The sequence below is a fragment of the Mustela nivalis genome (genome assembly GCF_964662115.1).
Source record: "Mustela nivalis genome assembly, chromosome: 8".
Lineage (NCBI taxonomy): Eukaryota > Metazoa > Chordata > Mammalia > Carnivora > Mustelidae > Mustela > Mustela nivalis.
Genome location: NC_139027.1, coordinates 116,572,025 through 116,642,935, shown reverse-complemented (window position 1 = coordinate 116,642,935; position 70,911 = coordinate 116,572,025). Strand labels below are relative to the sequence as shown.

Below are 70,911 nucleotides of genomic sequence, written 5' to 3'. Positions count from 1 at the left end.
AGAAATGCTTGTGAAGTCCACAGCCCAGACACACAGCCTCATTAGAAGACTGAGACCTAATTGCAGGATGATAGCCGGCTTGCCCTCCCCTACACTTTATCACCACATCACTAAAGGCCTATTTACCGAAGTTTCTTTTATCTGGTCTGGATTTCAACAAAAAAATCGCAAGGCATACTCAAAGGAAAAAACACAGTTTGAAGAGACAGAGAAGACATCAGAACCAGATTCAGATATAGTAGGATGTTGAAATGATCAGACTGGAAATTTCAAATAACTATGACTATTATGCTAAAGGCACTCATGGAAAAAGTAGACCACATGCAAGAACAAATGGGCAATGTAAACAGAGAGACAGGCCTTCTAAGGAAGAATAAAAAAGAAATGTTAGAGGTGGAAAACGGAAATGAAGTGGTGTCTGTCTCCCAGCAAGACACGTAACGTGAGGAATTCTTTGAAACTGAGCATAGGGGTTCAGATGCAGAGTGGCTTCCAAATAATAATGTCTATTCCACATATCATGTGGGTTAGGGCTGGACCAACTTAAGTATTTCGTTCATACCCTTCTCCTGGCAGGTGCTAGCATCTGGTGCTGACTCAGAGGGAAGGTATTGCCCTGACCTCACTTTCCCTTTACCAAGTTCAGGTTCAAGTTCACAGGATTCAGAAGAGCCTCAGTAAACCCAGCCCTAGTAGGTAACCTAAGGACAGAAGCAAAAAGAGTTTTAGTGATTGCCCTGTCTTCCCCTTTTTCTTTTTCCAGTCAGCTCACTCTGCCTTCCACCGAGCTTTGAAGTGTAATTCAAAGGCGTGAGGTGATTTACTCCCAAACAGCTACCCAGTCCAGCTCTCAGCCCAATTAACAAGCACTTTATCCTGAGACTGGGCAAGCAGGAGCTGCTGGGAGATTATTACTCAGCTCTCCAACGAGGCTGTTGGGAGAAAGGGGGCTTTTTCCTCCAGAGGCAGCAGACAAATCCCTCTGAAGGAGATGAGGGAGGTGTGCAGAAGTTTGGCGAAGCACCCAGGGGGTCACCCGACCCAGACAGGAGGCTGGGAGTCTGGGAAGACTTCCTAGAAAACCAGTATTTCAGATGAGTCTGGAAGGAGGGCTGGGAATTAACTCCCCTCACAAGGGAAAGGTGCTCCCAGTCAAAGTACCTGTGTGTACAGAGCCCAGAGGCGAGAAAGCAAAATATATGTAGGGAACAAGCCCGGGGTGAGAGCTTAGAAATCTAGTCGGTGAGTGGCCCAGCCCTTAGCGCATCTCAGACTCCCCTCCAGAGAATATGATGTGTTCCTTCTAATCCAGTCATGAGCTTGTCTAGACACCTATGGAGAATCTGCCACCCACTGTCAAGGACAGCGGGGATCCCAGGTTAAGGATCCTTTCCGTAAGTCAACCCTTCAGCAGCAGATACCCAAACAAGCCCAGAAAAGGCCAGTGACAACCGCCGCAAAGCAATGGCTCTTCAACACTTTTCTTCCCTCTCTCTCATTCATTGGAAAACTTAGTGACTAATGTCTTCATTTCAAAGGGAGGCAAGTAAAAGCTGACTGAAAGCTTTGCAAGTATGCAGAACGTTTGACGACGGATATGCTTCCCTGTAGAACAACTGAGTGTCCAGCTAGACTTTAGACGCCCCAGATGGCACGATGGCAGGTGTTGTCTCTGGGGCACTTGGGTTTTTTCATAAAAGGAAGCTCTGGGCGACTGCTTGGGGCAGGAGAGGAGCATGGGATGTTGCCAAATGAGCCTTCACGCAAATATTTTGGAGCTCAGCTACGAAGGACTGAGGGTGTCATCATTCAGAATGCAGCTTTTTAGACACCCCCTATGTCTAGTTTAGCACCCTCTCCCCCATTCCCGTAAGCCTCCGGAGTATGGTCCCAAAATCTGGAACCTCACTGGTTAAAGTTTTCCAGAGATCAAACCCCTGAGGAGTTTAAGGGGTCTAAGTGCCCCATGACAAAGAATTTCAGTCAGTGCTCTTGTTTGGGGCACCCTCCCTTACCTCTACTTCCTGCAAAACCTGGTTCTTCCATTCCAGAGCCTTCCGGGATTCTGGGGTGAATTGGCTGTCCATCAGTATATGTCCCTTCTTGGGCAAGACGGCAGACACTCCTCCATTCTGCCAAAACTTTTGTCATTTCCCCAACCCAGTTTCTGTCTTCATTTCTTGTGTTTCACAGTTAGCGATGTCTCCTGGTCTCGTCGAAGATGGAAGGGGTGTGTGTGTGTTCTCCTTATCGTATGAAGGGGATTCAATGAGGAAAGAACAAGATAGAAAGAAAACCCAGCCATCCTTGAATATACTTAACCCTACTGAATTGTGCACTCAAGCGTGGCAAAGACAGCACATGTAATGTGAGGTGGTTTTTTTGTTTTGTTTTGTTTTGTTTTGTTTTTGTTGTTGTTTTTTGTTTTTTTACCACAATTAAAAACGAAACTTAGGGGCACCTGGGTGGCTCAGTGGGTTAAGCCTCTGCCTTCAGCTCAGGTCATGATCTCAGGGTCCTGGGATTGAGCCCACATCAGGCTCTCAGCTCGGGAGGGAGCCTGCTTCTGCCCCTCTCTCTGCCTGCCTCTCTGCCTACTTGTGATCTCTGTAAAATAAATAAATAAAATCTTTAAAAACCGAAACTTAGCCATCTTAAAAGCAGAAGTCTCCCCATTGAGTTTTCTATAGATTTGAAGAACCAAACACAAAAAGCTATTTCCTTGAAAACCTAGAACATGAATATTTTGATTCCTTCTATACAACTTATCGAAACAATTACTGGGAGTACCTAGAGCAGTTGTTCTCAAAGTGTGTTTTCCAGACCAGCAGCATCAGCATCACTTGGAAACTTGTAAGAAATGCAACACCCACCCCCACCCCTGACCACCAAAAAAAGAAATGCAAACTCCCAGGCCCTAACCCAGACCTAGTGAAGCAGAAGTTCTGCAATCTGTGTTTTAAAGCCTTCCATGACTTCATAGTGCATATCAGCTTTGTGACAGCTGATACGCAGCTAAGTCTGAGAACCACTCACCCAGAGCAATGTGGGGGGAGAAAAGAATGAAGCCAATATAGGCTGACCATCAAAGCAATGGTCTAACTCTGTAACATGGATAAAATGTAAAGGAAATAGTCAAATGAGGAGAGAAGATAATTCATTGTTGCCTTCCATGCAGCAGGCACCATGGCTGCCAAGTTAGGTACTCAATTATCCCTCACAGTTACCTTGAAAAGAAAGAATTATTCCACCCATTCTACAGATAAGAAAACTGAGGCTTAGGAAAAGTAAGCAGCATAGCTAATTAAGAAGGATTTCAACCTCGGTCTATTAATTCCTTAGGTCCTTTTCTTTCTTGTTCCCATTGGCTATAAGGACAATAAAGAAAACAAGGTTTTTTCTCTGCTTACTAAAGCCTTCTTTTCCTCTGTCACCTCCTTTGGGAAGTCTTCAAGAGAGCTGGCTTGCTCAAACTTAACCTTCTCATAGCACTTTGCACATACCTTGGAGTACTTCATATACCTTATTAGAGAAGTTCTCAAATCTTGACATTCAGAGGCAAATGAACCTTGACCTAAACTTCACAGTTTATATAAAAATTAACTCAAAATTTTTCATCAAAAAAGGACTAGTGGTAGAATGAAAACTTACACAACTTTTTAAAAAAGATTTATTTATTTGAGAGAGAGACAGAGCGAGCAGGGGGAGGGGCAAAAGGAGAGGGAGAGAGAGAGAGAATCCTTAAGCAGATTCTTCACTGAGTGTAGAGCATGATGCAGGGCTTGATCTCAGGACCCTGAGATCAAAACTCCAACCAACATCAAGAGTCAGCCACTCAACTGACTGAGCCAGCCAGACACCCCAACACTATACAACTTCTGGGGGAAAAAGAAACTAAAAAAAAAAAAAAGCTTCACAACCGAAGGCTGGGAGAAAAGTCCTTAGTAAAAGCATGATCCATTAAAAAAAAAAAGTTGGATCATGCAAAATGAAACTCTTTTGCTGCAAGAAAGGCCCTGTAAAGAGGACAAAAACCAGGGCGCCTGGGTGGCTCAGTGGGTTTGCCTTCGGCTCAGGTCATGATCCCAGGGTCCTGGGATCAATGTCCGAATCGGGAGAGCCTGCTTCCTTCTTTCTCTCTGTCTGCCTCTCTGCCTACTTGTGATCTGTCTCTCTATCAAATAAATAAATAAAATCTTAAAAAAAAAGAGGACAAAAGCTGTGGTGCCAGGGTAGCTCAGTTGTTAAGCATCTGCCTTTGGCTCAGGTCATGATCCCAGGGTCCTAGGATCGAGCCCCGTATCAGGCTCTCTGCTCGGCAGGAAGTCTGCTTCTCCCTCTTCTGCTCCCCCTGCTTATGTTCCCTCTCTTGCTGTGTCTCTGTCAAATAAACAAAATATTTAAAAGAAAAAAAAAAAGGACAAAAGCACTGGAAGAAAATATCTGCAAATCACATATCTGACAAAGGACTGGCATTGAGAATGCATAAAGAACTCTCCAAACCCAAGAGTGAGAGCAAACAATCCAATTAGAAAATGGGCAAAGAACATGAACAGACATTGCACTGAGAAGGATATACAGATGGCAAGTAAGCACATAAAAATATTTTCAACATCATTAGCCATCAGGAAATGCAAATTCAAATCATAATGAGCTATCACTACACAACTATCAGAATGGCTAAGATAAAACATGGTGATAACACCAAATGCTGGTGGAGATGCAGAGAAACTAGATCACTCATAGATTGGAATGTAAAATTATATAGCCACTAAGAAAAAAAATTATGATAACTTCTTACAAAATGAAATATGCTTACTGTACTACCCAACAATTGTATTTGGGAGCATTCACCCCAGACCAATAAAAACTTCTGTTCACCCAAACTCCTGGGTGGCGCAGTGGATTAAGCCTCTGCCTTCGGCTCCGGCCATGGTCTCGGGGTCCAGGGATCAAGCCCCACATCGGGCTCTCTGCTCAGCACGGAGCCTGCTACCCCCTCTCTCTCTGCCTGCCTCTCTGCCTCCCTGTGATCTCTCTCTCTGTCAAATAAATAAATAAAATCCTTAAAAAAAAATTAAAAAACAACACACAAACCCTGTACATGAGTGCTCATAGTGACAGTATTTGTGATAGCCAAGAATCAGAAAAAATCCAAATGTCCTTCCCCAGGGGCGTGATTCAGTAAACCACAGTCCACACCATGAACACCAGTCAGCCAAAGCTAGGGGTGCACTCTGGATACACACAAGACCCCGGGTGGATCTCAAGGGAATTATACGGAGTGAAAAATCTCATCTCAAGAGGTTACGTAATGTATGATTCCATTTATAGAACTTTCTTGATGACAAAATTAATAATAGGGAGAACAGGAGTCTGGGAGGGGATGGGGAGGAAGGCGGCTGTGGGGACAAGAGGGTAGTGGGAGAGATCCCTTTGATGGAAGTGTTATACATCTTGAGTGTGGTGGTGGACACACAAATCAATGCATGCAAGAAAGTGGTGTACATTAAACAGGCGCACACACACACACACACAACTGGTGGAATCTGGATAAGGGAGTGGGATTATATCACCGCCAGTCTCCTGGTTGTACTGAAGTGACACAGGACGTTCGCCAACAGGGGAAACTGGGTGAAGAGTACACAGGCTCTCTGTGCCGTCTTTCTTACAACCCCATGTGAATCTACCGTGATTGCAAAGTGAAAAGTTAAAAAAAATATATTGAAGACTACACAGAAATTTTGTTGCTGTGGGTCACATTAATTGGTATCTGCTATATGAGAAATTAAATCGGAGATATCTTTTAAGTATCTATTACCTATAAAACAATAATAAGCCCATCTTGTGTTAATACAGACAAATCATTTTTTATTTTTTATGAAATATATTTTTTGAAAAGTAGCAAGAAGAGTGTCACTGTTGTACACATTTACAAGTTCTCTTTAATGTCTGGCTTCACAGACAACTGACTCTCCTGTCTGCTGCTGCATTATAATATGTTGTGATAACGTGCAGTTTCTGGAAAATTCCACTGTACACCCATGAAAACTTAAGAGTGAAAAGGGCAAATAATGTCTTAGTGTTATTATGGAAATAGTTTGGCCTCGTGGATCCCCTCAAAGGGTCTCAGGGCCCCCAGGCAGTCCTGGGACCACACTTTGGAAATTCTTGCATTATTGTGATCATTCCTTCATACATTTGTGCCTGCACTTAGTGAGTGAGGACAAGGAGAACATCTTTTTCATCTTTGTATTCCAAGCACCTTATACAGTGCCTGGCAAAAAGCTGATACCCAATAAATATTTGATGAACCAACGGGATATTAACAACTTGTTAGCCCTTGGAGAGAGCAAGAGAAAGTGAGAGAGATCATCCATCTGATTGACAATATGGGCTTTAGAATTTTTAGTTCTGAGTCAGAATAAAGGTCAGAGTGTTCTGGCATAGCTTGGTCCCAAAGAACAAACATCGTTCTGAGAAACTAGGAGGCTCCTGGGGCATGAAACATGGGTTTGCAAAGACTGCGTGGCCTTTTGAGAAAGGTCTCACTGTGTCACCATTTCTCACAAGTCTTGACCTTGAGGCCTCTCCACACCATTCAGAACAAACCTGGGGAGATGGGGGTTTCGTGGGTTGTGTGGAGACATAATGAATTCTTTCTCTTGCTTTATCATCTTCCTACACCTAACCCCCAGGTCATCCCCCAAAGCACCCACTGCTGGCTAGTCTCGGTCCACTTGGTCCAAAGCCATTCTGGGAAGAGAAAAACAGTTCTACCCACCATTCCAGATTACAAATTGGTTCTTGTTTCTCATCCAAAGAATTCACCAAAGCACAATTTAGCAGGGAGCACACAAAAACCGCTGAAGCTGACTTAGAGTTGCCACGGAAAAATGTTCGTTAGAATCCACTCTGCATCAGACACTGAGCCAGACCTGTGTAATGTTCCATCATGACAAAACTCATGCTCCCCAAGCGCCCCCCACGCCCCCCCATCCCACTCCCCCACCCCCACCCTCCCACCCACCAAGGAGCTCCTGCTCTGGTGGAGAGAGGACTTGACTCTATAGTAGCCAGCAACCATGGCTCTGAGGTGGAGAGAGAAATCATCTCTCCTAGGATCAGGGAAAGGGGGTGCATTTGATTTTGTCCTTCAAAGGCAGGAGAGGGCTGTTGCCAGGCAGATGGAGGAGGGCACACCAGAAGGTAGCAGATTAGGGAATGGAAGTTTCTTTCTTTTATCACAGTCCAGGCTTTAGTGGTCTAGGGTCCTGTGGCAACCCCACCATGTCAGGGACCCAGGCCCCTTCCCTCCTGATGCTTCACCATACCCGAGGCTCAGCCCTCCTCTGTTTTAATGGTTCCAAACCATCATGCCTATATTCCAGCCAGTGGAAATGGGCAAGTGGAAGGGCAGACGTGTTCTTTCCTTCTGGGGGCACCAGCAGGAAGTTACACACTCACTTCCTGCTCACACCCCATGGATCAGAACACAGTTGCAAGGGAGGCTGGGAAATGGGATTTCCAGCTGCAAGCTTCTGTTGCTATATAGAAATTGGGCGACAGCTAGGGGTTTCTGCCCCCCAGCACGGAGGTGAGAAGAAAGTGCAGGGAGGTTTGAGAAGCCTGTAGCTAGATGTGTTTAGAAGTTGTGGGAAGGAAAGGGAAAGGTGAGTGGGAGGCTATGATGAAGAACAGCCGCTTTGTTCTGTAAGTCAGGGGTGCCCAAAGGGCACCGGATGGCTTTGTTGAAGCCCAAATGCTGAGCCCCACCCCCAGGAAGTCTGATTCAGCAGGTCAATGGTGGGACCTGAAAATGCACATTGCTAATCAGTTTCCAGATGCCACCTCCCCCCCGCACCCCCCCCCCCACTCCGTGCTGCTGATCAGGAACTCTGAGAAAGGTGAGGTCACAGAAAGTTTTAAAGAGAAGAGATGTCAAGGTCTGTATTTCAGAAAACTGATTCTGTTCAGCGATAGGGAACGAGCTGTACCGAAGCCTCCCAGAGCACTAGGGCTTCTCACCCTCTTGATCCTTAGCGTTCCTGCGAAATCTCACTCAAGAAAAACGGGGATAATAAAGAACCTGCAAAGCAGAGTTCACAGAACTCCAACACTCAAGGGTCGCTTCCTCCTTCCTGGTGGAGCTCATGGCGTCAGCATCACCCCGGACCCCCAGTTCTTTGCATTGTGTGCAGAAACCTGGATAAAGGTGAGGCAAGTCCTTTTCCTCCCTGGACTTGGGTTTCTCCACCAGTAATAATCATGAGGGTAATTTACCAATCCAGGTGCCAAAGACTGTTAGATAGCACAGATGAAAAAGCTGAACAATGTCCCAAGGCTGTGGGGACTCACAGACCCACTACGCCGTGGGTTGGAGAATAAAGTGGACTCCCCACGAAGGCCAATTTTCGCCGTGAGTTGGAGAGTAAATTGGACTCCCCACAAAGGCCAATTTGACAATCAAATCAGAATTTGAGATGCCCATGCCCTTTGACCCAAGAGCTCCATTTCCAGGAAATAAGCCTATAGATACACTCATGTTTATGTGCAAAAGACAAGTTGTTCAATGCCCATTGTTTGTTACGGCAAGAGGTGGGAAACAACCTAAAAGTCACACACAGAACGCTCATTAAATAAACCATGGGGAATGCACAAAAGGAATAATGGGCAGACCTTAAAAATAAGCTAGATCTAGGGGCACCGGATTGATTCAGTCAGTTAAGTGTTTGCTTTTGGTTCAAGTCATGATCCCAGGGTCCTGGGATCGAGCCCCACACAGGGTTCCCTGCTCGGTGGGGAGTCTGCTTCTTCCTCTCCCTCAGCCCCTCTCCCTGCTCATTCTCTCTCTCTCAAATAAATAAAATCTTAAAAAAAAATAAAAATAAAAAAGCAACAAAAAATAAGCTAGATCTATGAGCCAATTTATCTCTCGTAGATAGATGGGAGGATGAAGATGATGACGATGGCTAGAGAAAGATGTATGTGTATCTGTGTATCTCCCTTTCTCATATACATATATATGATATGTGTGTGTAGTTCATATGATACACACATGTATGATACATATATGACTAGGGGCTAAATACTGTCCTGATATGCTGCCATTTAGAAAAATATACCTGTGTCAAGAAGATCATACACACACACACATGCACACACACGAATACCCATGTAGATATGCTTGTGTATCTCTGGAAGGATTTGGAGAAACAGGTTGCCTTTCAGGATAGGAAGTGGAACAGAAGTCCAGGTTGAGAAGGAAACTTACTTCTCATGGTAACATTTGTTTGTTTTCAACCCCTGGTATGCATTATTTATTTAACTAAACATACAATGTCTTGGGCATGCTTTATCTCATTACATCTTCAGAACAACCTAGAAAGAGAGTACTCTTACTATTCCCAAGGCACGGGGAGATTCACTCATTTGGGGGAGGGATGTGGGAGTGGAAGGAGACTTGATGTGTAAGGTTTGCCAATTCCCACAGGGTAACTTCTCCCACCGTGGCTAATTTCACGCTGCCAGTGTGATGTCACTGAGCAGAGCTGGGAAGAGATGCACATGATCAGCTCTCCTGGGCCCGGAGGAACCAGCTCCAGCACACACCTATAAGGGTCCCTGGCACTCGGAAGGAAGGCACTATAGACTTCCCACTTCAAACCTGAAAGGGTCGCCTTTCAAGAGCAAAACAAATATAAGTAAATAGATCACGTCAGGACCTAAGAGCAGCTTCCGGGGATCTTTAGACAAAGATGCCGGAGCATTTATTTATAGTGTAAATAACCTGCCTTGTTCTGCAATGGATTTGAAACAGAAACCCAGAAATTAAAATTAAGCATCTGGGTTTTATATTTGCAAATTGCTCTGCCATTCTCTTTATGAAATAGTGCACACAGTTATACAAGCAGAAGGCAATAAAAGAATAATAAATTAATCAGTGTTAGCATTCTGTCAACACAGCCCCATAGACTTACCAGAGCCAGCCATCTAAATTAGGAAGTTGGTTTAGAAACTTTTCCAGTGCTTTAACGGGAGGGGTGGGGGCAAGAGGACCAGATACACTTGGATTTGAGCTGCGTTCTAGCTCTGCCACCTGCTAGGCATCTTGGGTAAGTCACCTTACCTTCTGCATCTCAATTTACACACGTGTCAAGTGAGGACAGCGGCACTATGCGGATTCGCAGACAGAGGCACCATGTTTACCAGGTGAGGTTAACCTGTGGTGTGTACCTGGACATAAGGCAGGGTGTTTTTCCCTAAAAAATTACCCCAGGTTATAAAGTGAGAGTTGCCTTATATTTAAGTTCTTACAGGCTTACAGAATGTTACATATTCCCTAGACTCTTAATTACTTGATTTTAAGCAACAAAGTATCCTTTGAGGAGGACCAATTTATAGAAGTCACCAACAGAAGTGATTTAAAAAAGAAAAAAAAAAAAGGCAAACAATCTCTGATACAGACATAGTCATTATCCTGGGAGTTGGCCTCACGCCCTGTATAATGAAGCCAGCCTTCTAAAGATGACTTTAAAAGCAATAAATTAGAAGCTAGGATGTTGTGATCGCAAATATAAACCGATAGGACCAATGGAAAAACAATAGTGTCCTAAGATTAAGTGAATCAGGACTTCGAGGTTAAAATCTTTCAACAAGAGAATCAGTACAGGCTCAAAAAGTCTTGCATCACACACAATTTCAATAGGAGTGAAATTTATTTTTCTAGAAAGTGAGTTGGGTGATTCAGAAACCATCCCTGGCAATAATAACGAAGCTAAAATCAAAGACACACAAGAAGAGACGGAATAAAACTGGTTTGTGAAATAAGAGAGCGGAAAAAAAACAGTATTTCCCAATTAAGATGTTATTTATTAATATATATTTAAATTTATTTAAATAATATCTTAATCTTGAAAGTACGTGCCTACCTAAAATAATATTACACATAGATATTTGATTATTTCATCTCCAGCCTTAAGAATTGATATATTCGAGTGCCCCCCCAAATACTTTCCTTTCTGCAATCTTCTTATTGTGAAAAATGAGAGGGTCGCTTTATATTTCTGACTTCCAAATACTGAGAGAAGTGTGTGCAGGCACTTAAAACTCAAGATAGTTCAGTGCGATTTGTGACAGGTGCTGTTATGGCTGTTAATACTATTTTTATTATGATTGTTCCACCACAAGCTGGGCTCTTTGGTTGTGCTCCTCAAAGTACTTACCTGGATTAGAGTTCCCTGATCTTCTACTTCCTAGCTGTGTGATCTTGTGCAAGTTGCCTAACCTCTCTGGGCCCCAGATACTATTTCTATTATTCAATATTATTATTTTTTTTTAATTTTTATTTCTTTAAGATAGAAATAATAGTAGTACTTCTCAATAAATTAGTAAATATGTAAGAAATGTTTGAACCAGTGCCTGGTAAGTGCTTCTTAAATGTTATTACCATTATATTCACCAACAGAGAACTATATTTATAAACATGGCAGTTTTCCTCACAATGCGGTGAGATTTTTATCAGCAGGGAACTTGTCTTGCTCATCCAGATCCCCAACTCACACAGAGGGCCGAGTGCCCAGTAAATGTTGGCTGAACCAATAATGAGTTCTATAGAGAGAGGAAGGTGATGTGCAATGTTGGGGGCCCAGCTCAGCACGTGGCTCACAGGTCACTGCAACGAACAACCCTTGGAGTTGGATACCTAGAGTGCAGCCTCATTCCTCACTGGCCAACTAAAATTGAAAATAAAATTACAGTGCAACACAGCTGGGCAAAACTGTAGAATGCGATTGGTGCCATCACTATGGAAAACGGTAGGAAGGGTCCTCAAGAAATTCAATATAGACCTACCATAGGATCTGGGAAGTCCACTTTTGAGTATTTATCCAAAGAAAACTAAAACACGAACTCAAAAAGATACATGCACCTCCATGTTTATGGTAGTGTTATTAATAACAGTCAAGATATAGAAACAACCTAAGTGTCATGTCCATCAATGGATGAATGGATAAAGAAAATGTGATATATGGGGCGCCTGGGTGGCTCAGTGGGTTAAGCCACTGCCTTCGGCTCAGGTCATGGTCTCAGGGTCCTGGGATCGAGTCCCACATCGGGCTCTCTGCTCAGCAGGGGGCCTGCTTACCTTCCTCTCTATCTGCCTGCCTCTGTCTACTTGTGTTCTCTGTCTGTCAAATAAATAAATAAAATCTTAAAAAAAAAAGAAAGAAAATGTGATATATGAATATATATTTATATATATTTTATATATTATATTTATGTATTATAGATATATTTTTCTAGATCTATAGATAGGAATATTATTCAGCCATAAAAAGAATGAGATCTTGCCATTTGTGACAACATGGACAGAATCTCAAAGCCTTAATGCTAAGTGAAATAAATCAGAAAGAGAAAGACAAATACTGTATGATCTCACTTATATGTGGGAACCTAAAAAAAGAAAAAACAAAACACCCCAACAACCCAAGCTCACAGATAGAGAGAACAAATAAATGCCAGAATTGGGTGGGTAGGTGACCTGAGTGAAGGGTGTCAAAAGCACAAATTTTCTGTTAGAAAAGAAGTAAGTCATGGGGAGGTCAAGTACAGCACGGTGACTATAGTTAATAATACTGTATTACATATTTGAAAGTTTGTAAGAGTTAATCTTGAAAGTTCTCATCACAATAATTTTGTAACTATGTATGATGATAGATGTGGATTAGACTTATTGCAGTGATCATTTCATTACACATACAAATAACAAATCCATACATACATGAAGCTAATATTGTATGTCAGTTAGATCTCAATTAAAAAAAATAAGACTATGGGGAGCCTGGGTGGCTCAGTCGTTTACCGTCTGCCTTCGGCGCAGGTCGTGATCCCAGAATTCTGGGTACGAGCCCCGCATCAGGCTCCCTGCTCAGCGGGAAGCCTGCTTCTCCCTCTCTCGCTCTCTGTGCTTATGTTCCCTCTCTCATTGTCTCTCTCTCTCTCTGTGTCAATTAAATAAGCAAATACGTAAATCTTAAATAAAAATAAACATTTTAAAAAAGACTATAGACTGGATCTTTCTGTCTCCACACTGAGTTCCTTCCTGACAGGAACTGGCTGTTGTTCATCTCAGTCCCCCTCGCTGGCAAACAGCAGGAGTCCATCAGTACTCCCGGAGCAAATGAGCTATGAGGTGCACTCTGCATTATTGCACAGTGCTTTTTAACTGAATTTTATTGTTTTACTCATCTCTATTAAAAAGCGCCTAAAAATTAATAACCAGGGATGCCTAGGTGGCTCAGTTGGGTTAAGTGTCTGCCTTTGGCTCAGGTTATGATCCCAGGGTCCTGGGATCGAGTCCCACATTAGGCTCCATGCTTGGCCAAGAGCCTGCTTCTCCCTCTGCCTGTTGCTTCCCCTGCTTGTGTGTTCTCTCTTCTCTCTGACAAATAAAAAATAAAATCTTCAAAAAAAAAAAATCCCCAAAAATATACATTGAAAGTTTAAATTATACAAAAATGTTAAAAGTAGAAGAATCGTCTGGAAGGAATTCTTCTTGGCATCTAGAGTATTATTTATCTAAACATTCCTTTATGGATGCATGAAACTAACATGTAAGTACACATGGGCTTATCATGTGATAGTTTCAGACCACAAATCAGATATGCCCGGGTTTAAAATCAAGCTCCACCTATTTAGTGGCATGGCCTTGAGAAAATCACCCCTCTCCGTGCCTCAGTTTCTTTTTCTTTTTATTTATTTATTTGTGAGAGAGAGAGCTCTGCAGAGGGAGAGGGAGAAGCTGGCTCCCCGCTGAGCAGGGAGCCCCACGTAGGGCTTGATCACAGAACTCTGCGATCATGACCCCAGCCAAAAGGAAGCCAGATGCTTAACCCCAACTGAGCCACTCCCGATTCTACGGAAAAATGGAGATGATGAAGCCCTCCCTCTAGGCTTATTGCGGTCTAAACAGAGCACTTAGGCTAGCGACAAACACAGAGAAACAACTCCGTGAAGACTAGCAGTTATGAACTTACAAATATATATTAAGACAAAATATGAAGTCCCATTATAGATCCTAGTTTACATTTCCTTTTTTTTTTTTTAATGTAACAGCATGTTGTGATGGTTCATGCTCATACATACAGAGCTAATTCCTTCTTTTTGATGGCTATGTTATATTCAAATGCGTATGTAACTAATCCCTGTCTGCTACCTGAGTATTTCTAACATTTTACTATTACAAATAACTACAATAAAAATCCTCATTGCACACATATTGCTCCACCCTTGGGGAAGAGGATAAGTTCTAGAAATGGGACCACTGGATCCGAGTGCATGAATTTTTAACTATACGAATAAACAATGAGTTATCAAACTGCCTTCCTAAAAGGCTGTATCCTTTACACTTTGATCAGCGAGTGTACTTTGTTGCCTTGTGGCTGTATACACTTCAGCCAGATTCCCCAACCGTTTCTTTTGAATGTCTGGGTTGTTAACAGAATCAGGGACTTCGCCCTGCTACTTCTGCATTATACTCCCTTATCTTTTCCCCAAACCATCAACAACTCCTAAGAACCTAGCAACCAATTTTCTGCAGCAAATGTTCAGGTATATAGCCTGGCGGAGAAGTTTTATACTATTCCCAGACGGGAGAGGAAGCAAGGTTGGAATTCCTGAGCCTTTTTGGAGACCAATAGGAAGAACAAATGAAATTAGAACAATCCATTAAGTTTGGGAAACCGGGTGCCGGTATCTGCTTGCATCTTTGTTTTCTGTGACTTGGACCCTCGTTAAAGAGACAAGAGGCCACCTTTGCGGAGTCTTGCTGGGGACCGGATGTCTCCAGCGCGCCCTGTCCCCAGGGTGGTGATTTGAGTACTTAACTACTTGAGGCTCTTGCGATGCTTTAGGTAATAATAGGACAACAGGTGGCCGTCAGAGCCGGAAGCTGAACAGCGCCACCAAGAGGACAGGCTGCCTTAGTGGTAGCTAAATCCCTCGCCCTTTCATTTTTAATTTTGATTTTAATCCAAGTAATAAATATACATAGTGGTTAAGAGTGAGTACTACAAACCAGATCCTATGACAAGGCTTATAAGAAGAATGCCACCTCCAAGTCTCATCCATGAAGCAGTAACTCATTTTGTGATCGTCTCTTCAAACCCGTTTATGGCAGCACTTCCAAGATTTTTAAATTTTCGGCTTTTCTATTAACTTACAGCAATGGAGAATAAGAACTTAGTTTTCCTCTCTCTCTCTCCTCTCTTTCTCTACACACACACACTCACACACACACACACACGCAAACACAGACACCCTCTCCAATTTTCCCCAAATAATTACAGCATAATTTTTGGTTAAATCAATGGGCTGTTTTTACATTACAATGACAATGTAATATTATTTCCAGCTAAGTGTTGTAGTTTATGATGATTACAATGTTTTTCTTCTAAATCGTTTTTGTTTTCTTGGCTTTAATAATCACTGTGTGCCTTATTTGCTTAGTTTTCTCTGTAATAGCTCCAATCCATCTCCCAATTCTTTGCCAGAACACCAATCCTTCATAACGGCCTCAGCTTTGTGTTCAGTCTAGGGGCAGGATAGTGTAATGTTGTGGTTCTTAAAGCATGGTCAGTCCCTGGACCAGCAACAGTACAGCATCGCCTGGGACCTAGCTAAAAGATGCAAACCATCGAGCCCTACCCAAGACTTACCAATTAGCTTCCACTCTGGGGCTGGGGTCCAGCCCTCTGGTTTTTTAACCAGCCCTCCAGGGGATGCCGGTGTGTACTTGAACTTGAAAACATCTGTTTAAGGGTTAAGAGCTTGGATACCCAAACCCAAGGCTGCCAGAGGGCCTGGATCCCAGCTTTTGCACTCCTTTGGGATAGAAGAGCTTCCAGGGCCCAATCTCCCCATTCACTAAATGGGGACAAACCAGGTCTCCCACACAGTTGTTAGGAGCTCCTTGGCCTTGGGGAGCCATACCAACTCCAGTTTTCCTCGGGGACACCCCTCCTGGAGCCCAGTGAAACTCGTTCCAGCACGGGAGGGGAGTAAACCTGGCTGCAGAGAGCCTCCCTGGGCCTTCCTGGGTCCTCTGCTCAGAACCTGCCGTCCATGAGCCTCTTTTAGCACCCCCAGGGTCCCCCGAAGTGAAGTCCCCTCCTCTACCCCCTGTAGGAGCCTCACTCCCCCTGCCACAAGCACCATTTCGCAGCATTCTCGGTCAGAGGCCCCTGCCACCTAGCCCAACCCCCCCTCCTCCTCCCCACGCACTCTGTCCCAGCCCTCTAGAGCCATCTCCTGCCCCTCCCAGCTTCCAATCCTCCCGCAGTCCTCCACTCAACCCAACCTTCCCCTCCTGGGCCAGAGCTCCTCCTTTGGCCACAGAACCACCCCCATACTATCCCTGGGGCGCTCTCCTCCCCTGGAATACTGGGATGGGCAGGGAGCATCACCATTCTGCCTTCCTCCTCCCTGCAGTTCTCAGGCTGACTATCTCTGTAGGCCTCAGATTTCCTGCTCCTTTGGCTTTCTGTGGTGCTCGGCCTATCACAAAGGCTTGGGAAATCCCTAGTCCTCATCCTGGCCCACAAGTTCCCGTCTCACCACCAGCCCACCACATCTCTGTCTCCCTGTCTCCTGCCTCTCTTACCCATTCCCTGCCTTCCAGCCACACGGGCCTCCTTTGCACCGCTCTTCCCTCCGACACAAATGCTCTTCCGGTAGATAGGCATTTGGCTGACTCTTTTACTTCTAGCAGGTCTCTGCCAAAGGCTACCTCCATGGAGAGGTTTTCTCAAGCCACCATTCTAAAATGGCACCTGCTCTGTCCCTTGCTGTCCCTTTACAAACTGCTTCAATGTCCTGTGTAGGAGTGTTATTTACGACCACATAATCCCATTACGTGTTTAAAAACCTTTTTTTTTTTTTTTAAGATTTTATTTATTTGACAGAAAGAGAGAGTATGCACACAAGCAAGGGGAGAAGCAGAGGAAGAGAGAGAAGCAGGCTCCCCACTGAGCAGGGAGCCTGATTCAGGGCTCCATCCCAGGGTCCTGGGACCTCACAGCTGCCCCTCCCTTTTCCTTCATTTTTCTGGTCACTGAATGCTGGGTTCCAGTCACGTGTCTGGCACCACGTGAGGCTCCAGGGATATGGAGGCGGGCATGCGTGCTGACAGAGAGAGGTGTGGAAGAAGGCTTGCCCTAATTTTCACAGAAATGCTTACCCTGGGGAGGGCTTCTCAGGAAAGATAGAGTGAAGAGTCTTGGGTCTCTGTTCCAATCCTAGCTGGGCAACCTCCTCCTTCCTCAGTCTCTTCATCTATAAAATGGAGCTAATGATAGTAGCAACCTCACGGGACTGGCATGAAAATACTTTGTTAATTCCAGTGGCTGACAGACAACTTCAATAGCTATTGGCAGTTGGTTATAAGAAGAAGAGGGTTCCTTCTGTAACTTAAGAAAAGCCAGAATAAAGAAAAAAAAAAATCAGTCAAGCCATCAACAATGTTTCAAGCAGCCTGGCCCTTCCTAAACACACACACAAAAAGACGTACCTTCCTTGTGGTTCCCCCAGAACTTCAGATCCAATCTCACTTTTAAGACTCAAGTGGGATAGGGGCACATGGGTGGCTCAGTTGGTTAAGTGCCTTTGGCTCAGGTCATGATCTCAGGGTTCTGGGATGGAGCCCTGCATCCGGCTCCCTGCTTGGCATGAAGCCTCCTTCTCCCTCTCCCAACCTCCCCCTGCTCGTGTTCCCTCTCTTGCTGTCTCTCTCTCTGTCAAATACATAAATAAAAATCTTAAAAAAATAAACAAATAAAAATCTTAAAAAAAAACATAAATAAAAATCTTAAAAAAAAAAATAAATAAAAATCTTAAAAAAAAAAAAACAACCTCTGAGGCCAGTAATGGCAAACACTGGGCCAGCCTTGCCTCAGCACCATGCAGCCTTCCAGAAACTCTGAGTAAAGATACAGGTGTTCATGGCATGACAGGATTTGGGTTTGCCTTTTCACCTTTTAAATCAACTTTATTGCAGTATAATCTCCATACAATAAAATTCCATCACCCAGAAAATGTGGGGGCACTCAACTCCCACCCCAAAGATAACCCACCGATGCGTTTTCTGCCACCATGGATCAATGTTGCTTGACTTTATACTCATGGAGTCACACAGCATGGACTCTTTTTAATCCTTTTTTTTTTTTTTTTTTTAAACAGCTTTAATGAGGTAAAGCTGGAAAACTGACCTCTGTAAACCGCACCTATTTAAAGCATCTGATTTGAAGCGACTCACACATTTCCCAACCCTGGAAATGATCATGAGATAATTTCAAGATAATAAACATATCCATCAGCCCCTAAAAGTTTTCCTCACGTGCCTGCCTCCCCACCCCAACTACTAATCTGCTTTCTGTCACTGTAAATTAGTTTGCATTTTCAAGCACTGTAAAGAGAATCATGAGGTCTGTACTCTCCTGTGCCTGGTTCTTTCATTCAGCATCATTATTTTAATTGAACCATTCCGCCCTGGCAGCATCTCACTAGATAGGAAGACCACAGTGGGATATCCATGTACTTCCTGATGAACATTAGAGTGTTTTCCAGTTTGGGACTCTTATGGAAAAAGCCACTACAAGCATTCTTATGAAAGTGTATTTGTGAAGATAAATTTTCATGTACCCTGGGTAAACAGAGAGGCATGAGGTGCTGGGCTGTAGGGCAGATGTTTATTTAACTTCATAAGAAACTGCCACACTTTGTTTTCTTTTGTTTTTTTTTTTTTTTTCCCAAAGTGGTGGGACCACTCTACACACTCACCTGCTGTCTAAAGTTGAACATCAAGCTTGTTCCTGTCTCGTGGTTTCTAGGCTTCTTCCTGCTTCCTTAAAGCCTTACCACTAGTTTTAGCTTCAGGTGTCCTCCACCCCCACATTCATATGTTGAATTCATAAGCCCCAGTACCTTAGAATTTAACACATTTGGGGATAGGTCCTTAAAGAGATCATTAAGGAGGGTGTGGGTGGCTCATGTGATTAAGCATCTGCCTTTGGCTGGGGTCATGGTTCCAGGGTCCTGGGATGGAGCCCCGCATCGGGCTCCCTGTTTGGTGAAGAGTCTGCTTCTCCCTCTCCTTCTGTGTGCTTGCTTGATCTCTCTCTTTCTCTCAAATAAATAAATAAAGCTTAAAAAAAAAAATAACGAGCTTATTAAGTTAATACGCCCATTAAGGCGGGGCCCTAATCCAATAGGACTTGTGTGTGTCCTTACAGTAAGAGAAAAAGGTACTCACACAGAGGGAAGACCTTGTGGGACAGTCAGAAGGCAAACACCTTCAGGCCAAGAAGAGAGGTCTCAGGGGAGAAACTAAACGTGCCAATACTTTGATCTTGGACTTTTAGCCTCCAGAACTGTGAAAAAATGAATTTGTTAAGCCACCCAGTCTGTAATATTTTGTTAAGGTGGCCCTGGCAAACCAACACAGAGGACTTCTCATCACCATTTTGCAACCATTATAATAATTGATCCAGGCAAGAACCCTCAATGAACGCTAAAACCAGCAGACCGAGAGTGAGATGAAAAACAGGATAGTCTCAAAATATCTTCCCCCAAGATACTTTTTTTTCCTAAGATTTTATTTATTTATTTGACAGAGAGAGAGATCACAAGTAGGAAAAGCAGCAGGCAGAGAGATGGGGGAAGCAGGCTCCCCGCTGAGCAGAGAGCCAGATGCTGGGCTCAATCCCAGGATCCTGAGATCATGACCTGAGCTGAAGGCAGAGGCTTAACCCACTGAGCCACCCAGGTGCCCCTCCCCCAAGATACTTATTAATTACAAAGGGGAAAACAGCAACTTTTCAGTGGAGTACGAAGGTGGACATCATCTTAACCAAATGATCAAAGTAAATATCACTAATTTTGGGACAAACCAAGTTATGTGCCTTCTGATGGGATACACTCAGGACACGGTTTCTCTCAGTGGCATTCCTACCAAAAACGCATAACCTGAATCCAATCGTGAGAAAATAAAAGATTCAAATTAAGGACATCTACAAAATAACTCACCAGTACTCTTCAACAATGTCAAGGTCATGAAAGACAAAGGGTGAGGAACTAACTCCTTCTCCAGATTAAAGGAAACTAAGAAAACAGGACAGCTAAATGAAACCTGCCATCCTGAATTGGATCCTGGGGAATGGCTACATTATTGGGACAATTGGCAAAATTTAAATCTTAAAGGTGTATTAAAAGAATCATGTCAACACTAAAATTCCTGATTTTGATCATTACCCTGAGATACTGCAAGACAATGTCCAAGTTCTTAGGACATACACACAGAAGTATATCAGATAAAGGGGCAAAACGTTTGGAAATCCACTCTAAAGTGATTTAGAGAAGAAAAGTATGCGTACATATTATATACACAAACACATGCACAAAGGAGAATATGATAACACAAACGTAGCTAAATACAACAATTTGTTATTTGGGTTAAAAATATCAGAATTCTTGTGTTCACTTTGGCAGCATATATACTAAAAACTGAACGATACAGAGATTAGCAAGGGTGCAAGGTTGTTACCCTGTGCAAGGGTAACACGCAAATTCATGAAGAGTTCCATAGTAAAAAAGAAATAAGTATATGAGAATTCCTTACTACTCTTGTAACTTATATGTAAATTTTAAATTTTAACTTCTCCCCACCCCCACCCCCCACACCACCCCGGGGCAAATTACATCCTTTCAATGGCTACACTATCAGAAGTGGCCAGCTCCCAAACCCAAACCCAAAGTGTTCTTTTATTCTTTTTCTCCATTATACTTATCCATGTCAAAAATTATTGTTGGGCACGTAGGTGGCTCAGTGGGTTAAGCCTCTGCCTTCAACTCAGGTCATGATCTCAGGGTCCTGGACCAGCTCTCTGCTCTCTGTAGGGAGCCTGCTTTCTCCTCTCTCTCTGCCTGCCTCTCTGCCTACTTCTGATCTCTCTCTGTCACATAAAGTAAAAATTTTAAAAAATTGTTTAGTTAATAGTACCTGACATTTACTTGTGTGCAAGGTCCTGTCCTGTTCCAAGTGTACAACCACAGTGACTCCTCCGACTACTGTTCTTCCCATCTTGCAGATGGGAACTAAGACACGAGAAAGTTAATTAAATTGCACAAGATCACTGGTATCATGTCTCCTCCAGGGGCGTAGACCTTCAACTAAGGTAGACATTGTCTTGTTCACTGCCCTTTCCCTCTCACTTAGAACAGTGCCTAGCGCATTATAGGAATTCAATAAATACTCACAGATTCAGTTTAAAAATAATGGGTACCTACTAGGCAGTGGAGTACAAAGCAGCCAATAAAACAGCACTTTCAGCCTTGCATCCAATTAGTCACTTAAATATATTCATGTATACTTAGCCACTCTTAATATATGTATTTATATATAAATTTTGCATACACACACACATATTTTCTTTTTTTCAATCTGGCGCTATCGACGCTGGGAGGTTAAGGTCAGCCTTGCACCCAATTAGCTGCTTACATATATTCATATATACTTAGCCACTCTTAATATATGTATTTATATATAAATTTTGTATACACACACACATATTTTCTTTTTTTCAATCTGGCGATATCGACGCTGGGAGGTTAAGGTCAGCCTTGCACCCAATTAGCTGCTTACATATATTCATATATACTTAGCCACTCTTCATATATGTATTTATATTTTTGCATGTATTTATTTTTATATTATATTTTTATATATTTGTATTATGCATTTATATATTATACATATAGATTTCATTTGGAGCTATCAACGCCGGGAGAGTAAGGTCCAATCACCCATTCCGCAGAACAGAAAACTGAGGCACGGAACGGAACAATGATTTGCCCAGAATCAAGGGGCTATTGGCAGGCAGGGTGTGGATTCCAACGCCGTCCGGAAGGTTCCCAGGCGCAGCCTATGAATCAATCAAACCGCCCAATCCGACCAACCAATCGGTATTTATGAAGCGCCTACTGCGCGCAGCCCCTCTTCACGCCGCGGAGGCGGAGGAAGGAGGCTGTGGTGGGCAGGCAGCGGCGGAGACCGGAGGACGCCGCCGCTCGGCGGAATTTGGCGCCTATTTTTTGTTGGCTGGGTGTTCTCGCCTCTGATTGGGCCGCGGCGCGGCGTGCTCGGCGCGCCCGGCTGCGGCTGCTCTGTCGACCTTGGCTAGACCCGGGCGGCGCGGCGCGCGACCGGCCTCCCGGGGGATGGGCCACCAGGAGCCCCCGCTGGCCCGAGTGCGGGCGGGAGGTGCGGCTTATATAAACAGGTTATGTAAAGGGCTCAGCTGGCGCGAACACGTGGAGAGCCGCGGGAGTCCGAACAGCCGGGTCCCCCCCTCGAGCGCCGCCGCCGCCACCCGTGCCGCAGCAAGCTCCAGCGCACACCCGGCCGGAGCCGCCGCCTCTCGCGCCGCTCCGTACCAGAGGCAGCCCTGGCCCGGAGCGGACCATCCCCAGCCCCGGGCGCCAGGGGGGAAACGGGCCGCCCGGAAGTGGCGGGACGCCAGCCAGGTAAGGACGCAGGCGGCGCAGTCAAAGCAGCCGCCGAGGCTGGAGCCACCTCCGCCCCCTCGGGCGCTAGGGGAGGGCAACTGGGTCCCCAGTTTGGCGGGCTCGGGGACGCGGTACTTTTAAGCCAACCTCCTCCACCCGCCGCCCTCGGGGACTTGGGTTGGTCCGCAGAGCTCCGCTCAGGCTTAATTCAATGGACTGTTTACACCCGGGAGAACCCAAGGCGGGATGCGAGGAGGGGAGTCGCAGAGGGGACCAGATAGGGGAAAAGATTTCCACAGTCAGAGTTACCTCTTAAGGCAATTTTCTTAAGTCATGAAGACTGCTGGTCCTCGTTTTTCCTACTCTTAGGCAACAGATTAACTGCGAAGGGGCGTGTGTTTTGCCTTTCTTTCCGGTTCCCCCTCTGAGCCAGAGCCTAGTGGTTTCGTCCTTCCCGCTTTCTCCTCCCCTCCCCCGTTCAGTCAGCGGCGGCGGCTTCCGTCTTAAAGGGGCCGCGGCGGCCGGAGGAGGTGGAGGTGGGACGCTCTACGGCCTGCGCTCTTTTCCTTCCTGCTTCGGCCTACTTGGTTAACCGATTCTTTCGCCCGCAGGTCACAATCCAGGGTCCCGCTCCTCCGCGTCCCGGGGCCGGACGGAGGGATGAGGCAGGGGGGACCCAGGCAGCGCCGTTGCTGCTCCCCCCGCTGCCCGCAGCCATGGAAACGGGGGAGGAGGACGGCGCCCGCAGAGGTACACAAAGCCCCGAGCGGAAAAGGCGAAGCCCAGTGCCGCGGGCGCCCAGCGCGAAGCTGAGGCCGGCGGCGGCCCAGGCCATGGATCCGGTGGCGGCCGAGGCCCCGGGCGAGGCCTACCTGGCGCGGCGGCGGCCAGAGGGCGGCGGCGGGTCGGCGCGGCCGCGGTACAGCCTGTTGGCGGAGATCGGGCGCGGCAGCTACGGCGTGGTTTACGAGGCAGTGGCCGGGCGCAGCGGGGCCCGGGTGGCGGTCAAGAAGATCCGCTGCGACGCCCCCGAGAACGTGGAGCTGGCGCTGGCCGAATTCTGGGCCCTGACCAGCCTCAAGCGGCGCCACCAGAACGTCGTGCAGTTTGAGGAGTGCGTCCTGCAGCGTAACGGGCTAGCCCAGCGCATGAGCCACGGCAACAAGAACTCGCAGCTGTACCTGCGCCTGGTGGAGACCTCGCTCAAAGGTAGGAGCGCCGCCGGCCGTCCCGCCCACAGGGGACCTGATCCCACGGCTCTGGACCGCTCTGGACCGCTCTGGACCGCTCGGCCCTGGCGGGCCCCCAGACTCTTAGGCCCTGGTCCCGGTCCTGTCAGCCTGGGCCCAGACACGCCCTCCTTCTCGGGGGCCTAGACGTTTAGGCCCTTCTCTCCCCTCAGGACCCCGGATCGGTCCCTGGCGCAAACGGGAGCTGGTACTTTAGTAAAAAGGGGCTTATTGAGTGTTCACCGTTATCTTAGTTAAGTGCTCAGTGAAGGTGGACTGTTAGTGTCAAACTTCTAGTATTCTGAGTTTGCCTGGGAGATGAGGGAGATTGGGCTGAGTTGGTGGAAGAACTTCAGAACCCCCTCTCTAGGGCCTCTTCTCTTTCCCTCCCCAAACTAAAAGAACTTTGCTGGACCCACCCACACCCAGTCCCTGCCTGGTTCCAAATGTCCTGACACCCTTCAGCTCCACCCCCAAACTCTTGCTTCTCAGTCTTCCGTTTTCCTCTGAGACCCCCCCTCCCCCAGCACATCCCAAGGCAGTCAAGCAAACCGGTGGGTTTCCTGGCTTAGTCCTCTGGGGCCTGCTGGATAATACTCCTGCCCCAGGTGGGCCTAGAGCTGACACATAACACAGAACATCTTTTTTCCTCCTTTTCTCCGTTTTACATACTTTTTGTAAACCCCCTGAGGCTGGCTGGCTTGGGTGTTTATAGGGAAGATGGGCTTTGGGGAAGCAAGGGGGCTGCAGTCGTGGGAGGGCTAATCCTAATTTCTGGGTTTTAGTTGCAGTTAGTTGCACTCAGTTAGGGAGTGAGTTCATCTTTGAGTGCCCAGTCTCACATGTCTTGTTCAGACTGAAAATTGGCCAAGGATCTCTAAAGACAGGAGAGGGCCAGGGGCCTGGAAAGGTCTTAGGAGACTTTCTTAGGGGAGAGGTTAAGTGTTCCATCTATGTCCTAGATGTCCTGTAGAGTGACTTTGGGTAATAACTTTTAAAAGTAAATTCTCTCCTCTTTCTATACATGGAGAAACTAAGGATTAGAGGTAAACAAATATAATTTGAGGAGGTTAATCAGCTTGTAAGGAGAGTTGGGATTTCCTTACAGATTTTCAGAGCGTAAGTGACATAAACCCAGATCTGTCTTGATTCAAGGTCTGGATCTTTTCATATGGGTAATGATGCCCTCGCTTCCCCAAGAATAAACTGGAACTGACCTTTAAGAATGGGAAGGATTTGGGGTGGGGTTGGACAGGGCATTTTGTTTGTGGAATTTTTGCCCAATTTTAAACATCCTGCAACCCATCCCAGGAGAACTCCGTCCCATTTTAAGTCTGTTGTTTGACAGTGGACTGGGGGATTTGATCAGTATCACTGGGAGTCCTTTTTCAAAATAGGTTTTCACTTTTTACGCCCAGCCCTGCCTCATCCATTCTGAAAAGCCCACCCTCTTTCCCCAGGGTGAATATATTTGTTTTGAAAAGACTTTCTAGGAGATTCCTTGAAGCTTATCTGTATTGTGCAAGCTATTCACTTCCATCCTCAGACTGTCTTCTCCACTATGATTGACCAATAGTTTGGACTTCATAATACATGACTGCCCTGGGATGTGGGAATTCACTTTGCCAATGATCCCCTTCTATCCTCAATTCTTTGAGGCCAGTCTTGAAACTTCCACCCAGGTGGGGAAGTCTTGGTTTCCCACACATAGATACTGCAGATTCTCTCACGTGTAGAATTTGTCAGAACTCCACAGTAAACGCTGGCAGTATAACCTCCTGGTTAATAGCCTAGGCTTTGTGTTTGGGCTTACTTTAAGTCATGGCTTGTCTGCACTGACTGCAGCAGGCATGAGACAAGTTGTTTAAAACCTCTGGGGAGCATTCCTTTATCAGTAAGATAAGGGTGCCTGTGTTCTCGAGTTGCTGTGCAGCCTGGGAATGTTCCTAAGTGCTCTGATAAGGAGGAACTCAGCAAGTTGAGTCCACGTTTTGAGTCCTCTTTCATCATCCCCTTTGAGATTCATTCACTGCTCTTGAGTTCAAGTTTGACCGTGGAACACATCCCATTGTCTCGGTTGTTAGTAACACCAGGTTGAGAGACACACTGGTATTTTCTGCCTCCCTTTGTGAGTTAAAACAGATCTAGAGAAACAAAATAATTTTGTTTTAGGTCATACACTTCAGTCACCCTTTCAGTTGGGCCTCTTCAAAATATTTGATCCTCTGCTATGGGTCAGGCAATGTTGAGGGCTCAGAGAAAGAGCAGTCAAGGGAAGGGTGCACAACTAGCTGTTGAAACTGACATCGAAATTTACATGTCAAATGTTAATTTAGCAAGCAGTAAATAGGCATTGTTTTCTGCTATTAGTATTAAAGTGAAGAACAAAAAGACCCACTTTGCTCTTAAGTAAGTTTTCCTGTGTTCAGCTTCCATAATTGGGCAGTCTTAATCAGCCCTGGGGCGCTGATTTACAGCTTGCTGATAGCATTCCCAAAAAGTCCCAAGAGCTGGGAGGAATCTCAGATAATCTGGTTCTGCCCTGTCATTAAACAACTCCTGTGCAGTCAGTCACCTTTTGCCCAGCCTCTTGCAATTTAGAATAATTTTGAAATAGACCAAAAAAGTGTTAATCTTTCTTAACTTTTGAACTAAATCTGCATAGTTTTAGAGAGTCCTCAGAGTTGCCTTTTGGGTGGTTGGGGCGTGGCAGTCTTTGCCCCAAAGGAACTCAATTTGGAAAGTTTGAGCACCTGGAGAAGACTTTTTTAAGTGCTAATCAGAGTCACAGGAGGGAAAGGCTAGTTGTCTGGTTAGCGAGGGCTTTCCACAGAGTGTTGTACAGGATAAACAGAAATGATAATCTAGAGTTAGCTAGGAGTTGGCAGAAAAGATAGGCTTGAAAGAAGGTAGAGAAGGAGTGGGATTTATTTTACAAAGGGCTGAATAGGGAATAGTTAGGATTTTTTTCCCTCTTCAGTATCAGCACACTTAGTGAATACGCAGAAGGCATCTTTGAAGTCTTAAAGAAATTATTTGACCTGTAAATCCAATATCTAAAAGAAAAGAGAAACTTCTTAGTGCAGTTCTTAGGCTTATCCAACTTTGATAGCCTGTAGGTCTCCTGTCCTTGCTTTCTCTCTGAATGTAGAACAAACACATAGAGTGTTATGTAGTGAAGAGGAGTTCCAGGGCCAGTGGTGTCTTGGAACCCTGATCTGGCCTTCTGTTTCACAGGGAGGGAAACAAGAGACAGGACTTGCCTCATATGAATGAGTGAGTGGTAGCATTCAAACCAGCTCCCGGGACTTTCTTAAACCAGTTTAACAATCCTGTAAATTACTCTGTTGATGCGTTGATGTCTTTGTTTAGCTTTCAAGTACTTGTCACAAGAAACAGGAGTTAAAGCATAAACAGTTTGCTTTATCCCCTTGTTTCCTTTGCCAAAGGACCCTGTCCTGAATGTACCTAAAACTGAATTCTAGCTTGCTGCCATTTAGAAGATAGCAGGCAAGCTTCATTGTCAGACTAAATTCAAATTCCTGCATGCTCTCTAACGCACACACTGATCATTCTGACAGCGATGAATATGTTAATATGTATAATATATCATCTTCAGGACAAACCCAGGGCTCATAAGGCCAAATAACAAATAAGTCTGGAAAAGCTTGGCGGGGGTCTAGCTTATCCCCTCTTAGTAGGACATTGGTTCTGCTTTACCAATTATTTCATGTTTACCGCGCTTAAGAGATCTTAGGCAGCTTCGCGTGGGTAGGAATCAACGCCCTTGGGAAGTCAGGTCTGTGCCTTTGTGCCCAGTGGTGACTGTGAGCCAGGCACTGCGGAGAGGCCATGCAGTTTCCTCCATGAGGCATGCAGAAGACACAGTCCCACATGACCGTGGCTCAAGGTCTGAAATGATGGGTAGCCGCTCAGACCCTAGAAAGTGGCTCTGAATTCTTTACTATGGCTTGGGGCTCAGAAAGGCAGAGAGCCAGGCAGTGATGTTCGGCTACTCAGACATAGATCCAAGGTGTCATTCAGGGTCTGAGAAATGAACAGGACACAACAGGGCACGAGCACTGTTGGGGAGCCCCCAGGTTTGGCTTCTACTTTCACCCTGTTAGTAACTGCTACAGCTTACTGATGGCTGTGGGCTGGTGCTGCGCTAGGCTTTATACCTATTAACTGCTTCAACCCTCACTACCCCCTTTTGAAGTCGGTGCTATAATGATCCCTGTTTTACAGGTGAGGAGACCGAGGTTAGCAAAATTGCCCCGTGTAAAGCAGATAACCAAGCTGAGGTCTGAGCACAGGCTTTCAGGCTTGAGTCCGCGCTTTCCAACAGCTGTGCTGCACTCTTGGGACAGGTGGCTTAAATTCTGGGTCCTTCTGTTTTTCTTGGTTGTTAAATGGGCATAATCACATTTTACTCAGAAATTAATGGCTGCTGATTATTTTTTAATTAGGTGCTAATCTGTACTGGGCACTGCTAGTCTCAACAAGGGGTGTCTCCCCTGTGTCTTGGCTTGCAGGGACCCTGTACCTCCTTTCTGGTCTGTCTTGAGACAGCCACAAAGACTTCTTTTCCTGCTGCCTGCCTGCCTTCTGAGTGCACTGGGAATTTTAGATACCAGCCTCAGGAGACAGGAACAACCCTTGCTTAATTGAGAGTTTTGGCTAATTGGGTTGCACAGGATAGGGTTTTCCTTGTGTAAATTTCCAAGAATTGCTTAGCTTCCTGTAAAATAATGAGTTCACTCTTCTCTCAGATTTGGCCATTTGGGGGGGGGGGTCCATCGTGACTCAAAAATCTTGGATCCTCACCTGGTTGTCTTTAATGTGCACATTCTACGTGGCTACTACTAGAACTTTCCCTGGTTGTTGGCTGTTTGTTGTTCTGTTTTAAGCCTCTAGCTCAGTTCTCCTCTTGCTTCATTTCACTCAATTACTGAGCCCCTAGTATGTGTGAGGTGGACCGTGAGGAGTGCAGAGACCTGGTTTCCCTCCCCTGTGAGCGCGCAGGCATGGAGGAGACTTGGATGGAGCACGATGGAAGTTACTTCACTGCGGCCTCTGAGAGATGCTGTAGGGGAACAGTTTCGAGGAATGTGGACTCCATTGAGGGAAGGGAAGGACGAGTTGTAAAAGGGTAGATGGAAGCAATCCTGGCAAGAGGTGAGGTCTAGGTAAGTAGGAAGGCCCTCATGTGTAGAGAGAAAAATGGGCCAGAGCCTCTTCCCACTCTCTGCTTGGCTGGCAGAGTCTGCATTTTACCAAGATCCCTGGAATGTTCCAGGCCTAATAGCTAGGCTTAGTATTCTCATGCTTGTTCTCATTTAATCCCCCCACTTGAAGTTGGTGTTTTTGTAACCTGGTCTTCTACGGGAGAAAATCCGGATCCATCAAGGGCTGCCCCTGGTGTCCAGACACATTAACATAATTCACATCGAGTCCTTCGTTGTGTGTTTTGGTGTCCAGGTTCCATGCACGATGCTTCCTGGATCACAGTTAAGCCTTACAGTAACCCAAGTGAGGTAGATTCTCCCTGGATTATGGATAATGAAACAGATTCATAAAGTCTTAAGACCTTTGCCCAGGGTCACATAGGCATGGAAGTGAACCATGGGGGTGCCCACCCTGGGCCTGGGAAGTCCACAGCCCTTCTCCCGTCTCTCATGTTAGGCCGGAAGGTTCTTGGCCCTTGGCCTCTGTAGGACACTGTGTCTTGTCTTGGCATTCACTCTCTGGGGTTGATTGTCTAGTGCACAATGACATTTGACTAATCTTGTGAAGTGCTTTGAACACACTCTGTGTGTTGTTACTGGTCCCAGTCTCTTTATAGTGACAGGACACAGCCCAAGGTCATTGAGACAGTGACCAGGGCTTGATCTTTGTGCTCCTCTTTCTTTGGAAGAAGAGTTTGTCTTGGGAAGGGGGCCTTGTCTTCAGCTTCTCCAGACTGATTATATAGCTTTTAACTAAGCAAAAACAGGGCTGGCTATAGTCATAATGAATTCAGAGTTCATTTTTCAAGGTTTTCCCCCCCAACCCTTTTTTTTTTTAAATTGTAATTTTATGTTCTGTTTTTTCCATTTCCCATTAAACTTGCTTCTTACCTGTTATGTGACCTCCTCTTTTGACTCTTTATTTAAGAGAATTAGAAGTAGAACATGGCCCTTTAAAGCATTCAGCCAAGTGGCAGTGCCATAATTAACCACTAAGTCTTCTCAGGCCATTCTTCTCAAACCTTCACTTTGACCCTGTTGTTCAGAATACTCATTCTGGGTGCTTTGGGGCCTTGCTGTGACCTTTTTGTTGCTGTCAGTGATGGGGTTTTGTTTGTTCTCGGCTTTTGTGTTTTTGGTACTCTTCTTAGAAGAAATTCCTCCAGTGAGATTTTCTTTTATGTCCAGTGGATTGAGCAGTTTTAGGACTTGGTGATCCGTACTCCTGAACTTGACACATTCAAGTCAAAGTCCTAATTAGTGCCCTACTGAGAAATGAATCTGCAGGTCTGTGGTTGGACCCTCAACATGAGGGACTTGGTGAACATGAAACTCCTTGGGGGCATAGGTCTGTGAACTTAACAGAGAAACTCTGTCAGCAGTGGACAGTAGAACATCTAGAATGTAGGATCATGGTTGGGAATCCGGGCCATAGAGCCTGGGCGCCATCTCCTACTGGCCGTGAGACCACAGGCAAGTAATTAATTTGGGGCCTTTGTTTCCTCACCTGTAAAAGGGGATGTAATTACGGTCTCAGTAGATAGGGGTTTGGAGTAAGAAGAGGGGATTGGCCAGAGTACTCTCTCAATGTTTCCTTCCTGTCACAGAGGACATGTGATGTTACTAAATTCTACTGATTCTGAACCTCCCAGCACCTTCCCTGCCCCCTACCACTCCTTCCGTCTTCTCCCTTGCCAGCCCTCACTTCTTGGGGTTTCCGAAACTGACGAATCCCCTCAGCTGCCGGGCGGTCTTCCATCTCTAACTCCTCATGCCCGCACAGGGAACTTGTGGCAGGGATTCTGAGACCTGCTGTCACACGTGGCAGCATCTTGGCTGTGAGAACCCAGCGTGTGTGTACACACGGTAGTGCTGTTAGCAGCCCGTGTGTCTTACTTAAACGGTAGGTCTTAAAATTGGTCACTTTAGACTCTGTAAGCAGGATATCATTCTAAAACGTGCCAAGAACTTTTAATTCCTGTTGCTTAGCGCCTAAGTTCAAATCCTTCAGTCTGCTGGACTCCCCGTTTCTTAGGACCCTACTCCAGAGGCTTCTGCTCCAGCCTCCTTTCTGCACATCTCCTGCTCTATCTCTCTGTGCTGACCCCAGATGACTTGGGTCCCTCGCTGCGAGCTCACGCCTGTGGTGTGCTCACTCTCCATCCCAGGAGACACTGCTCAAGGGCCATCCATGACTGATCTTCAGGCTGTCTCTCTCCCAACCACTTTGTCCACTCCTCAGGTGGAATCATCCCCTATTCCTTGTTCTCATTGCCATCGGCCGGCATTCTGTCTCTAATGACTGGAAGCCTGAACTAAGGCAGAGACAACTGCTGATCTCTCTGGTGTCTCACCAGCAGTGTGTGCCCAGGAAGTATTTAAATGGAATTGACTAGAGTGAAGAAATTCCAGCTTCTGGAGGCAGCTTGGGAATAGGCTTGTAAGGCCCGGGGTATGGTGTATCCCTTTCTAGGAGGGGCCTGCTGTCTGGAAGCTCACACTGACTCCTCTTTATCCCAAGCCTGTGGGCCTTGAGTTTCTGAACAAGGCAGGCCGTATTTTATTGGGTGCCACCTGCTTGACTTTTTCCCCCCATTTTCTCTGTCTCCCTTTGAACTGTGGCATAGAATGTTTTGAAACCGTTTATTCTGTGGTCTCCAGGCCATTGGACTTGAGGGGAAGGTAATGAACCTGTCCTGAAGGTAGGCCGATCTCTCTATAATCACAGTGTGTTTCTTAGCCCCCTGCACCCGGGTGACAGCATCGTGTTGTGGAAGGACTTGGCAGCAGAGGCTCATGTCTAACCCAGCCAGCCATGGCCATGATCTTGGGCAAGATCTTGGTTTGCCCACCTGTAAAAGCGTGTCTGCAGAGCTGAGATGACTCACACACTTAGCCTTTACATGGGGCCTGGAAACCAGTTGCCTGTCAGGTGAATTGATCTCCCGTCCTTAACACTTCCAGGGAACATTCCATCTTTTCTCTCCCGCTCTGGGAAGCTAAGTCTTTGACTCCCTCACCTTACAGAACTGTCCGACTGTACCAAATCAGGGAATTACAAAATTTAAGTTTGTTTCTATCCACTCAAAACACTGTAAGCTTCTCGTGGGGATTCTGCTTCACTTGGTGCGTGTATGTATTCCAGTTCTCCGTCCTGAAATTGGTGGGGAGGCACAGGCAGGCTTTGGCGACCGCCGAGACAGATGAGCTCTGAAGCTGCCTGGGACCATCTGACCTTCATGAGCCCTTGCTGACTGGTGGATCCCAGGGATATGTCTCCAGGAATCCGTGTCCTTGCAGGACCATGGGCTGGTCATCCCTGAAAGTTTGAGCACTTTCTCTCTTGCAGATTGTAGTCACCGTGGTAAATTAGAAGGGAAAGGCTTTGGTCAGAAGAGGGAGATTACCTGGGAGGTCAGGCAAGCATCAAGTAGGTTGGCATTCAGGCAGGGTATATAAAGGTGCACCAGCAGAGATTTGGGGAGAGGGAAGGCTTTCTAGGAGGCAAGAGCCCCAAAACCACCTGGTCTGGCTAGAGCATGGGCTTAACTATTTACAGCCTGAGCAGTAGGATATAGTGATCCACATTTTCATTTTCTGATTTCAGCATCCTCTGTTCCCTAGCATGTGAAGGCTTCATTCTGTGGCCTATATCCCCCGGGGTGACTGGGACCGGTGGATTCCTCGGACTTGGCTGAGGCCCGGTGGGGATGTTATGGATGGTCAGGATGTCCTCTCCCTAAAGTACCCGAGGCTCTGCAAAATCTGTTTCTTGTTTGTGACTTAACTCCCAGGAATACGTGGTGGCGGTGTCCCTCTCAGTGTGGTGGAGGTGACAAGAGGCTCACAGCTTCTGCCATCTTTCCCAACCTCTGCCCAAGGTTCTTCCCTTGGTATCCATCTCCTCCATGTTTTCCTTTGAGCTGGGAGATTACCCAGTTCACCAGGGGGCAGAACTGGCATCTTCCCCCAGCCTCATCACCTAGCCTGGGCCCTTCCTGTGACTTTACCCTGGCTGGCTTTTCCACAGGAACACATCAGGGGCCACACGCCCCGCCCCCCAACCCCCAACCCCACGGTGAGGCCGGCAGGGGCCCAGGTGGGCAGTCTGCCCGCATGCCTCTCCTGTTTGTGAGTGGACAGCTGGGGATTCCTGCGTGAAAACACAATGTGTGGTTTCTGATGAAATGAGCCCAGGGCCCTGGCCCATGCGGGGAAGTCTTCTTGCCTCCCGGACAAGTAGCCGCCCTCCCTGGTTTTCCATTCTGTCATGCTCCCTGATGCTGGGTCTGATTCTGAGCCCGCTTCTTCCTGTCCAGCGCTTTCCTCTGAACAAACAGCCCCTCCTGTAGCATCTCCCGAGCTCAGCTCATTCCCCCCAGAGCGAGCTCTAGGGTCCCCAACCCAAACCCCACACACACCCCCAGGACACTTGTTTACCCTTCTTTTCTTTCTCTGGGTTCTCATAACCTGGACTTAACAATGTAGTCTGTTTTGCAGGCTTGTTTTCTTTTTACTTGAGTTGCCCTGGTTACCAACTTTGTGTGTAAAGTAATCACCATTCCCCACCCTTTACTTCCCCACTGTTGGAGTGAAAAAGTTGCACTGTTTTCTGATGGTAGCCTTCACAGGAGGAATGTGATGGCTTTTTAATCGCTTCCTTTCCGGCTGTACCACCAGCAGACCTTTCTTGCCCTCCTTTTTATGGGTCTTTACTTTGGCGTCAGGCAGATTTGGGCTTCAGATCACCGCATCATTTCGCAGTGTTTTTAGATAAAGAGCCTCAGCCCACCAGAGCCAGTGACCTAGAAAGAGGATTATGAGATGGGAAAGAGCTAATTTTAAAATGAAAACACCCCATCTGCCCTAAACTGGTTCTACCTTTATTGTTTTGATTGTGAGTAATACAAACAAATTACATAATTACAGGGGAAGTGAGGTCTGTCAGATCGTGGTCAATACCCCGAAGCTGTTGCCTTGTCCATTTGTCTGTCCTGCCTCAGCCTAGAACTCCCAGAGCAGTGGCTTCTGTAGACTCTGCTTTGGCAGAAGCTATGTAAAGAGATGTAGCTCTTGTTTTCTGGTTGAACAGAGACCCCCGTACTAGGGATCAGAGGACTGGTCTTCACACTCAGTCATGAATGAGCCATTCATATGCCCATCCGTATACCTTCTCATCAGCAAGATGACCTCTGCCTGTTTAGACTTTGGGGACAGTTGTAGTCCTCCGATAACTTCCGCAGAGGACCAGTGTTCCGTTAATTGCTTTGTAAAGAACATTGGGATTTGTTTGGAGATGCCAGTCACCAGCTTTCCTGGAGTTTCTGTGGTTCAGCAAAAGGAAAGACTTCTGCAAAGGCAGAGCTGGAGTGTCAAGCCAATACGACTTGATTCCAACTTCTGTGTCTTCCTGTTCACACCTCTCCTGTGTTCCATGCTCCATCCCATCTCTCAGCCTAGAATACTCTCTTGCCTCTCTGCACCAATCTACTGCCTGTCCTTTAAGTGGAACTCAGGTCCTGATCCTTCTAGTCTCAGACTGGGCATCTCCTACCCACACTTCCACTGTTTGTAGTAAAAGTTGACCTTGATGCAGATACTTAAGATGCTTGCTGTCTTAGATACTTACCTGTTATCTCGTTGAAGCTAAGCTTTATAGAGGGAGGGGCCTGTTACAAACCTAGCTTGTGCTGGGCAGATATGGTAGTCGAGCAGGAAATACTGGAACATGCTTCTAAGATAAATAAATCTGTAGGACACATTTTTAGGTGCATCAGCAAGAGTCATGCAAGTTAGGAGAGAGGGGAGGAGAGGTCCTTTGCCTGGTATGGATTAACAGACATTTTTTTATGGCCTTCTTGCACCCTTGACCTTGTCTCAGCAGCAATCCCCTGAGCCGTTGCTGGGGGGAGGGGGGTTGCGATGCTTGCTGCTGGTCTGGAGACTCTAGAAGGAGACAAAGTGCCTTCCCAGGCACATGGATTGAGTCCCTGGACCCTTTACGTCTCTGGGAGCCTCAGGTTCTTCTATCTTTTAAGATGCGAGTATTTCATCCTTCCTCCCCCGATGGGGAGGGGGTTGGTAAATACTAGCTTGAAGGTCAGGGTCCAGTGTAGGTGTCCTGTGAGTGATGCCATGTGGCCATATGTACAGGTGAGGCGGTGGAAGCAGAAACTTGGAAAGGTGAACTAAGTGCCGTTGCCTCCTGCTAAACTCATTGAACCAGTCAGCAGGCAACCAGTTACTTAGCCAGGCACCAGGTAATTCCAAAGCCAGATGCTTGACTCCAGTGCCTGCAGCCTGTGTCATTCCTTAGCTCGCTAGCCCTTGACTCATCCTGTGTGAGTAGAGATGGGCCTGCTTGGTGCAGTGTTGGCTCTGTGCGGGTTTTGCTGGTCCCCTTGGCTGGGAGCCTGGTCCCCGTTGTCTGGCGTAAGCTTGCTGTGCTGCACGCGTGTGGTCGGAGAGTGGTGTGGGTGTGTCCGTGGCACTCAAGCTCTTTCCGGTCTTCCTTCGATTTAGGAGAAAGGATCCTGGGTTATGCTGAGGAGCCCTGCTATCTCTGGTTTGTCATGGAGTTCTGTGAAGGTGGAGACCTGAATCAGTACGTCCTGTCCCGGAGGCCGGACCCAGCCACCAACAAAAGCTTCATGCTACAGCTCACGAGCGCCATTGCCTTCCTGCACAAAAACCACATCGTGCACAGGGACCTAAAGCCAGACAACATCCTCATCACCGAGCGGTCTGGCACCCCCATCCTCAAGGTGGCAGACTTTGGACTAAGCAAGGTCTGTGCGGGGTTAGCCCCCCGAGGAAAAGAGGGCCATCAAGACAGCAAAAATGTGAATGTGAATAAATACTGGCTGTCTTCAGCCTGCGGCTCAGACTTCTACATGGCCCCCGAAGTCTGGGAGGGACACTACACAGCCAAGGCCGACATCTTTGCTCTGGGCATTATCATCTGGGCAATGATAGAAAGAATCACTTTCATTGACTCTGAGACCAAGAAGGAGCTCCTGGGGACCTATATCAAACAGGGGACTGAAATCGTCCCTGTTGGTGAGGCGCTGCTAGAAAACCCAAAGATGGAGTTGCATATCCCCCAGAAACGCAGGACTTCCATGTCTGAGGGGATCAAGCAGCTCTTGAAAGATATGTTAGCTGCTAACCCACAGGACCGGCCTGATGCCTTTGAACTTGAAACCAGAATGGACCAGGTCACATGTGCTGCTTAAAATTCAGGGCAAAGCATCTTGAGTGTTGTTAAACTAGGTGAGTGTACCCTTTTTGTTCTGCATGCCAACTTCCTGGACTGGATTCTTCATCTCAGGCCCTACGGTGGGCCCCGTGGAGCTGGGGGGAGGGTTGAAGACACCCGAGTGCTTATTGTGAGAGGACTCACCCAGGTCTTGAGGAGGAGATCTGTGGGGCGGAGTAAGAGCTGGAAAATCTAGAGAAGTCCTCTGAGTGCACATCTCTAGTGTTTTAGAAATACTTTTTCTTGACCATTAATAAACGCTTACTGAAGAAAGTGTGCAAAAGAGGTACGGACAGTTTTTTTCAGGGAATATATGCTGTCCCTAATTGTGTCTCCGATTCACATGTCCAGTTCTGCACAGTTGAGATCGTGCTATATTTAGGTCTAGTTTTGGGTCCTGCTCTTTGAGCACTGCTCTGAGCATCTCCTATGTGATACTCGGGAAGTACGGTTTTCAGTAATTGACATTCCACTATACGTACCGTAATGTGACCAGTCTCCTATTTCAGATACAGAAGAGAAGAAGGGTTTTCTCTTCTTTTAGATAGTGTTGGTGATGTGATGAGTGAGTTCTTAGATGGAAGTTTCTGCTTACTTAAGAGATTGATTGTAGGCTTTTTTATTTGTCAAGTGTTACGCTAGGCTCTGAGGTAACAGCAGTGAGCAAATTTAAGAAAACAGCCCCATCCCCATGAATTCTCCACCTTCGTTGAATTAGTCAGGGAGAGAAACATTGATCGATAATCGCCGCAGGTGTTTTATGACAAAGGAGAAATGGTAGGATGGGAAATTGGCCTTTTAGGGGGTTGGCACCCCGAGGCAGGTGTAGGGAATTGGGGGTGGGGCAGGGAGGATTCCACGGAAAAGGGCGACTAACCTCTGCCAAGGACCTGAAGCCAGAGGGAGCCCCGCACACCTGAGCACCTCCACGGGCTTGGGGTAGGGTAGTGAAGAGGAAAGCAGACTCGGAGTAATCAGCGACCTGCCCAGGGGAGCAGGCAGAGCTGAGGTGGAAAGTCCGAAGTGTGTACCAGGAAGGGCCATGGTTGTTTAGTTGGACCAGAGGCTGAAGTGAGCAAGGGAAATAAGATAGAAATAAGGTGATACGGGGAATTTGACCTTGGTGGGCATTTGGGAGCCATGGGCGGACCAGGGCAGAACGGTGCAGTGTTGAGGTTCTCAGGACAGGTGAGTTGGGTTGAACCAGAGCCTGGGAGACCAGTTGGACCCATGATTTTATTCCCACTGCTAGCACAAGGAGATGTTCTTGAACCTGAAATTGAGCAGCACTGAGGATGGAGGAGTGCCTGGATCATCATCAGGCAGGCCGTTGGCAAGACAGCCGGCTGGTTGTGGAAGCAGAAGAAAGTAATACACTGGGGGAGATTGACAGCAGTAGACGCAATGGCTGGCTGGGGTATTGGTCAGATTTGACTTGTTTTCAAATAACGCAGTCTCGCTTTGTGGGGAGGGAGGAGAATGTTAACTGCGGTAGCAATCTGTTTGCCTTCGCCAGCCTGCAAGGGGTTAAGTCTTTTATCCTCCGTCCTTCTAAAGCAGGTGCAGGCATATCTTACTCATGACCCTCCTACCTTGTTTTCTTAATCTGGCAAGCTGGAAATAAGCGACTCTGAGATTTGCTGAAGCCCTGAGATGAGGGCTGGTGCTAATCCCAGGGGTCACCCTGCACACGAAGCTGTCTGTCACCTGGGTGGGTTCTTAGTCCCTTCCTTGCCCTCCACCACCCTCAGAGTGCCGTGGTGAGTGCTTGCTGAGGGGAGCCTGCTCAGAGCCTCAGTGTTCTCAGTCCCTAGGTTTACTTCTTCCTTCCCACAAACCTCGAGCTCTGCAGCGGGACAACAGGCCAGGTCATCCTGCTGCCCACTGGGTAAGCGCGTTCTCCAGAGCTTGGTTTGGGGCTGTGTTGCGTTAGAGCCCAGAGGGTTGGCTAGACCACATTTTAGTCGGATTTCATGCCACTGCTTCTCATTCCCAACTGATCCCTTCTGCTTTTAAAAAAACCTCTTACAGGGACACCTGGGTGGCACAATCGGTTAAGCGCCTGACTCTTGGTTTCGGTTCAGGTTGTGATCTCTGGGTCGTGAGGTTGGGGCCCTGCTCAGCGTGGAGTCTGCTTCAGATTCTCTCCCTCTGCACCTTCCTTCCCTCGACTCCCACCCCACAACGTGCACACGCACGTTCTCTCTCTAAAATAAATCTTAAAAAAAAAAAAACCAAATAAGCAAACACCTGTTGGAGTTCAAGTTTGTCCTGGGATAGGATGGAACTTGTCATTGGAAGAGAGATTTGAATTTGGGTAAGGATTTTGGGGCTGTCACAGCTTCTGGAGATCATGCCACTGCTGGGATTTGTGCAGCTTTGCAGGGCAAAGTTCTAGCTCCAAGAAGGGTGATTCCTTCACTTAGGAGAAATAGGTGACCTTGACATAAGAGAAGATGAGGCACATAATTCTACTGAGTGTCCCAGGCTCTGACCACTAGTGATGACAACAGTTCTTGGTCAGCTGGTGCCTATATGATCATTGCCTAGCCTTGCCTGTCCCAGTGGGGCACTTAGACTTTGTGGGCCTGGGCCCGGGTCCCTATAACCAGGAGTTGCCGCTTTTATATGCCAAAAGCTTCAAATCGTTTGCAGTGTCAACGAGTTGTGTCTCGCTGTTCACAGAATCAGAGGCTTGAGTTGGAAAGAGCTCTTGTCCAGACTACCCCTGCTCCCCACTTCAGTTTTATAGATAGAGAAGTGAATTTCATGTGTGTTCGTTCATTGACGAACTATTTGCCAGGGATAATTTTAGTCACAGAAGATATTTTAGTGGATAAAATAGACAAATTCTTGCAGGTGTGGCTCTGGCATTATGCTGGGGAGACAGACAATAAACATAAGTAATAAATGTTTGAAAATGCTGAGTGCTCTGGGCGGCCTTAGGGTAGAACAAGGGAGATCAGAATGCTGGGAGGTGGAGGGCAGAGGTGTACTTTTAAAGGGAAGAGATCAGGGTGGGTCTCTTGAGACCGTGACATTTGAGTAAAGGCTAGGAGTTGAGAGAGTGAGTCATGAGGATTTCTGGAAAAAGAGCATCCCAGACAGACAGGGATGACCAGTATAAAAGCTTGAAAGCTGCATAGAAAGCTGGGAGGGGAGTATATAGAAAAAGCAAGAAAGCTAACTAGGGTCAATTAGAGTGGGCCCGTAGGCCGTTGTATGTATCTGGGCTTTGGGCCTGAGTAAGATGGAAAGTCCTGAATGCATGTTCATTCAGCTGTGGGATAACTAAGCTTTTGAAAGGATTGTTGTGGCTACTGTGAGAAAAGTAAACTTTGGGGGAACAAGCCAGGGGATATGATGGGAGGATTCTGTAGCAATCCAAGTGAGAGAATGGTGGCTTTGAGCAATGGAGCCCAGGAAGTGATACTAGATTGCGGATGAACGTTGAAGTCAGCCAATCATTTCTTGCGGGATTGAATGTAAGGTATGACAGAAAGGAATCAAAGAATACTTAGAGGTTTTGGCCTTGGAAGCCTTTGGAAGGGTAGAGTTGCCACCAAGTGAGATGGAAAGGACATGGAGAGGAACAGGTTGGACCGGAGAACATCGGGCTTTGCTGCCATGTGTAAGTTTGCAGTGCCTGTTTAAAATCCAAGTACAGAGGTGGAGTGTTTAGTGGGATGAGTCTGGAGTTCAGGGGAGAGATCTGGTCTAGAGATAGAAATTTAGAAATGGCCAAGGTACCCAGAGTGGGTATAGAGATTTCAAAGAATGACTGGGCTCTGGGCCATCCCCCAGGGAGGTTGGGAAAAAGGAAAGGAGTCAGCAAGATAGGAGACCTGGGCTGTGGTTTCCTGGAAGCAGGTGAAGACAGTAGGAGGAGGAATTGGCGATGTGCTGGTGGATTGAGGGACATGGGGACTGAGGATTGACCTTTGGCTTTAGCGATTGGGAAGTCATTGGCACTTACGAGCAATTTTGGTGTGGCAGGTAGTGAGGAGAGTCCCTCAAACCACAGCAGGTTTGAGAGGGAATGAAAGGAGGAGAATTGGAGACAGAATCGACTGGAGACTCTCCACTTTTTTTGTTTAAAAGTCAGGTTGGTCCAGTTGTACTTGGAAAATTGAGGACTCTAAAAAAGCTTTTGTTTTGGGTTATATCTATGGATACTGGTAGTAGTAAAAATTAAAACTGAGAAATGTTTTAAGTGTTCTTTTCAAATGACTAAATAATCAGTTATATGTTAAGGATAAGTATTATAATTTATGAAAAATATTTCAAACAAAAATTTAGCGAATAGAGAGGCATTGTTTTATATTAACAAATCTTTTCATTATCTGCCTTAATAACTGGGTTCTCACGTTTGCTTGGGATTTTAATCTGGTACCATGTCAGTCAGCATGTAACCTCTAGAAAACAGAGGATGTGAAAAAGCCAAACTCAGCTTGGTGTTACTGTGAGCAGGGTTGGCTTCGTGGAGTTCCGCACTCTGGACCACCCTTTTGGGAACTGGTGGTATAAAGAAATCTTCTGGAGGAATTTTCTGTGAAGGGGAGCAGCTGAGAAGTAGGGGGCAGCTGGAGACCTAAAAGGAATTATTCGAAGTCCCAAATGAAGGGACAGAATGTGTGTGTCCTTATTCCTTGTAAGCTTTCCCATAGGCCTCTTGTTGGGACTCAGGCTCCAGCTGCATATAGGAGACACTCGTCCCCTGCACGGTGTGGTGAAGAACAGCGTCACTAGTCTGGTCTTGTAGATTTCAGAGTAGTGTTCAAATCAGTGCTCATCACATGTTTTAGGTTTTTGCAACAGTGAATAGATGTGCTTTGGGCGGGAAACATGGGATTCCTTTGAAAGGAGTATTGCCTAGTGGACTGTTAAGGACTGAGAGGTTCCATTTTTTTGTGGCTTACTGGCCACGTGACCTCAGGCATGTTATATTAGCTCTTGATTTTATCATCCATTAAATGGGGGTAGATCATATTAATGAGGTTGTTGGAATCACAGGTTGGGAAAGTACCCTATATAACCTCCCTAATGAAATGCTAAATTTTAGATACACACTTTGGCTTGAGGTGAAAGTATTATCTTCATCTCTGAAGACAGTGGTCTTTAGTAGCCTTGCTTCAGAGGATTACCAAGTATCCCTTTAAAAAAAAAAAAAAAAAAAAAGCTGGACTCCAGGCAACTCTGGCCAATTGCTTGTTCCGGAAAACTTATCTATTTTTAAAGATTACTCAGTAGTGTATTCTATCTCTCCCTTATTTGTCATTTTTTAAAGATGTTTAATAATTCCTAATGTTTCCTCCCAGCGAGCCACAGACCTTACCCAAGTGGGTAAGCTAAACTGCTGTTCCTAGGTGCCACCACCCACCTCCGTTACCAGGGAGGGTGCTGTGAGATGAGGGAGGCTGCATTCATGGCCAAGTTTGCGGTCTCAGATGAGCCTCAGTTACTAGGGCCTTTGGTAGTCAGGGCCCTTGAATGACATTTATCTGGAGCTGGCAGCTTGGGCCTGCTGAAGGAAATCAGATGTTGGTGTGGCCTAAAGGATCGTAGAAAATATTCTTTGTTCCATATGTGATCTTCGTAGCTACCTAACATCAGAGGAAAAAAAAAAATCCAGCCTAATTTATTGTTGAAGTAATAAAGGATGTATTTATTCTTGGTGTGAGGTCCAGAGATGTGGCTCTGGGCTCCATGTTGGCGGACCTGAGTTGACCCCTTGACCTGGGCTTCAGATTTTTCACTTTTTACAAGATTGGAGGTGGAGGTTCCCAGGCTGCTTGTTGGACCCCTGATGGTCTTCTGGGGGTTCACAGGCTTCGACTTATCTAACTGACAGCAGCATGTTGGCTCACAGTGAAGCTGTAGAAACCAATTCAGATGAATTCATTACTTTTGGCAAAATTATACCCCAGTTGTGTCACATTATAGGTGTTGAGTTAAAAGTGATACTGGAAACCAAAAAATGGAAAAGAAATTCTCTAAAAAAAAAAATTAATTTTTTTAAAAGATTTTTATTTAGCAAGAGAGGGAACACAAGCAGGAGGAGTGGGAGAGGGAGAAGCAGACTCCTCGCCAAGCAGGGAGCCCGATGCGGGGCTTGATTCCAAGACCCTGGGATCACGACTGAGCCGAAGGCAGATGCTTAACGACTGAGCTACCCAGGCCCCCCTGTGTGGTTCATTTTAATAGCAAAGTTTTCAGAATAGTCCTGGGAGGGTAAATTAGAACCGGCTTTTCGGTGAGCAGATGGGAACCTGGGATAAATAGGTAGGTATTCAGGACCTGTGTCAGTTGAGTGTGACTTCGTTGTCCAGCCGTGAGGACAGATGTGAGCAAATCCAGGAGCACCTAAGACATGCCCTTCACCTGTGGGAGGTGGCAGCACGAAGCCAAGCTGCTAGGGCATGAGAGCCCCCCCACATGGAGCCTCTCCTGGGGGGGTGTGCGGAGCCGAGGGGTTAGGTTTTCAAGGAGAGCAACAGTGCAGAAGATGTTGATAATCACTGGTCATCCCTGGGTCCAAGTACTTTTTGACCTTTATTTCAGCTTCCCGAAGGTCACAACTGATAAGGAGCCAAGTCTAGATTTGAACCCAGGTCTGAGTCCCTGGTGTGCCCTGACCTGGGGTAATGTCTCATTGAAACACCTGCAGAAATCACGCGTCTTTTTAACGGAATTCAACAAACAGTTGCACCGAGTGGAGTCTGAGATGCATAACGTGGGCACGAGGTGCTTGGCCATTAGTAGCCTTCTGGTTGGGAGGGAGTCTCTCGTACTCCAATAAGGTGTGCTGTGCTGCTCAACAGGTAGGTAGCCTCTGGGAGGGATGAGCAAGGACATCTCCATGAAGCCATAGCCTCCAGAGGAACCATTTGGTTCCTACAGTCAGTTTGGTTCCTATACCCCAGAGTCTTATCCCACTTAGTCTCTGGTACAGCCTTGAACTTTCCAAAGAGGACAGAAGGCAGGAAATGCCATCCTCGCCCTGAAGTGGGCGATTAGATCCGTACAGAATAGGGCTTTCATTTAAAGTTGAGAGATCGTTGGGAGGGGGATGTATTTAGCCGGTAAGGATAAGTCCTTGGATCCAAGCAGATCTGCCGTCTCTGAGCCTGTTTGGAGCCCCCGTCTACACAGTAGACGTCTCAGCCTGGGCTTCCTTGGCTCGAGCACTGCACAGGACTAAGAGCGGAGGATTGTGCTTGAGGATCTCTTCTCGCTGGGAAATTAAAGCTCTGCCTTCACTCTGAGGACCCGGTGGCCCGAGTGCCAGCATCCAGGGAGACCGTGGGGACTGGTCTGTCTCCTTGTGTTTGCTCAGGGCTCCCCCAGGTCCAGAAGGCTGGTGTTTGTAAGGCCAGGCAGCTCCCTGGGGCCCGGCTTCTGCCCTTGCCCTTGCTGTCCCCTGACAGCTCCAGCTGTACCCACGGGAGGAAGCGGAGCTGTCGATTATGTAATGGGGCTGGTGGCCCCCAGGGAGAGTCTGTCCCTTAAAGCTCTGCAGGACATCAGAGCATCTGCAAGGGGACAGGCCTGCCCCAGGGCTGTTGTTGCTCACATTCTCCTCCCTGGCATCCCTGGCTCCTCCTGGCCCAGACGATGGCCCTTTGGGCAAAGCAAAATCCCTTTTGTAATTGTCCAGCTATAAGCAAGGCTGCCTGATGGTTGGGGTCCTTCCAAGTCCCATTTCCTCTTCCCCCAGGACACAGACACTCCTACCAACGTAACAACTCCTGGGTATCAAAACCTGCATGCAGATTCCCCTTGGGTCACCCTGATACAGCCTCACACAGGCAGGTAAGGCTAGGCTGGGATAGTGAGACACCCACATAACCAGGGGTCAGGCCCTGATAGGCAGAAGCCACAGGGCAGCAGAAGTCAAAATTATGCAAAGGTCAGAAGGTGGGAGGCCAGAAGCCCGCGCACATGATGGCCGTTGAGAGAGCACAGGCAGGAGGGAGTGCTGACAGCAGTCTGTGGAACCAGGCCAGGGAAAAGGCTCTGGTGTGACCCAAAGGCAGTCTACTGTCTCTGTTCCCCTTGCCAGGGATCCTGGCAGAAGCCCCTTCCCAGTGAACATAGCTGGGGCTTCTTGAGACTTGAGGATCCAAAGCAGAATAGCAGTAGCTGCCAGATTTCTCCCCAACAAGTCTCCCAGTTCATTTATGATGTGTGGACTAAAGCAGGGGGTCTGTCCTTGGTGCCCCATCACTGATGTGGCTGCCCACAGCCCTGTGTTCAAAGATGCTGGGGCCAAGTCACATTTATTTGGTGAGCAAGAGCCCTCCTGGTAAATGCAGGCACTGGCCCAGGGGTGGTATTGACAGTGGAGACCCCCAGTGCTGTCCTCTAGGAGTTCACTGTGTAGCAATGGGGAGATGACAGTAGCTGCAGCTCAGGAGAGATCCAGGAAGCCTGGAGGGAGTGGATGAAAAGCTTCCTGGAGGAGGTGGCACCTTGGGCTGGTTCTTGAAGGTCACTTTAGAGGCCCCTTGTAAACCAGGTCATAAACAAACAGATCACAGCTCAGGGCTCTCCAGAAACTGACCTTTCGCGACCTGAGGCTTTTTGGGTACAAGACCCAGCTGGCCAGGGGAGAAGGTACTGTTCTAGTTATGAAATCCCAACCAGAGATGCCTCCTAGACCCCAGGCGTGGGGAGAAAGCCCACAGTTCCGTCTTGATAAACCAGGGCAGCGGCATACAAGCTCCTAGCCCCTCCTTGCCACTAGTGAGTCCTCTTTGGTATTACAGAACCCGAGGAAATGGAGACCTCCTCCAGCACCTCTCGGATTCAGAAGCTTGGCAGGCCTTAAAACTGCCAGCCAAGTTTAAAATAAATCAATACCATAAAATACTGCAATGAATTTCCCAACTTTAAAGGAATTTCACTTTCAGTTAGAGGTGCCAAGGGAAAGCTGTAACTCAGTCTGCATCATACGCAGGTCAGATTTCTGTGTTTTGTTTCTTTGTAAAAGAAAATGCTATTTAGGGCCTCGGGGGGCAGGATTAGAGCCACCCAGGCACACCACAGGGCATGGGGAGGAAGGTGAAGATGCTTCTGTTTTTCCAGGATGCAAAAAGGAGCTGGATATGGGGCCCTGGGTAATAGTCTCACGAAGGGGAACCTTGGCTCTTAATCATTCTGAGGCCTGGCTCCACGGCTGTGATGGAAGGCCGGTCAGCTTCCGTGTATGGTGGTGGATTTTAGTATTAGCCCGTTCCAATGGGAAAGTCACAGATATGGTGTGAGCCAGGTGACTCGCTCTTCATTTACTTCTGTCCATTTGGAAAAAGGAAATCTTTCCATGTCATGGACAGCACCCTTTTGTTTTTTTGCCTTTCTGCTCTTTTCAGACATGTCTAAGACATGTCCTTCCTTCCAGAAGGCTCTGGTCTGGGGCATGTCTGAGGCATGGGCTGTGAAAGTACAGTGCAGTCAGATCTTGGCAGAGGGCATGGGCCTTACTGGCCCAGCCCAGCCTTGTCCAGACATAAGGAGAACTGGAAGTCACAAGTAAAGACTCATTTGTTGTTAGTAACCAGATTGCATACTTGGATTTGATGAATGTTTGGAAGGAACCCTTGGTTTGCATGGGGCAGCAGAAATGAGTGTGAGTATACCACACCCCAGACAAACAACACAGTGACTCTTACCTTCTAGAAAAAACTGTTTGGGAGTTTAAGTCCGTTGCCTAAACTGAAATCCAGATGTCACCGCCGATGTGATCCAGAGCTTCTCCCTGCCCTGCCCTGAGCGCACCAAGCAGGTGTAGCACCAAGAGCCCTTGGAGAGCCTGTCCCTCCAGCCTGGTGTCTGGGAGCCCTCTTGCTGTGGGTCAGCTGTTCTGGAACTCTGGTTTCCCACCTGCTCATAGAGTGTCACTGAGTTGGGCATGAGCTCACGGTTAGGCAGACTTAGATGTGAGCATTCGGGATCTACAGCCTGATGATGTGGCCTGGGCCAAGTTTAACCAGAATTCAAAAGATGGCTTCCTCTCTGTCAGTGGGAGGGACGGAGGATATCACGAGTAAGATGTTTCCTACTTGGCAGATCACGATTCTACCCTGCAACCTTGAAGATGTTGACAAGCTACCGCCACGCTCCTCCCTGCCCCTCACTAGCTCACCAGCACACACCGTGTCCATGACCAACCTTCTTCGAGTGTAGTCCCCAGACAGGCAACGTCACTGGGAAACTTGTCAGAACGCATATTTCTGGTCCACTTATGTAAGAGCTAGGAAAAGGAGGGGTAGCCTGGGTGGCTCAGTGGGTTAAGCCTCTGCCTTCGGCTCAGGTCATGATCCTAGGGTCCTGGGATCGAGCCCCGCATCGGGCTCTCTGCTTGGCAGGGAGCCTGCTTCCCTCTCTCTCTGCCTATTTGTGATCTCTGTCTAATCAAATAAATAAATAAAATCTTTTAAAAAAAAAAGAAAGAAAGAAAGCTAGGAAGAAGGGCCTCAAGTCCTGATCCTATCACTGCCTTCCAAATTACCTAGCACTGAGCAAGTCACTTCTCTGTGGGCTGTGGTTTCCTTGTCTAGAAAGCCAGGGCACCTAAAGGACCACTCTCAGCCCTTCTCTGCCTGCTCCCCCATCCCAGTTGTGTTCGTAGGTTGCACCATGGATGAGTTTCTAGGAGTTGGGACTCTTGATTCTTGCTTGATTTCTCCCTCAGTGCCTGTGTCCTTAGCGTGAGGTGAGTCCTGCAGCAGCCCCCTGCTCCTGGGAAGAGAAAGAAAATAATTAAATTTCTCCATGGGCTTCCCTGGCCCTGAGAGACTAGACTTCTGAGCCATAATAACAATGAGCATCTTGGGATGATCTCCAGCAGAGGACCCTCAGGGGAATACAGGCCCTGTGGGGTCTGTGTGGTAGGATGTGAGATCACCCTTCAAGAAAGGGGAACTTGAGAGGCAGCTGGGCATAGGGGATGGGGAAGCAACAAGATGCACAGGTCTGGCTTAGGTCTCTAAGTGGAGTCTCAGACATGGCTTTGAATCCTGTCTAGAAATCTTCACTTGTTCATTTTCCTGACATGCGGTAAGCACATGTTCTGTGCCCTTCTTGGGCCATGGAGACGGAGGTAATCCCTGACCTCGATACAGTTAAACCAGGCATCTTCTCTGAGCCTTCAAGTCCTCATTTATAAAGCAGGTTACTAATGACATTTACACCATAGGCTTTTCCTGTGGATTCAGTGGGAAATGGATGTAAAGCCATCATGGGGATGCTAGATGTGCAGCCTAGGGTTCTACCGTCTTTTCATACTTTTCATACTAGTTCTTGGCCACCTGGTGACAGAGCTCGAAGTAGTCTCTGAATGCTTCCCACCCACCCCATCAAGAAAGAAAACACACACCCCAGAGGGACCCATTCATGTTTTTGGTAGCTTATGTACGGTGCAGGCACTGGTACGTGCTTATAGTACGTCGGGGACAGCTCAGACCTTGTCCTCACCCTCTGGGCCCTTAAACCTCAGTTGGAGAGAGCGGTCCGAAGGGAAAAACTACAGGTAAATTTCATGCCTGTATGGGTAAAGGAAATAGCAGACCCTCCCCATGGCCGGAGGAGGAGTGCTATTGAACCTGAGACCTGAAAAATGAGATGTCTACCAGGCAGTGGAACAGTGAACAGGTAGGGGCAAGGTGGGAGAGCCTGGGAGGAGACAAGCCTGATGTGCCCAGTGTTGGGGGGGGGGTGAGTCAGGGATCCGCTGCCCCCATTGTTTTTTTGTTGAGTGTTTATGCGAGCACTCTGGCTCTGCTGCTGGAATTGGAGAGGGCAAACATGGACCCCGGGGGCCCAGCTAGGAAGTCGAATTCCCTGGGTTAGAGCGAGGGGTGCACAGGGAGGGGCAGAGTGAATTTAAGGTGCCTTTGGAGATTGCTGGAGGACTGCAGGTGGCTGGAGTGAGGGGGGTGAAGGCAGGGTGGCTCCACGAATCACTGCCCTGGGAGGCAGAGCTATTTACAAGACTGTGAACACTGCAGAAGAGGGGCTTTGGCAGGAGTGGAAAGTACACAGATGAATCCTGGATGTTTGGCCATCATCCTATCCTCTCTTCTCTAGATGGGCACTTGGTAAGTAATTATCTGGGTCTTTTTGGGGTGCCGCTGGATCCCAAATTTGGAACTAAGTCTAGGATACCTTCATGAGCCCCAAGTACTCTCCTTAGACCCAGGGCTGCCTTCACAGCTTTCATCTGACAGCTGTGCCTTGCTGTGTTTTGTTCTTTTTCCTTCGTAATCAGCTTCTCATTAGGTGACTGATGTGTCTGGCTCTTCTCTGTGTTTGCATATGCACCCTGCTATAATTATGTCCCCAAAACATAACGTTTCATTGTTTTTTTGTATTTACTTTTGCTTTTCTGAGCTGAAAACCTGTGCAGTGTCCCGTCACATGGGCAGGCTGGTGGCTCTGCCAGACAGCAGCTTTCTAGCGCCCGCATCGCTCTCCTGTCCCCCCCCCCCCCCATGGTTATATAATACCGGGACCATGATTGCTGGCTATAAAATTGACTTTGAGAGCCGCTTTAATTTGTGAATTGGCAGATAGTTTCTATTTTGGGGTAAGGAAAGGAGAAGACGGAGAGGTGCGGGTAGCTCTGTGGTCATTTGCCTTTGGGCACTTAAAGTGCAAGAGCTAAGGGGCGACCCCACAGCCTGAACTTGACATGAGGCTAGGGGAAGGGGGCTTTAGGGTCAGTCCTGCAGCCATCCTTGGACACCTTGGTTTGAACTACATGTAGGGCGTGGGGTAGAAGTTGGCCCTACCTGTTTGCCACATCTCGTTCCCTGGAGAGGAGATCTGTGTTTTATACTCATTTACGAGTGCTCGTTTCGGTAGCACATATACTAAAATATACTCATTTACGAGTGCTTACTGGGAGCTTGTGCAGTTTGCTGGTGGGCTTACAGTTGCTGTATTTGTTTCAGTGTGGAACAGGCCTGGGGCAGCCTGAGTCTTTAGCATCCTAAGGCATGAGGGTTGGGGTCGGGGGACTTCCTCTCAGTTTCTGACTTACTGAGTGCACACCCTGTGCCAGATTTCATAATCTGTTCTGTTTCTTATCTCATCCCATCCTCACGTGGGTCCTGGGTAGGATGTCCTTCCCACTCTGAAGACAGTAAGTGATGTGTCCCCCTGGCCACATGGCCAACAAGGGCCAGCTCTACGGCTCTGCCATCACCTTCTGAGGACAGGTCCCATGCTTACATGTGTAGTAAGCGGCACCATGCGCGGTGCTCCCAGGAGATTTGTGGAGGGAACGCTGGCTTTTGGTTGAAGAAATGGGTAATGGCAACAAGTAGGACCTGTGGCTTAAGATAGCCCTGGACGAAAGGAGGGCAGGCCAGGGTGCTGTAAGCAAGGGACACCGTGAGAACATTGAGAATTTGTGTCAAGAGCAGATCTTCGGGTTGGCTGACACAGAGGTAAAGGGGGAGAGTGAAAGAGTGCTAAGTTGCCCAGAGCCTTGAATGTCAGCCTAAGGAGGGTGACTTTCACCCTGGGGGGTGGGGGGGGAGTGGATGCGGGTGATAGTGGTGCACAAGGCTGTTCTTTCTGGCAGATGAGTAGGTCATGGTGAGGCGAGAACTGTCAGCTACCGAGGGAGGGAGGACAAGCGACACCAGACAGGGCTGGCCTTCAGAAGATGCAAGGCAGCACAGGCACCCTCCTGAGTGAGGAGAGACCGGGCAGAGGCTGATACGGCCATTGGGAGCCCTGTGTTTCCACGTTGGTGTCAGTAAGGGACTGGCATCGAAACCCGGGATGTTGGTAAATCTAGGTTTGCATTGTAGCTCTCCCACTGCCCAGCTGGATGACTTTGAGCAAGTCTCCTCTAACTTTTCTGGGTACCCATTTCCTGTCCTCCAAATGATGCTGTTTTAACACTGGTGTTTGCTGTCCACAGCTGCAAGGACCAAAGGCACACGAAGTAGGAAGTACCCACTGCCACTCCACGCACACAGCGAGAGCTCGGGGCAGCTCCATGCGTTGTCTCTGTGCAGCCTGTTTGTTTTTTCCAAATCCCTACAGGCTCATTCATTTTCACTAGCAGTGCTCTTCTTTTCCCTAAGAGAGCTCCAGGCCCCTTCGCCATGCGCCCCCTCCCATCCCTACAAGTTCCCCTGGCACATTGAGCTTCGGTCTGGTTGCTGTAACCAGAAATCCATATGGTCCCCTCTTGCCCAGACCACTCTGGGCATGACCTTGTTTGAGTCTTGCCTTTTCTAACCACAGACCATCCTGTCACCATATTGAAGAGCGACCTCTCCCCTTCAGCTGTGACAACACCTTAGGCATGCTCCTGGCAAAGGGCGGGGGAGGAGGGTTCTCCCAGGAGCCCAGCCGCTTCCCAGAGCCCTTTGCTAATCACAGCAGCCGCAGCTGAACCTCAGTCTCTTTGGGGACCAGTCGAGGCAGTTGGCAGCTCTCGTTTCGTCCCCACACTTAATAAGTTGAGGAAGGGAATTAGTTAGGGTGTCTCTGTAGCCAACTGCCAATTACCAGGGCTCTTTCTACAGATAGAAAGTTCCCCCTTCGTTTGTCTGGAGTGCCAGCCAGTTCCTGTTTACCCGCTCAGGTGCGTGCCAGCTCCCTGGGGGCCCCCAGGCATGACTTCCCAAGGCCTGAGACACTGGCTTTTAAATGGGTCTCCATCCTCCAACCCCGGTGGGATGACTTGGGGTGTAGCCCTGTGGCTTGCTGGTCACCAGAGAGCCCTCCCGATCTCAGACTCTTAGGTCTTGCCAGCAGCTTCTTCCTTTGTTTTGGTGTTTGTTTTTTAAAGATTTTAGTTTTAAGTAATCCCTCCACCCACCATGAGGCTCGCGTTCACAACCCACAGAACAGGAGTCACACGCTCCACTGACCGAGCCAGCCAGGCGCCCCAGCCATTCTCCTTTTGTGCATTTGGCCAGCTTTTGAATAGCAGCATTTGGGGCAGCTCGCTTTGAGAAATCAGGAGGTTTAAAACAGTATTGGGCCAGCCCACCACAGTGACAACATGAGCACCGCTATAATGTGACCAAGTCTCCGAGTCTGCAAGCTTCCATGGTAACGGGCTGCCACGTCTCCTGTGGGGGCGCTCCCTGCCCTGGCCCCGCTCCCTGATGAGCCGGAGAGGAGGCTGGCATCTGTTGGCAGCAGCACACGCCATCTTGCCTTTAAGCTCGGTGCGCTCCCCTTGTTCACAGGAGCCCAGGGCCCGCTGTCCAGCCGGCCTGCCAGCTGTGGCAGCAAGAGAGTGTGTGGCCGCATGGTGCTGAGTGGGCCACCGATCTAGCTCTGCTGACTCGGCGGGGAGCCTGTAACCTCTCCATGGCCTCTGTCTGCTTGCAGAGTCTCAGGTTTGCCTTGAAAATCTGTAAGGAGAGGGGACCCCCCCCCCCAGCCCATTGCACTGGTAGGCAGGGCTCTGGTGCCATCAGCTGCCTCCTGCTTCCCCCCACCCAGCTTGTCCTGCTCCGCTGTGCCAGGGAGAACCCCCCGCCCTTGTAGCCCTCCCGTGTTGCTTTCTGGTTAGTCTTTGCTTTGATAGGTAGGAACCTGCCGAGGTGCTCGTGATTCTTACTTAGGTTCCTCATGCCAGGGGTCGGGGCTGTCCCTCCAGAGAAAGGCACACAACTGACACGCCCCGTGATACTTCATATATGCCTTCCGGGCGTTTGGAGACCCTGTGTCTCCTTGGGAGTTTGAAGGACCCCAGATGGAGAACCCCTGCCCTGGTCCCAAGCCCCCATCAGTGGCACAGGAAGAGACAGGGTCCCCAGCAGAGAGCAGGGAGAGCCCTAGGTGGGACTGGTAACTGGGGTCCCCAGTACTAGGCTGGGTCCTTCATTTTTCTGCACTTTTACTTTAGAGTCTCTTTAGTAGGTCACTGCACAGGGGTGAATTCTTCTGGTGGCATCTGTACTCTTCCAGCCTGGGTAACAGTCTGCCTTTCAGAGTTCACGGGGCTGCCCCTTCTGGACATGCAGAAGTGGGCGAAGAGGATGTGGAGGATGGGAGGGGTGGCCTCTGAGACGGGGGTGGGCCCCCAGCTGCTCCACAGCTGTTGTTCAGTTTCTCTGTGGGGGGGATTGCCCTGCCCCTTTCCCCCACCCCCACCACTGGTTTCCGTGACCCGTGGGCTTCAGGCATGGGGTACAGAGCCCACCCCACCTGCAGTGTCACCAGTCGGCTACAGAGTGGTGGTGGGCATCATTGCGTTTTGCAGGGGGTGGGTCCTGGAAGGAGGCCATATGGGTCTTGACAATCTGGAGAAGACCACAGAGTTGAGGCCAGAGCCAAGGCTTCTGGTCTCGAGGGCACGGTTCTCATTTACCTCCTCCTGTGGCTGGCCTGCCCGGGGGGACACACTGAACTCAGGCTGGCTCCTGCTGGCCACTACCCCTGGATTTCAGGCTTCCCTCTCCAGATTGAACAGAAGGCCTTATTTTTGTCCCCTTTGAAAGGCAGTGAGAGGAGTGGCAGGCAGAGCAGGCATTGGCCCTATAGCCTCCTGCTCCTATAGCAGGTTAGGGAAACCCTTTGTCCTGTGCCTCATTGGGAGTTGGAGGGTAGCCTGCAGGGTGTGGCCGGGTACAAAATGAGTACCAGCCGCCTCCTAGCTCTTCCCTACTCCTCCCTGCCACCTGCTGGAGCCTGGACGAGTGGCCCAGTTTTCTGAGGGGAGGGTGAGCATCTCTATCTCCACCTGGCCTTGGTGGTGTTCAGTGGGAACTCAACTCTAAGCAGGGATTTTATAACCAGACTTTTAAGATCCTGTCATGCTGAATGATTCCGTGAAGTTCGTAAATTAATTCTTCTATTGCCACGGGCTAGCTCCCAGTTCCTGTCAGTCCGCCAGCGTTTGACTCGTGCGCTTGGCAACCTGAGAGGCTCGAGAGAAGCACAGGCTGTCCAGTCCTTTTGGGGTTAGGGGTGGGGCGAGGGCATGGCTCGTGGGGGTCTGCGGTCATTCTCTTCGCTGGGGTGCAGGGACTGGGGCCCTGGGGAGAAGGCACATGGAGGGCGCCGGGGAGGTTACAGGTGGACCAGCACTTGCTGAGGCCCAAAGCAGAAAGGAGGCTGGCCTGACGCCAAGTCGTCTCATCCGGAATTTTTGTGTGGGCCGGCCAGTGAGGTGGTGAGGTTTAGGGTCGGGGTATGATCGAAAGCTGCCATCACCACGTGTTAACTGCTTCCTGTATACCTCAATGTGCCCAGGACAGAAAATGTCACTGGACGTCACACCCTGCATGGCGGACCTGGCCACCTTGTCAGCTGAGAAAGCTGAGGATTGGGGACCTCAATTAGTAACGGGGAGAGCTGGGATATCTCTGTAACCCGACGCTCTGTGGGTGACATTCTCCCCATGTTCAGGACCTGCTCCCCAAATTTCTGCCTGCCTTTGGCCTCCTCAAGGCTCAGAGCCAGTCGCAAAGGATGTCCCTGGCCTTCCAGAGCATTGTGGCGGCTGTAGAACCCCTGTTGGGGGTGCTTTGCCCAGACTCCTATTCCCTTTTACCTTCTGTAGACCCAAGGACGGACAGCATGGCCACCCCATCCAGCACGTCCACCCCCAGGTCTTTTAACCCTGACCCCCCATGAGCCATACTGTGGGCCGCTTGTCGCACAGTGGTCCCTAGCTTTGGCTCACTGGCCTCTGTCCCTCTGACAGATGGGAATGAACAGTAGTGCCAGGGCTGCTGAACCCCCAGGCCTGGCAGGTCATTGTTTCAGTGTGAAAAGCTGTTTTGGTGTATTAAGCAAGCGAGGAATGCCTTTTTGAAGCTAACCCTACTTAGGAGGGGCCCGCCCTCTTGGACCTGACATTGCCGTGCCTCTCTGTGCCTGCATATCACAGTGTGATATGCAGACGATGTATACTTGAGCCTTGGTTTGCCCATCTGTGAAATGGAGATCATTCCTCCATGCTTCTTTGTTTGGGCCAAGTAAGCATTGCTCGTGAAGCCTCACATGGTGTCTGACATGTCAAGTAGCCTTAACTGCAGGAATAATACCTCCACCGGGTGTGCACAGACGACTTATTTTAAGAGTGAGTTCTTGGCTCCCCCACCCAGGAATACCACAGTTTGAGTTTATACTGTAATCTATGAGCATGCCAGCCTGATGCCTTCCTTTTCTGTTGATGAGATGAGAGGGATAGAGAAGATAGGACTTGAGGTTTGAATCCCAGTTAAGCATTGACGAGTCATTGAACCTTTCTGCACTTTGCCGAGTGTTGAGAGTGTATGCGTCACATGTGCTTACGGTTGCTGCCTGCCTCCCCAGCAGGTGGCATGAGCTCAGGTGCTCTTTGCCACCCTGGACCCTGGTGGGACCCTGGACCCTGGGAGCCCTCCTGATACATGCCAGTGGCCACCTGCTGGTCTGGCACAGCCTTTCAGTGGGTAGCTGTGACGTTTTTGTACACTATCACGGAAAATAGATCCTCGCAGACATCTAGGTCATATTTTAGATCTCGAGGCTCATAGGCTTTAAAAATCCATCCTTAGGTCTGAGCAGGTTGAAAGGTGCTGAGGATACCTGTGCCACCAGCTGGCTGTCCTTGAGGCATGACAGCAATGGTGTGAGGAAGGCTCCCTTTCAGAGGGCATATTGGGAGAGCTCCCCTCCCCTCCGCTACCACCTCCACTGCCTTCCTCCTGCATGTCCATACTGCAGATAAAGGACAGAAAGTTCCTGAATTAAGCCTCATCTCTAGATAAGTTGTACAGATCAGTCTGAGAACCGAAGTGACTATTAACACAGTGAACAACATGGTAGACTGTACGGATCGTAGTGCTGTGTACCAGGTGCTGGGGTAGGCAGCTTACTTAAATCCTCATAGCAACCCCTAAAAGGGTAGGGCAGCATCCCCACTTTGCTAGCAAGGAAAGGGAGGTTCAGGTAGAAGCGGCCAGTAAGTGGCAGAGGCAGGATTTGAACCCAGAACCGTCTACCACAGCATGTGCTGTTGCCCTGCTAGAGCACATGGATGAAGACGCTCAGTGGAAATGCAGTCGTGGCTCCCAGAGATTATCACGTCCTGCGGCTGCCGGCCCTACACAGTTAGAAGGATGGTACCATTTGACAGTAGGAGGCGGAGTAGGAGACGGGGGGATGCCAAACCATTCCCATTTAGTTTCATCTAAAAACGACATATTAACAACAGTGAAGTAGGAGGGCCGCACTTCTAGAGAAGGATAGCCTTCTCCCCCCTGCAGATTTCTGTCTCTGTGGGCTGGGGGTTCAGGGAGGAGGTGGGGGGGGGGGCTTCATCCTCACTCCCCACCCCCTCCCCCACTTCCCTTTTGCAAACTGCTGGTGGCATTCATGGGAGCATCTCCTCGATAGGACCAGACAACTGCTTAGCTGGCAGAGGAACGTGATAGGCTGCCCACTGCCTGGGGGCTCCACCAGCCTTGTGCGGAGGTACCTAAGCCAAGCCCTCCATGAACCCTTTTCTGTGTTTGTAAATGAAGGGATTAAATGGGTTTTAAACTCTACTTAAGCTCTTGTCTCTCCAGGAAGGGATTTCCCAGGACAGTTAGATGCTAAAAGCAGGAGGTGTGAGGTGAGACTGACCCAGGCCCAGACCCTTTTCTGTCCCACCCATTAGCCGTGCAGCCCTTCTCTCTGAGCTGCTCTGGAACTGGGTGATGGCAGCGCCTACCTCATCGGGTTGTGGGGTGAGACAAGGCCGTAGCTGGAACACGCGGGCTCTGTGCAGGGACATAGTGAGTGGGAAGCAGCTTGGAAGAGCTGAAGTTTGCCTTAATGGATTGTTCCCTACAAAGCCCTTGGAACGTTCGATGCTGGGTGAGCGATCGCTGGGACAGTAATTACAGAGAAATAAGGTCGGGCATGCTGAGGGAGCTTTGTCTGGGAGTTGAAAGAAGGGGAAGGATTTGCCAACACTTCGGGATCCCTGACCCCTCTCCGCTCAGGACCGTGGCAGATGCCTGCGGTGGGGGATCCCCTGGCCAGTGGCTTAGTGGCGTTGTGGTGTGGGCTGAGCCGCTCCGTCTCTCTGGGCCTGTCCCCTTGTTAAAATGGGGCAGTCAACCTCACAAAATGAGATGATCAGGAAGGCGAAAGATGGGGCGTGCTGAGGACATCGCGTGGAGGTGAATCACACACCACTTTTCATTCTGCCCAGCAGCATGGCTCGGCCTCTGCACCAGGCTCTGCAGTCAGAGGTACAGGTCCCACTGGAAGGGACAAGTCAGGCCCTGGTCCATGCTGGTCACTGGGCAGCCGGGGAGTCGGGGTGTGACATCTCCTAGAATGAAGTCGGAGGGGTCCCCTCCCCCCACCCCCACCCCTGGGCTGAGCCCTTACTCCATTTACTGCCCCAGCACGTGCCTGGGATGGTCTGCTGCTGCTCTAACCCTGAAGCAGGTGCTCTGAGCCCTTCCTGCTCATAACTGCGAAGCTTGTCTTCCCGTGCACCTGCCGCCATTGGCTCCCTGGGCCGGGTGGACCTTCTGTAATGGGAGACAGGAGAGGAGCCCGAAGCCAGGGTCCGTTCCCTGAAAGAGAGCACTCTTAACGTTCCTTGTCCCTGCCCCCAAGAAGGAAGCAGACCCAGACCTGTAGGCCATCCTGAGGCATCCTCCCAGGAGGGCAGGACCCGGTGCCCAAACAGGGGGAGGGTGGAGGAGCCTGTGGGAAATGTCAGCCTGGCTTCCTGGCAAGGGACCCAGTGAGTACAGCGGTCATTATACGCTGGTGTCGCGGGAGCTCTCATGGGGAGCTGTGCTGTTGCTTTGACCTTCTGTGGGCACACTCTGTTCTCCTAGTTAATTATGTGAAGAGGGACGTCCAGCTTCTGCATCTCTCGGCCGCCTTCGCTGCTGCTTTTCTGCTACCACGGGCCACCTTCCTGCTGACGGGCGTCCCCTTGAACGGGGTGTCCTCAGCTTGGGGCCTGCCAAGGGAGGGAGAAACGCAGTGTTGGAAAGGTCATAACTCGTCCCAGAGATAATCTTAGCAGATCACACATTCGCCTCCAGTTTCCTGGGCTTTTCTTGTCCTGTTTCACAAGGACGTGGAGTATCTTGGATGGTGAAGTTCCCCGCAAGCCCTCCCTCCCCCTGGCTGCTGGGTGTTCTGCTTTGTCTTGACAGCACGGGGAAAAGGTCATGGGTGTGCGGAGCAAAGCCAGTTGGCTTCTAGGTCATCCCAGGATGTGCTTCTGGTGACTTCATTTTACCAAATCAGAAACCAGGATACAAGAACCACCAATGACTTTTTTGTTGTTGAAGGAGGGGACTTCACAGGCAGGGAAACAGAAGCAACAGAGCGAAAGACTGAGGCTGAGAAAGCCAGTATTTTCTTGCAGATCAGATACTTTTCCAGCACCTTTATGATTCACCCCCACTCCACTCCCCATACGCAGACTGGGTGTCCCCTCCCTCACCTTGCGCTGGAGGAGGGAACTGCACAGTCTGATGTCACCTGACAGCTGTGGAAAATTCTCTGCTATCTATCCAGTGTGTGTGGAGGAGCCCAGAAAAGAGCCTGAGTCTGGTCTCTTGGACTGCTTCTCCAGGGACCTTTCTTTGGGGCTACGAGCTTTTCTTGTCCCTTCAAGTACGCCCATTTTCCCGCTATAAAGCATGAAAACGTGATGTGTTCTCAGTATTAAGCAGGCGAAGGAGAAAATACACCCACAACAAGTACAACATTTCGATGTATTTCTTGACAGATTTTCCTGAATGTGGAGGTTTTTGTTCACTAAGGGTTCTGCTTCTACTGTATGCCACAGGACATTGTAGCCTGCTTATTTCTCTTTGATCCCACGAAGCGCTTCTGCTGTAACCTGCCGTCTCATTGCCTCTCTAATACTCCACAGAGTAGATGGATCGTCTGCTTAAATCTTGTCTTTTTGCGTTTGTGGATTGTTGCCTCATAATGTAGGTCATAGCTTCAGCGAGCATCTTTCTTTGTAAAGTCCTCTCCATTTGTCAGTCTAGGTTTCTGGAAGAAGTTTAGGGTGTAGAGGTCTGCACACACCTGAGACTCTGATTGCTCTCTGGAAGGCACTGGTCCACATCCCTGGCAGGGTGTGCATCCCTTCCATGCCCCTCCCCCAGCTAGCAGCAATTAGGGTGGTCCCGTGGGTGGGGACAAGGACAGGGTGGGTTCATGGAGTCAGTCAGTTCCTGCTTGGAGGCCAGGTACTTCACAGTCTTTACTCCGGTCAGACCTCGTAGGAGAGCCGACCATTTCCCACAGAAGGAGACAGGCTATCTCCAGTTGCTAGACCCCACTGCCTCCCATGAGGACCAGACAGGCATCTCCTGGGGACCTGAGCACGGTGGGTCCAGGTGATCACACTGCGCAGGGGACAAGTGACAGGGGGGTTGGGAGGGCCTGGCTCCTCAGGCTGCACGGAGCTTATACAGGAATGAAGTTAGTGTGGGAGGTGAGGGCCAATATGGAGGGATTTCAAGCACGCTATGAAAGACTCAAGTGATGCTGTCATCTGTCAGGGTGAGAGCAGGCACACTGGAACCCCAGGGTGAGTCCCTGTGCTGTGCAGAGGGAGCCCTGCTGCCTGGGCTGGGGCCCTGCTCAGCCCTGATCAGGCGACTCTGACTGGGACAGCGGGCTGGCAACAGGTGCCGGCCCAAAGCTGTTCGCTGTAGGCTCTTGTGTTCTAGGCGTCCACTAAAAAGGGTCCCTGAAAGGCTGGTGGCAGGGCCTATTCCTGAAGCCTGGTTCCACGGCAGTTCCTAAACAGTAGCTAATCATTATAGGAGCAGGCGCTGTCTCAGGTTACATGTCTTAGTTATATGGTCCTCATAATAATGTGATTTGGTGCAGGTGACAAGACTAAAGAGGGCTTAAATTTGCCTGTGGTCGAGTGACAGAACCTCATTCTTAACCCTAGCCCTGAGTCACCCCAGTTCCAGCTATGGGATTCTGGTCCCTCTTAAGACCTGAGAGCTTTGGCTAGCTGGGACAGGTTCTTGGGGGGCTGAGCCTTAGTTGTCTGTGAAATAGGATAAACCCAAGAGCATGCACATGAAGCTTCGGTACAGCACAGTTAGTCAGAGAGGGACTTGGACCAGGGTCTGGAGTGACCCGATGGCTAGGGTCCTGTGGCATCTTGTCCTGATAGCACAGGGATGGAGGTCACGGTGGGATTGGCAACTGTAGCCGGCAAGCCTGGGTTCCCAGCCAGGGTCTTCTGCTTCGTCAGTGCAATATTAGTCATGTGCCTTATTAACCCATGCCTCAGTTTCCCTTTGTGACAAAGGAGGATAATGTGTATCGACGACAGGGTTCTTGTAGCAAAGCTAGATCCAGTCCCTGTAATATTTAGAAACCTCTTGGGGTTGGGTGCTGGCACCAAAGTGAGATGTCCGGAGCCGGAAGGTGCCCCGAGCCCACTGGTCCAGTGTCCACTCATCCCCGGCCTTCTGTCTTCTGTCTTCCAGGTTCATCCTCGGGACAGTGTCATCGTGTCTCCCACAGAGGACGGCCGAGGGTGCAGGTGGTGGCTTGGTCAGTTGGTGATCTCCCGACAGCTGGATCTCCGGCAATGTGAAGCTTTTATTTGGGTTTCCCCCTCTCCTTTTAGTTCTGCTTAATTTTTTAAAATCTTATTTTTGTCTTTTTTTTTCCCCCCCTTTTTTAATTTAAACGATTAAGACTTCAGAAGAGCAGGAAACTATGCTGTGGAGAAACAACATGGACAAAAGCATATGTATAAATGTCATTTTTAATTTTTGTAAGGGGTTAGGGAGCTATTCTGTTTTGTTCCTTTATTCTCCCCCTGTCGTCTTTGTTTTTACCCATCCTTTCGTTCTGCTTAGAACACCTCACTTCCCCAGAGAAGGCCTGCCTCTCCGTGGAGAGCCAGGGTGCGTCCCGGCCCCCGGGGGGTAGGGACACAAAGACAGAAGGCAGCCTGTGGGCCACCTCCCCGCACCACAGACACGGGCACTGCCGGACTCTGGTGGGCTGCTCCTGGCCCACCCTCGGGCCTTAGAAATGGTCAAAGGCGAAGAACCACCTGGAAGAGGAAGACAGGGTTTGGCCAGGAGGACTCAAGAAAGAAAGTCTAAACTGCGGGTTTGTTCTCTTTCAGCTGCTGGAAGCCCTGGGCCACTCCAGGACTCCAGTGGTGGGAGTCCATTCCCTCTTCTGCCCTTTATAACTGGGAGTGCTGGGGGGGGGGGGGCAAAGGTGACTATCCCCCCACTTCCCAGCAGCCGAGCGCCAGCCCAGCCCTACTCTACAAGCCTACCTTTCTGTTAGTGGTTCCCCTCCCAAAGGAAGACCCCCAGGGAAAAAAAAAAAAAAAACTGTTGTGCCAAACCTCTGCCTGGGACACGGCTGGGTCTTCGGAGGGCATCTGTCACTCCTGTGAGGTCAGCGTCCGTCACCTCCTGCCTCCTGGATCGTCTCCTTCCCGCGTGTGCCCGCCACGCATCCTGGTTGTCACAGAGACTGCCTAAGTCCCTGAGAGCCGATTGTGACCTGGCCATAAGAACAGGGTGTGCCGAACTGGCTGCCACTGTCCTCTCCCTGCAGTGAAGCGTGTGCCCTGTATGTGGGCCCGTAGTGTCCCAGCCGGCAACAACATCAAGCGCCACCTCCGTCACCCCCAGGGACTCGCTGTGAGGTGCCCTCCCTCAGTGCACACGTCTGGTGGGTCAAGATTGGACCCACCAAGAGCAGGGAGGGGAGGACGGGGTGACACCACCACCACTGCTGCCATCGCCACTCCCCCCACCCCCGCAGCTGTCAGGTGCCCATGCGTGGCCTGCCACCCTCAAGCTTCCCCAGTGTGACCTTGTTGACCTCAGCACCAATGTCTGTGCGGTCATCCCACGCTCTCCAGCAGGCACATGCCGCTCCCTTGTCTCAGGCTTCTGAACCTGAGGGTTTGCCCCACTCCACCCCACCCCCAACATCGCAGAGGCAGGTGGCTGGCCCCGTGTTGTCCCTCTCACCCGCAAGCTCCTGGGGCTCCTCCAGAGGCTTTATTACCCCCATGATGACCAACCAGAACAGGGTCTTGGGGAAGGGGAAAGGAAATTCTTTTAGGTTTGTTTTTCATTTTCTCTAAACCAGCATAGGATCGATAGGGGAATTGGTCAGAGGGCGTTCAGGTTAGTGTGTGATCAAGGGGAGGGCTCCCCCCCCCCCCCCCGCCCCGCCCCGCCCCGAGCAGCAGTCCTTTGGCCCTGGGCATTTGGGAGAGACCAGTGCGACACCGGCCTAACCTTGCGAACTCACCACATGTTTGCTGGCATTCTCTCGCCTCTTCTTAGACCCCTCACTGCTGCTTCCTCCTGGGCAGACCGTTGGCTGCGGTGAGCAGGGGTGCAGGTGGGAGGCGTGCCCTTCCTTGTGAAATCCTTGGTGCCTCTCCATCCCTTGTCTCTACGGCTTCTCAGGCCACTAGAGTGCGCCCTGAGCCGCCCCCCTCCCCTTGGGGGCAGCAGATGGGAAAAACAGTCCTCCAGTCCCCTCACCACCACCCTCACCATGTTCCTAGCTGCAGCCCCTGTCCTCAAGTTACTTGTGAAGGCTCCAACCTCGCAAGGTCTTCCCTTGGTTTTAACTTTGCCTCTGCCCTCCCTGGGTCTCTAACCTCCATCTGATCAGGTTTTGGAGCTTTGAAGCTGCAACCATCCCCCTTCGTTTTTCTCTTGGCATCAGCCCCCAAGGGTCACAGGATGTCTCTGCCTTTTGGACAAGGCAGGCAGCCTGGGAAGGCTAGCCCATATCGTGCAGGACCCGGCCGACCCTTGCTTGGTGGCAGGGCCTCCTTCCCTGGCTCACGATGGCCAGCTCATTAGCCCCAAGTGCCTGTCTCTCCCTCTTGCCCCCTCCACCCCCCACTTTGTCCACCTCGGGTGCCCAACCAGCCAGGAGGACGTCAGCCCAAGGTGAACGCCAGCTCGGCCCCCAGCCAGTGGACTAGTCTTGGTTGGACCTGGGTAGCTCCCATGTGCTTCTCAGCCACCTTCCCCCTATTTCTGCTGTGGGTCAGCCTCCTGCCTCTTCATCCTCTGCACCCAGGGCCCAGAGGCAGCTCCATACTGCCTCATCTTGGTGCCGTCATGTTCGTAAGGCCTGTGCAAGTTCTAGGAGTCTCCAAACCTTGAAATAGCAGTCATTCTCTTGTCCTTGGATCTGTGAAACGGTTAGCCCATAGCGGGGAGGTTCTGGGCCTGAGACTGGTGGGTCTGGAGCTCAGCCTCCCCCCCACAAGAGGACTCAGCAAGACAGATCCTAGTGCCTTATTCCACTGCCCTCCTTTGAGCAGACCTGCTAGCTCAGCTAGAAGTCCATGGCATCCTCCTCCCCGTCTATGTCCGTCTGTCGCTTAACCTCTCCCCCCCACAGAGAGCCACGAGGGAAGTGTCCCCCCTGCCCCATCCTTCCCCGAGGGCTGCAGCCAGGCCCAGGGCTCCTGCCACCACCGAGACACTAAGAGCAGCTTTCAGCGGAGGACAGAACAACCACTTTCCACCAGCTTGCCGCTCTCTGCCTCTCACTACCCAGCAGGCCCCCTGCCTCTTACCTCTATAGCCAGGAGGATGCTGCCGTCTTTCCATTCAAGGCTGGCTCCATCTGACTCCTTTCTGGGCACCAGGGATGAAGGGCGCAGGCCTTTGCCCCCGATGGCTGCCTTTCTGAGGGCGTGTATTTAATGTTTACTTGAGAAATTCCCTGTTTACAGCTGGAGGAGAAACGTGCCCAACACTGGTGGAGGTCAGGCTCCTGGTGGGGCCTGGCCTCCTCTCTGGCACTGCCAGTGGAGGTCCCAGAACGAATGAAGGTAGAGCCTGCAGGGGCACTTGCCCCGCACCCCCTCTGCCCCCTGACCCTGCGGTGCTAAGACCACTCCCCACCACCATCCTCGCAGCCTTCCTGCCCCTGGACATTCCCCGCCTCTACCATTCCCTCCCTCCAAGGTTCTCTGCTCCTTGACATATCAGCTGTCTCCTAGAAAACCAGTGTTTGGAGCAATAAGATAATTTTTGCTTGAGTCTTTTTTTCTGAGCAAAGGTAAAGAGCTGGCATTGTAGGAATGTTCTTTCTTTGCCTTTGCAGTTTACCTTTTAGAAGACAGATCTTAGCAGGATGGATGTCTGGGTTTCAGCCTCAGAGTATCTTGGAAACTTGGAACAGAGGAGTTGGGCCTCCATCCCCTAAGAAGGGGTCCCCCCCAACTCTCTGCCCTCCCCTTGCTCCATGCTGCCTGGGCTCTTGGCCCTGCCCACCATGGGCACCTGCCACCTCTGATCCTCCTTGTGCCCCCCCACCCCATACTCACCCATCTGGGGGCACCGGTGGCTCCTGGGGTATTGCTTCCCCCCGACTCCCTTCCTCTCCCTCAGCCCGCGTGGTGGCCCCCAGATCACAGTGCTCCTGGAGTCACCTGGGAACTGTCAGCCTGATCTCCTGAGGCTGAGGCCTGGAGAAGGCACCTTGGCTGTCCTCCCACACTGGGTGGAGGTACAGCCTCCTGGACACCAGATCCGTCTCCGATCCTGCCTGCCGGGCTTGGAGCACAGGGACTCCCGTCTGGAGAGATGCCCTCAGAGGGGAAGCGAGGAGGTGGGACAGGACCGTTGGCAAATAATGTAAGCTCCCCCAGCCACCGTGGAGAGGAGAATCCACTCCCGTTGGTTGCCTGGAGGCCCCACATCTCTCAGGAGGGAGTTTGTTCAGGAACATTTTCAAGAACTCTTCTGTGCCCCTGAGCGTGTCTTTCATTAGAGCAGGGGAGTTCGGGGCCCCAACTGAACAGGCATGGGGGGCCAACTTGGGTTTGAGGGAGGCACAGGGTAACCCAGGCACAAAGTTAGCTTCAAATACTAGTTAATAAATCTATTTTTCTTTATTTTCTTTTTTTGCACAGAAGCTGGTAATCTAGGACCTACGTGTGAACAACTTTATATGAATATTTTTTGTACTTGGTTTACTTGGGTTGGTATGATACATTATATTTAAGTTCCTTGAACACTGTGGATCCCCCTAATGTGTATGAATGACTGAGGCTTTGTAAATTATGGGACGTTTGTGTGAATAAAGTTATTTGATGGGGTCAGAGAAGCCATACGTGATTTGAAAACGAGTGCTTCGTGGTTTTGTTGGCCCCTGTTTGGGGCAGGGTGAAGCCGCAGCTCCCAGGGCCTGGTGGGTGAGCAGCCAGGAAAGAAGGACCTTCCTGCCCCACCCCGGGAGTAGGCCCTCTGGAGGAACTTGCCCATGGGGCGCGCGAGTCAACACCGAGCCTGGGTGGCCCGTAACGGGTTCCAGGACTGCAGGAGACCACTCAGAGGTGCTTCGTTTCTGCAAGTTCTGCCCTGAGAAGTTCTAACAGAGAAGAGGGGTCTCTGAACCACACTGGCAAGGGAAGGGGACAGGGACATTCTTGGCAAAGGTCAGGGTGGGTGGGGGGAGCTCTGAGAGGAGCAGGACAGAACGGCTCTGTGAGCTGAAAGGGTAACAGCCCTGTCCGGAGAGCACCAGGAAGAACGGGAACTCCTGCCACTTGCCGCCGGGGACTGGGGACTTTGTCTCACCTCGTGTCCCTTTTCTCCAGCAAAATGGTAGCGGCAGCAGCTCACTCCAGAGCAGTTGAGGCTAAATAGGAAGCTTGTGTGGAGTCCAGCACTTAGTAGGCTTTCAACAAGTGCTCCTATAATTCCATTTCCCTGGAGGGCCAGGTTTGGGATGTTCCCGGAGTCTGCTGGCACAGACTCCCGGCCCTGTGCAGCCTCAGGAAAGCTGCTTGCTCTGGTAGAGCAGCAGACCTCTGGAATGTGTGCCGGAGGAACAGATAAGTCCGCCTTCCGGCCTGATCTGACCGCGCACCGCATTCCAGTCCCGGGCTTTGGTGTCTGGGGTCGGAGCTCCTTGCAGAAAAGGATCCTGATGTGCTTAGCCTGGGGCTTGGGGAAGGACGACCCACAAGTCACTTTAATAACTTGGCAGAGATCGTTCACCCTTTTGGAGTGTGCGAGTCAGTAGTTTTTCATACGTTCAGAGCTGTGCAGCCGCTGCACCATCCAGTTCCAGAACATTCTTACCACCTCTGAAAAGAAATCACACCCGTTAGCAATCACTTATCCCCTCCCCAACGCGGCGGCGCACTCGCAGCCCAAGGCCGTGGCTAATCTACCTTTTGTCATGGATCTGCCTATTCTGGACATTCCATGTGAATGGAATCACTCTGTGCCCTTTGGCGTCCTGTCAGCACGCTGTTTTCAGGCCCCCTCCATGTCCTCGCATGTGTCCGCTCTCTGTCCCTGCAGGTTGTTGAATTGTAATCCATTGTGTGGAAACACCGCGTCCCTGTATCCATTCACGGTCCGTGGACACAGTTTCTGTGTGGGGCCCTTAGAAGGAACATGGCTGTGGTTTTTGCACAGACCTGGGTTTCTGACCCCCTGGGCACAGATCTCGCGGAATTGTGGGGTCCTGCGGTAACTGTACAGTAGTTGAGGAACCCCCAGATTGTTTTCCAAAGACGCAGCACCATTTTACTTTCCCACCCATGAGGTGCAAATGTTCTCCTTCCTCTGCATCCTTGAGGACACTTGCTACTGTTTTTTTTTATTGTCATCCGGTGGCGGGGGGGCTTTGGGGGGGCTTATAGATGTGGACACCATTGCACTACTTAACTAATGGCCGATGAGGGGAGAATAGCAAATAAGTACTTGAGACCCAGACGCAGTCACGGGCTCAGCCTGGAGCCGGTACCTCACAGAGTCCTAAGAATGCAGACTGACTCTGCTACCTACTCGTTCCCTTGACCTTGAGGCAGATCACCTCTCTGACTTCATTTCCTCATCTATAAAGTAGGAAATGCCCACTTCATAGGGTGGTTGGCAGGACTGAAGGTGTGTCATGCAGAGGACATGGTGGGCACTCCTCAGGGCATTTCCTTGTCCCTGTGTCCTAGGCACCCAGGCTAACTAGGGCGTGGCTCAGAAATGAGGCTCTGTGAGCTCCCAGTGTGTTGGGTTCAGTGTGGGTGATGAGGAACAGGTTACTGCAATGTGGGGTCTACGGAGGGCCACACCACGCTGAGCAGGAAGTGTGTCACCCTGGCCCTGGGAGGGAGGGATCTAGGCGTCCGGAGCTGCCAGCACCCACTCAGGTGGAAGAAGGTAGACATCCGGGCCTTTGCTGACCTTCCCCTCCTGACCAGCTCCCGCAGGACCCCAGCTCTGCCGGCGAGGAACTCTAGGTTTAGGGGATGGATAACTATGAGAGGACAGGTAGGGCAGAGTGGCGGGCTGGGCGGTGCAGGAGGGAAGCTCCAGGGACCACGGAGTGAGGAGGTGGAGACCTGAGGGAGAGGCCTGAGACCTGAGGCCACGCTCGTCCATCCGGTCTGCCTGACCTGGGCCCTGGGCTCTCTCCCGCCCTGCTGGGGCCCCTGAGCCTGCAGCGCCTGGACAAACATTCCGCAGCAGACACAGACCCCATCGTCTTCACTGGCCACTGGGAGCGTCGCAGTGCCTCCCTGGTTTCTAGGAAATGTTTGCCTCACCATGTCCCACCCTGAGGAGCCCAAGGAGGGTGGGTAGCATTTGTGACCTAGCCCTCAATCCAGTCTCCTCACCGCAGAGCAGGCCAAGGTGCCGAGACCCTCTGGAGATCTCCATTGCACGTAGACCATTTCCCAGACCCTCCCCTTGGCCTGTAGAAAGTGCTTCTCTACCTTACCCCTCTCCAGGTGCATACTCCCCAGACCCGGTTGCTTGCCAGCGGCCACAGGTCTACCCGCTGGTGCACTGGCCTTATTGTGGTCCTTTATTCATTCATTCATCCATCTATTCATTCATTCATTCGTTTGTTTTTTTGAGAGAGGGAGGGAGGGGCAGAGGGAGAGGGAGAGAATCTCAAAGAGAATCCCCACAGGCAAGAGCCCGACACAGCTCGATCCCACGACCCCAAAATCATGCATGACCTGAGCCAAAATCCAGAGTCAGACGCTTCCAACTGAGCCCAGGCACGCCTATTGCTGTCCCTGAAGCACACACGGGACATTCCCATCTCGGGGCCTTTGCTCTCGCGGTTCCGTCTGCCCCAAGCACATGACTACTAGCTTCATCTAGGTCTCCATTCACACACCCGAGATATCTCCCCTTAAAGAAACCTCAGCACCATCTCTATCTCTGTAACATGCTTTATTTTCCTCTTTAGCACAATCACCAGCAGGAAGTTTTCTGTGTAACACACGTATGTATGTATAATGCATATACACACGTGTGTATATACGTAAAGAACCTCTCCTATCCTTAAACAGTACCTGACATGGCCCAAAGTAGACATTCAAGATATGTTTAGTGAGTAGATGGATGAGAGCAGGTGACATCAGTAGGAACACAGCCCCAGTGAAAGGAACTTGTTCAGGAGCCCATGGCGGCGTGGGGGGTGGGGTGGGGTGGGAAGCATCCGTGAGTGGGGCCTGTGGTGGACAGCATGGGTCATACCTGATCAGTCTGGTTCAGGGACGTGTCCCTGTGTCATGGGTCAGATCCACAGAGACAATGTGGGTGATCAGGCAAGAAGCTGGTCCAGAATCTCTACTTCATCTCCATCTGGTCTCTTGGCCACAGCTCTAGGTGTGTGGAAGGGAAGGGCAGGGTAGGGAGACGGAGATCACTCCCCATCTGACATATGTTCGTGAACCTACAAAAATCTGATTGGAACAAGAGTGAAGAAACCTAGGTACAGATCTAGCACCGCCTGCGGCCAGCTATGCGGGGGTGTGGCAAAATCTCTCCTCTCTGGGCTTCCCGGTATCGTGGATTCTGGAATGGGGCAGGAGGGTTTGGATGACTGCTTTACCACATACTTCAGCATGGTAGCCTCCAGGCCCGTCTTCGGACAATACCGGTGCCCACTTCATAGATTTTTCTGAAAATTCATGAGGTGATGCATGTACCAATCAGAGCACAGTGTCTGATGTGAAGTTAATTGTCCATAAATGGGAGGTAGTGATAGTATTCTTTTTAAAGATTTTATTTATTTATTTATTTATTTATTTATTTATTTATTTGTCAGAGAGAGAGAGCACGCGCATAAGCAGGGGAACAGCAGGGAGAGGGAGAAACAGGCTCCCGCTAAGCAAGGAGCCCGATGTGAGACTCGATCCCAGGACCCTGGAATCAGGACCTGAACCGAAGGCAGTCGCCTAATGCCCGAGCCACCCAGGCATCCCCTAGTGATAGAATATTTTAAAGGGAAAAAATCCTCCTTAAGATGTTTCTCCAGAAAAAGTGCTTGGACGGTTGCAGAATGTCATGTGTCTCATTCCTGCCCACCACGTTCCAGTGCACACTAAAAGCCCTGAGAAGGCCTGTAGGAGCCCAGTTTCTCCAGCTTCCGGGATCACTGACGCTTCCACACGGGACACCTAACAACTGAAAGTGGGGTTCTGGGGAATCGCTTTGGGGCCCACTTCAGCAGAAGCTAACCAAGACCATCTTTGCAGCTCTCAGATCCTAGCCACCCCATCCTGTCTCACATGGGGCCGGAATGACTTCCCTCTTGCAAAAGCCTGCAGCAATTGCCTCTGCTTGGTCTACTGGTTCCTTGAGGGCAGATCAGAATATGAGGAATTTAATAACCGCAGTCTGGATCCCCTGCCAGAATGTTGGAGGGCCCTGGGCCAGCCTCGAATGTGGTGAGAACACAGAGCAGCTCCCCCAGCCCGCAGGCCAGGCCACTGCCAAAACCCTCAGGCTCCCGGTGCCCGTGTAGCTGAGCCCAGCCACTCCGCAGCGAGCCCTGATCCAGCACACCAAGCACTTAGCCTTCTGCTGGGGGGCACTCGCCCTTCCGTGGGTACACATGCGGGCCCTGCTGGGAGACTACCAGAGCTGAAGTTGCTCTATCTCATTAGGACTCAGTTTCCTCAGATGAAAAATGGGCCTCAGAACCACACCCGTGCCTGTGAGGGTTAGGATTATGGCTGCCTGATCAGGAGACCCCAGACAGCAGCAGCCAAAGCAAGAGAGAAGCTGGAGCTCTTGCCCATAAAAGAGATACGAGGGGGCACCTGGGATGCTCAGTCCATTAAGCGGCTGCCTTCTGCTTGGGTCACGGTCCCAGGGTCCTGGGATCATGCCCCACGTCAAGCAGGGGAATTTGGCTTCTCCCTTTCCTTCTGCCTCTCACCTCCGCTCATGCTCTCTCTCAAATAAATAAAATCTTAAAAAAAAAAAAAAAAAAAAAAAGAGGAAGCGTGAGGCTATCAATCCAGGGCCATCCAGGGGTTCATACATGGGGAGATCCCTAGAGATCCCATCTCCTGTCTTCCTGTTGTGAGCTTTTCAGCAAGTGGCTCAAGTTCAAGGTCCCTTCCCAGTCCAGGACAGCTGCTGGAGCTTGAGGAACGTTCCACCCATCCCTGACAACATCAAAGAGGGAGGGAGGGAAGCAGAGAGCAGGCCCCCTCCTTCCATGGAAGCTTCCCTGAAGTCCCCCCCGTCCACCCCGCCACTTATATCGCGTGGGCTAGAGCTTAGTATGGCCATGTGTGGTGCCAAGGAGGCTGAGAAGCAGCAGGGAAAGGTGAGCAGCGGCCCTGTTATTAAGGTTGACAGAGTCAGGTGGGCTAGTAGCCATCTGTGCCAGGAGCGTGCCTCTAGCTCCCTCCAGTAAAAGCTAGGTATTATCATTAATCATAGTCCTGCAGGCCTGGGTTCAAAAGAAACAAAATGACTAAATTAGCCAGAGGACCTCCTAGGGGGCTTGTTCAGAGCTGAGATAACAGTCACAGCGCACCCAGCAGAAGATTGTCGACTTGGGTTCCTTGTCTGCTGGTATGTCATCTCTTCAGTTACGGTGCACAGAGCACCCCTTTCTTAGGCTGGGGGTACAGAGGAAATGGCCGAAGAGGCAGTGTCTCGTGGTGATTAAGAGTGGAGTCTGAGGGACGCCTGGGTGGAGCTCTGTTGGTGGCATGCGGCCTGGAGACATCTGTGTCCCGTGATTCTGGACGGGCAGCCCGGCCAGGCCTGTGGACAGGGCCCAGGAGAGGAGGCCACCAATTCCAGCACAGGAAAGTGGTCCTTTATTTTTCTGGGTCATCGGATGGGCAGTAAACTGAGAACAAAAGGTGATTAGCGGGGACTGGCCGCAGACCTGAGCCAGTTGCCCTCACCCCGGAGCACAGCCAGTTCTCTGCTGTCAGGGCCCCAAGCTCGCTTCCCCAGAGAGTTCCCTTGACCTCTTCCCCATCCCTGCCTATTCTTGAAACCTCCTACCCCTCTCCTGCCAGCTTCAGAGAGCAGTGGAAATCCGCGCTTCTGCCCACCTGTGTCAATTACTAATTCGTTGCCCCTCAGTTCCAAATAAATGCTCCTTCAATAGATATTCTACGGTGAGTAACAGAATTCCTTTAGGCCTTCCTCCTGTAAAGCGAGCACAATTTTAAGACCTCAGTAGAGGACTCTGGAGGAACATTGCAAAAGGAAAAGCCTTCCTGCAATTTCCAGCTTGGGAAGTGGGGTAGGTGGGGGTGAGGGGGGATGTCCTACAGTGGATTCTTATCCTTGCCAAGGGCCCAGAATGGGATCCACCTGTGACCTTGCAGCTTCGGCCCTTTCTACAGCCCTCCCGAAACCAAAGC

General features: G+C 49.5%; 1 protein-coding gene across 1 annotated transcript; it reads left to right on the top strand.

Moving 5' to 3' along the window:
• Positions 1-22,195: 22,195 nt before the first annotated feature.
• Positions 22,196-64,389, top strand: STK35 (serine/threonine kinase 35). Its single transcript, XM_082743743.1, has 4 exons — positions 22,196-22,575; positions 23,169-23,766; positions 35,537-36,286; positions 59,732-64,389. The coding sequence occupies exons 1-3, from the start codon at positions 22,270-22,272 to the stop codon at positions 36,247-36,249; spliced, it is 1,617 nt and encodes a 538-aa protein (XP_082599869.1). The 5' UTR covers positions 22,196-22,269; the 3' UTR covers positions 36,250-36,286; positions 59,732-64,389.
• The last annotated feature ends 6,522 nt before the right edge of the window (positions 64,390-70,911 follow it).

Bases quoted from the DNA above. Each gene is read 5' to 3' on its own strand.
- STK35 (XM_082743743.1), top strand. From the start codon at position 22,270: ATGGGCCACCAGGAGCCCCCGCTGGCCCGAGTGCGGGCGGGAGGTGCG. The intron at 22,576-23,168 runs GTAAGGACGCAG...TTTCGCCCGCAG, and splicing joins AGTGGCGGGACGCCAGCCAG to GTCACAATCCAGGGTCCCGC. The intron at 23,767-35,536 runs GTAGGAGCGCCG...CCTTCGATTTAG, and splicing joins GGTGGAGACCTCGCTCAAAG to GAGAAAGGATCCTGGGTTAT.